Genomic DNA, 72,089 nt, shown 5'->3' on the forward strand with positions numbered 1-72,089 from the left:
ACAATATATTATATAAAGCATAAATCAGCATTGTGAATCGATCGGATAGATCTGTACATCCGAAAACTATTCAGTTATTTGGTGTGTTCTCATTCCTACCTTGACGGAAACTTGAAGGTGCTTCGATCGGTCCATTCTTCTGAAAGGATACGACGCCGGTCATCATCTGACAACGTTTCAACCGAACAACATGGATCTGGATATGACGGTGGAATATTACAGGAATTCATTATTTTGAAATACTCGCGCCACAGTAACAAACTTTGTTTACCGCTATGACGTACATGCACTGGAAACTCTACGTCACTCGATCAGGCAGTCATAACAATATAAACGCTTGAGGGGTTACATAAAACTATTTAAATTGCGCTATTCTTTATTTGGGTGCCCCCCCCATAGCCTTCGATGTTTTTTTCGATTTTTCATAATGATGTGCAGGCACGTGCCTACACTGCCTACGCACAGCTACGCGCCTGATCATTGTGTCACACCGGTCTTACTGACCTGTGTGAATGCGCGCTAAGCATTGTGGGAAACGGACTTTTTTCCATCATGGCGTTGGTAAACATAATAAACACGGAAGTGAAAAATGGTAATTAATTATTATCAAAAACAGGCCCCATCAAACCGGGCCAGCTGTAATATATATTTGGATGCAGTTTGTGCTTCAAAAGGAGCCACTTTTCATGTCAGTCTATTGTTTATAAGAATCACTAAACACGAAATTAGACTAACTAAACACGTTGCAATACTGTATCTTCGAAATAGTAAATAAATCTAGTCCATATAAACGGACTGCCAGAGCCTTTGATAATTTTTGCTATTGCGGCTCTGGCAGTCCATATGCACCCCTTCATAAACATGGGTGCAGTTCAGCGCAGCGAATCCGTGCGCTTCACTAAACAGACGTCGTTCGAGACAAATTGAGGAAAATAATGAATAAACTTAATAAACATGTTTAATTTACCTGAATGGCAACCTACCGATGTCATCCTTTGCATGCACCCTATAAAAACACGACGATGTTTCAACACACTTTTCTCGCTGACATGCTTATGTTTAAATTTGAAACAGTGTATTCTGTATCGAATACCACATCGTTATCGACTTTATAGGCTGGAGCACATAACCCGACATGCAAAATATTGGTGTACTGCGACCTAACCAATATTTGGTCAATTTTCCAATATGGCGGATACAGCGTACAAAACAAAACCTAAGTCAATAAAATCAATTATTTCTTGTTTTAATGGTACCATTTGGATGAGTTTGTGGTTTAGATAGGTAAACTTGTATAAGTTCTTGCAGTTTCAGTGTTCCTTAACCCTTGCATTGTTGATAACATTTTGCACCCATGGCCAAGAGAGAGCGCATTGCAACTATCAGCAACCATTGGGTTATAAAGCTGATAGTTGAATTATTGCAACTATAAATAAATCTAAATCATAAATAAATATTTATAATTTAATACCTGCTGAAATTTGAGAATGTAAACGATTTAAAATAAATGCTGTGAACATTAGAAGGAATCGTACATGTAGGCCTACTGTGTGAGAGGATTAATCAGGGATAAAATAAAATGGAGTTTGAAGGATCTAACATTTTGAGGAGGACGTCATGGTATCTTCGACATTTGGCACTTTCATTTATATAGTAGATACTGAAAATGCTGAATGTGCTTATTTCAACATCAAAGACGAGCAGGTGAGATTTTTACAGCTTTATTTTTCTTGACATTATATTGTATGTTTTCCATTAAATTTATATGCCAGTGTTTTTTTTCAACATTTTGGGAATGGGGCCGGGTCCCTTTAAATTGGAAAATAACGTGTTCTTTTGAGTTAATTTGGGAGATTAATATTGTTGCTTTTATGATTAAAAATACTTTGAAATTGATAATAATAGTGATTTTAATAAGATATATTTTAAGGTTCAACTTCTTTAGCTTGAATTTGAGATAATTTACATGTTTATATAATTATTAAAATATTTTTTGTGTGTGGAAACCTTCCATTGGGAATTTTTAGGTCCCATTTGCGAAAAATATATACTTTTTTCCATTGAGAATGGGTCCTCTTACCGGACCCAAATTTGAACGAAAAAAACCACACTGTATGCTCAATTTTAGCTCGGCTGTTTTCAGGGAAAACCCTAGGTATTGTCATGGACAGCACGTCGTCAGATGTCCGCGTCGTGCTAAAACCTTTACATCGGCACCTTGATGATTTCTACACACCACACCCATTTTGGGGTTACTAGGTCAAAGGTCAAGGTCACTAACCTCATTTTTTTAAAATAAATTTTATTAATTCAAAACTGCATCGCAGCCTAGCTTGGCACCCATTATGTGGTGCTCTTGTTTACATATAATTTTAAAAATGTATTAATAACCAGAATAGTTGATGCATGTATAAATTAAAAGATACAGCCATGAACAGTGTGTTTTAATTTTTAATAAATATGCTTTGATTGCGTATATGCAAAACAATGAAGTCCATAAATTGTTTACTGATTTTATAAATGTTGAATGTCACACCTCACGTACCACTCCGTTTATGTACCAATACTTTATGTACGACTATCTGACACTTTATGTACCATATTTATAATATATAGAGATAACTCATTTAATATGAATGTGTGTTATTGATAAAATGTATTTTGTGTGATAGTACTTATGAATTTAGACTTATATATTGGCCATAGATTTTATTTTTTGTCAGATTGTCTAAGTGTCACTGAGTGTCTTAGTGTAATTTATTAGCCCAAGTACATGTAGCACTTAATAAATGATTTATCAGTCTTACCTGAAATTGAAGTAAATTATAAAAATTCATTTGTCTCTTATTTTATCCTGACTAAGGATTATAAAGTCTAAAAATCCAATTGACCAACTTTGACTAATTTGCAAAATTGTGAGAGATTGGCCTACAAATTGCATGAATAGGTATAAAATATTGGGTATTATTAGCTTAAGACATTTTTGGCAACATGTCTGTTTAATTTATATTATCAATATTGTTTAATTAGGCATGGACTATTAATTAAAATTGGGGGTAAAGTTTAATCGACCAGTATTGACCAGTAATGACCACTTCTGGAGTTTTGACCGGGGCGGTTTTAACCGGTTAAAACCGGGGGCGGTCGAAAGGTGCCAACCCTGAGTAGTAGTAGTAGTAGTAGTAGTAGTAGTAGTAGTAGTAGTAGTAGAAGTAGTAGTAGTAGTAGTAGTAGTAGTAGTAGAAGTAGTAGTAGTAGTAGTAAACTAGTAGCAGTAGAAGTAATATCAGTAGTAGTAGTAGTTGTTGTTCTTGTTGTAGTAGTAGATAATTAATTAATTAGTTGTAGTAGTAGTAAGAGTTGTAATGGTTGTGTTTGTATTTGTATTGAATTCTGATCATACAACACAATGATGCTGCTGCTAACGATGATGATGATGAATATGATAATGCTGCTGCTGATTGTGATGATGATTATATGATGGGACTTCGGTATTATAAAATTTGTGAGGTTCAAACACAAAACCTGTTGGATAATAAAACTTCTCATTTTATGACAAAAGAGCTAGACTGTAGAGTAAAAAATAAGTATAAAATTCCCTATTAGGAAAGCTACCATTAAAGTACCATGTGGGCTTCATCAACAGCAATGCATGACACAGTTATATCTCTTTCAAATGCACTCAATATTGCTGTTCCAATTGATATGCTTAGAAATGCTTCTGGATGGGCATACACCAAAGAGTACTTTCCTTCAATTATTTCTTCTAAAGACACGATAACAACACTGTCGCCCTTAGCAGGAATTCCGGACGCCCCCCCCCCCTAAGATGTTCCCTCCCCAGACATTTCCCCCCATTTTAGTTTTAGTGCTTACATCCCCCCCACCCCACAATAAATTTATAATGTTTTGGTCGAAGTATAATCTTGATTTATTATCAAAATGATTATTTTGCTTATGTAATCTTATGTAATTAACTTTTTATATGAAGCAGCTTGTTTGTTGTTTTCTTTGGATTAATCATTCATTATTTTTGTTAAACTGTTTAAGGAGTGCATGTAAATTATTAGTAAGTGCATGTTGGTGTACTAGAGGAATACTAGAGGAATACATGGGAAATATTCTCAAAATCTTACACATGTTGTTTTTAATATAATTCAATAGGATCAAGTGATGAATTTATTCAGTTTGAGTAAACTTGGGCTGGGTTGTGGAACTATAGTAATTTGTTGTTTTTAATCCAATTAAATAGGGTACTATGTAACTGTCAAAAAAATATGCATTCATACGGCTATAATCCAATTATTGGATGTCACTGATATTTTCAATTTTACTAGTAGCTTATTAAGGCTAATTAAAGCAGAATTGGACTTTCCCTGCAAAGTATTTCATTATTAATAATATAATTAGCTAATGTAATCAAAATGTATTGATCTTTAATAATATAATAATATAATTAGCTAATGTGATAAAAAATATTGATATTTTAATAATTTAACTCAATGATATTAATAATATTTAAATTTGCCCCAAAAAACTAGGGCAGGTAGATAGGAAGGATTTTTTTTTGGAAAATCAACATTGTTGTCAGTGTTAAATATTTGTTAAGCTTCTTCAACTTCAGTTTAACATTTTATGACCTGCAACATATTCTATCCTAGTTTATTTTACTATGGTAAATCATTAAAGTGTTATTTATTTTTCAACTATATAATGTGCTAATCTCATATAATGAATTACTACCCCATTTAAAGATGACACCTAATCTAAATTCATTAATACAATAGTTATAATTGTTTTATTGTAACATACTATTCCACTAAAAATGACCATCATAGAACATCAATGCTATGCTTTTACTAAATTTTTCATTGATCTCAATTATTTAAAGAAAAAAATCAGGCACTTATAAAAAATATATATTATTAGGGTGTCAAAATTTAACAAACTGAACAAGTCAATTTGAATTTCTCTAGCTAAAGAAACTTCAGCGTACAGTTTATAGTATTGACAGACCTGTACGCTGAAGCGAACCCCGTATCGAAAGTCAACCAGAGTCGTAACATATTTATGTCACGCAATAAATCAAAGGCAGCTCATTTTCTTGGATACATTCCTACATATATTAGTGAATGAATATAAATTACTGCATCTGGGAATATTTTAAGGTTCAAATATTTCAAATGCATCTTACAATAGATGAAAATAACTCTCATCAGTCTGAAATTCACAATTTTGACGCCATTGTCGCTGGTTGTCGGCTCTTTCGGCCCCAAGCTCTTTCGGCCCCGGTTTTTTCAGGCTCTTTCGGCCCCAATTTCAGGCTCTTTCGGCCCAGGTACCAGGCTTTTTCGGCCCCATTTTTAATTTGAATTAATCGTTGCAAATATGTTGGTCGAAACTCTTTAAAACTATGGAATATTGTTTATTACAGTATTATATTATCTCTATTGAGGATTAATGCATTTGAAAAAAAGATTCTCTTTGTCTTTTGCTTCAGGTATATCGTCGTCGAAATGAGAAGAATAGATACAAGAATATGAGACGGCTTTGAAAATAAAACAAACTATAAAATAATTTATATCACATTTATTTGGATAATTTTAAAGTTATAACAATAAGGAATACATACGTCTTAACAACACAATACATTAATTTAACCTAATTACATACTACATAATTTACTGCACACAAGTTGTTTATTTTATCAATAATGCAATTAGATCATCATAATAATCATCATATAAATATTAATCATCATCATTCATCATAAGAGTCACAATCATCAGCATAATAATAATGATCATCAGAATTATCATCATCATAATAATCAGCATAAGAAACATCAGCATTTAAATCATCAGCATTATAATTATCAGCATAAAAACAGCATACATACAGCAAAAATACACCATAGTCTGCAGTAGCATAATAATCTTCAGCATCAAAAGAATCACTCTAATAATAATCGTCATCATCATTATAATTGCCTAATTTATTTGTAACTTAATAATTACAGCATATTCATCATCATAATAATAATAATATTCGTCATAATTATCATCAACGTAACGTGATAATCATCATCATGTGGTGATAGGTTTATATATCACAGGATTATCATCATCATCATCATCAAGAGGCGACGATTTAGAACGCATACGTCTCCCCGATCTTGGTGAGGAAATCCTCGGTGGTCAGTTCCCGATGGTCGTATTCTTCCCATAGCTGGCCAAGCTGCTCGTCAAGATTTACATAGACGTTGCGTCGGACCCGCCCGGTTCCCTCTCGCACCAGCTGGGCCTGCACTGGCAGGTACTCAGCCTCGCGCCGCAGGAGAGGTACCAAGACATAGAAGGAGCACTTGTGGTCCGCTGCCTTCAAACTCAACCGACGGTGCCACCCTTAAAAACAAAACACTAATAAGACAATGCAATATTATTTGTAATTCGTTTTAGTAACACAATGAAAATAAAATAACGTACACTTTAAGGTACTTACAAGAAATATTTAGTGAACATACAATATACAGACAGACTGAATGCATCACAAACCTTCTGTGTCGTTGTTCGTTCTGACAGTCTGTCGGTACACAGACCACTCTTCCGGTGCCCAGATTGAACTGTCAAGCCAGGTGGACTGAATGTAGGAGAACACAGCTTCAGTCTCCATTGACGTCGCGCGTTCAGCCAACCTTAATAAAAAAAGCATGTGTTACCACAATTATTTGAAAATTAAAAGTTTATTTAATGTCCACTTATTATATATACTAGAACGTGTAAACATGTTGGAAACATTAATTGTACCTGCTGAATGCACGCGGAATATGAGCTCCCGGCAAAAAGGGAACGGCCATCAGTATATGCAAAAGTTGCATAACGAGTTGACATGTATCTTGTGCACATGATCACATTGAATAACACTTATAACGCAAACTGAAAAAAGTTATATATATATATATATATCCTTGGACTTGTGGTTCTTCCCGCCACAAACCCAAAATGTGTCGGAAGACGGTGAGGTAGTCTACCTTCCTTCTGCGTGACATCAACACGAAGAGTAAAGGCACCTGCTTCAGACAATCCTCGTGTCGTAGGAATGCGTGCACGGATAGAAGCTGATAAAAGGGCTTCCGGACGACGTGGAACGTGCCGTCGACGAACCAGCGGTTTGACTGCTGGAGTCTGCTAAGCTGAGCATACAACGAATAAACAACTTAAATGTCAAAAATAATGCCACTGTTTTATATTACTTTACTTACGATTTACGATTAACACAAAGAAAAATCATTTAGCACAGCATGATAAAGAGCTAGTCCGTTTAATAGATGATATCAAAATGATTAATAATACCAATGAAAACTATCTTTGAACTTGTTTATGCTTGTGAAACTGTAAAAACCTGAATATACTTCATATTTATAACATTTATATCGGAGAAGTAACTAGTACCTAAAGCATAGTCGACTGCGCGACATTTTCTAAGTTTAGGTTGATGTTAAACAATACAATAAATTTAAAAAAATACAAATGATAACAATGACATTAAAATAAATTTATCAATTTCATTATACAATATAATTTATTAAGTAAGAAATTACCAATCGAATAACAACATGAATATGTGACTTTATTTATATATTAGTCATATAATTTTAAAAAGAAAGGAATTCTAAAATCCAGTCGACGATTAAAGTTTGTCATATTACATGTATTAACATTTGAACGAACACGTCCATAAACAGTAACTAAGTATATTTAGTTTTAATTTACTAACATTACATAATACATTATTTACTGCACACAAGTTGTTCATTTTATTAATAGTTCAATAACATCAATAATTCTGTCGCGGATATGCCTACAACGTGTTTGCAAATTTCGTCATAAATTACGTTACAACATAACCTATTAAATTGATTTATGAATTGACACTAATGAACGAAACCGTTATTGTTTCATAGACACTTATCAATTTATTTTCATAACCAATCAAACTATCATTTTTTATTCTTATTGAAGCATACACTTGTTCACATTGGCATTGACACTAACCTGTATTGCATCGTAATCTTAATGTTTTATATATTCAAAATTATGAAAAATGTAAATATTGGATGAGACTATAATAATAATAAACTCCATATAATTCATTAATTACTACGACCCCGTCTTTCATTATCGAGTCACCATATTAACAAATAGTAATTAATGAGGCCATTAGATTTAATCACGTTTGCATTACATGTCTCAGTTCTCATTTTAAAAGCATTTTTACAATATTTCGCGAGAAAATTATGAATTTTATTGTTAGCATTATAATTTGTTACCAAAAGTATAAATGTATTCATACCAGGTCATCTATAACAGAATTTGTTAGATTTCCATATAAAATATAGGGCCGAAAAAGCCTGGTCGATTTGGGCCGAAAGAGCTTGGGGCCGAAAAAGCCTGAAATTTCGGTCTGGGCCGAAAGAGCTTGGGGCCGAAAGAGCCTGCTACCATTGTCGCTTTGTCACGTGACGAGTTTTCATTTGGATACTTTCGGATCGACCTTGACATTTTTTGCTGAAATTGTAAACATTACTTTCGTTTTCTGAAATCTATTATTTGTTATTAACAACTTACGTATGGTGGATTATTAGACTGATTTCAGTGTGAATCAGGTAGTTTTAAATAATATTTACTTTGAGTTTGTATTAACACTACAATTTGTTTACAAAACAAGCCAGAGTAATCTAAAATACCGGGAAATGTCATTCTGAATTTGAAAACACTTGAGCACATGGTATGTTACTAAAAATAGAAATAACGTCATATGACCGTGAAATCTCGGGAGATTTGCATTTCAAGAAAGTCTGTCACATCGCTGTTTTTCTTGATATGTAAGAGCAGAATAGATAAATTTTAAATGTTTAAGATAGTATTTTGTGAAAGAATATATCAGTAAAATGTGAAAAATGTTAATCTTTCCGATCAAGTGGTTGATTTGGGCCAATAACTGCATATAAAAGCTGTTTTGGACCTGTCTTTGTTAACTGTAAACTTTTCGGGAATTTCTGGTTGACTTTCCTAATGGGGTAGGTCCATAACTATAAAGTCGCGCCAGTCAAAAATCATAACAAGCGACATTTAAAGTTATGGTAGCCAGAACTAGAACTTCTCTTGCAATGCAAATGGAGCCACTTGAAATATCAAATTGTTCCAATACTAGTCGGCAATATAGCTATGACATTGTGTCTATTCAAAACATGCATCAGACACACCTTCTGAAACTTTTTAGGCGGTTTTGAAAACGATATTTCAATGCAAACTTTCGTCAAAAAAGGATACATGTTGTTATACAACCGAAAGTGAAAGTACAGTTTAAAAAATGAATAAAGAGCGAAATTGTTGAAAACTAACACACATTTTATTTGATACTAACATAAGACAGTAAGACTGAACAAAATAATACTTTTAAATCATAACATGAATGTTTACTTATACACCCCACCGTCAGACGATCGCCCTTATGGCGGAATTGTCCGAGGATTCCCGATTGAGAAAGGACGGGTATTGAGAAATAGAAAGACGAAAGGCGCTTAGAAGACACTTGTGAAAAGGAGGTAAGTTTTTATACTTACATTTAAGATTCCGTTAACAATTAAATATGATGTGGCAATATATATATATAATATGTTAGTATGATGTAGCATGTGTGTTTTTGTTCGAATTCGTTTCATGTGAATAGTTTGCTAACAGTAAGTAATGTAAACTTCAATTGAGCCGAAATAATTGTTTTGCATTGAAAAGTGCGCCTTTTCGATGAATGTTTAATTGAACAAATTTAGACGTAGTATAGTCCTCACCTGTTTATCAGATATTGGTCTGGTATAAATGTTTTAAATATACTCACCTTTCGGCGAATAATTTCATATTTGAAGTATATTTCTCGATATTATATTTTTGGTCCGTTCATCAGTTATGATTTAAAACGGTTTTAATTCGCATATTTGAAAGGGTACATAAAACCAGTACTTGGTAGTTTCAGCATAGATTAATCAGTATTAAATATTTACTGGTAATTTTCCGCCTTTTTTAGAATATCAAGTCTTACAAGTCTTAGCAGTGTTGACATTTTCCAAAGACCGATTCTGGTTTAAGTTGATTACTTACACATTCGTTTAGGTGTTGCTTTGATTATTTTGACACTTGTTGTCAAATTATCGTGCCCGCCGGCCGTTCGGCTTGTACGGTTTTTTGTGACATCGTGAATGCGCAGGCATGTCAGAACGCTTGTGTAAAAAACTTGTGATTCTTAACACGTTTACACTTTGAATTTACTTCCTAAGAACAAGCGTATGTTCTATGTTTACCCTACTTGGACTGCTACTTCTATAGCACAGAACATCGCAACGGTGTTGTACTTTATGTTCAATGCTATTTTTCCCCATGAACTCATGGGATCGCGAATCAATCGTTATTCTACTCATTATAATGCTATCGCCATATGGCCTTTGCAAATATGTAATTCTTGTCCGCAAAGACATGTACTTCTTTTTATGCTCTTTCAATTTTCTTCTTTTGCCTTAAAAGTTATGGCGGGATTGCTTTTTACTGACTTACTGACTCCATTAAGTATTATCCTCAAAAACGTATACATAGTGCCATTCATCTTCGCCCCCTGTTACGGACTCCAACTTTAATAATATGTGTAAAATTTTCCAGAGAACAGCATGTGTCATCCTCTAAATGTATTGTTGCACGACATTTCCCCTGCTACATAAAACGCACCGCTCTGAGCTTCAATCGTCTAACCTTCAACCTTGCCAACTGGTTCTTTCGCGCGACATATTGTCTGTCTGAACAGTTGTGACAGGTTATTTCATAGACCACCCATCCTGGAAAACTTATGCTTTGAAAAAAGTAGTGATCTTTATGTTGGACCTATGGATGTGGGTCTTGTGCGACCCTACGCTCATCATGTTGAACATTTTTCAAGTTATTAAGTTCTCGTTGAATTAATTAATGATATGGTTTAACATTTTCCGCCTCACACCCCGCTCGGATGTTCGCATAAAATGGCCGTTTTACATAGATCTACAAGCGTAAAGAAAAACGTGGAAAAATCCAAAAATAAACGAAGTATATTACTTAACAATAGCAGCATTGTTAATCATTACAGCTTGTATTCAAACATGTGCGGGTTATCTCATGTACGATTATCTTCACGATTGTTATTATTTACTTCCTTAATTTTCCATTCAATTGCTTATCATTCATCTATATAACTATAGTTCAATCATTCATCTATATAGCTAGAGTTCATAAAGAATAGGGTATGAAAGTCTCGCCATATGTGACCACAGATATTTCACAAGATCTCCAACTTCCGGGTACAAACAAAAAATTAGAATGGCTAGATCTATATCAATATGTACTGGTCTAACTACGTTGAATCGCATGTTAAATTAAGTCGAAAGAGTGAAGCATCGGTTGAAAGCGACAGGGTATTGAAATTCTTTATGGACGAACTGCGTGTAATCCGTGCCAGCGTCCAGGCTTCGATGAAAAATACATCATATAATGTTTCGGTTAGTTATATACATCCGAATTACTATGACAAAGTAAAATGTTAATCGTACTCGTAATCGCAATGATCTGTATTTCTCTGTATAAAGGAGGTTTCGGGGATTCCAATAATGACGTCACGTTTGCGCATGCTTAAATTGGCCGTCAACACTGCGGCCATTTTGCTATTATTGCATTTGATGAACCGCATCGTGATAAATGTTACCATAATAATCTCTACTTGACACATGTTCGCGACCCTTTTTAAGAACAACAAATTACTCAGAAATTGAAATTCTTTTAGAATAAATTGATTTCAATGAACAAACACAAAATTAATAAGGACGAAAACAAACAACAAATAAATTGATTTTATTTAATCAACACGAACTGATTTGAACCTATATATGTCTGTAAAAACTTACCTTGTTACAGAATAATTAAATCCTCTTGATAAATGTAATTGTTTTTATTTAATTTTCCCAGGGATGTATAATAGAGGGATCCGCAACTCCATGCATAAATCCAAACACGGTGAAAATATGCTGTCGTGGCTGATAATCCAGACAGAAAAGCCGATAATTATTGATTTTATCGACACCGCGTAATAGCTTAACGGTGTTAATCGGGTGTTAATCGAGATGATATTTGACCATGGTAATTTAAATCCCGATTGTCACGTCATTTATCATTCAATATTTAAAATGTTACTCATTTTAGAAAGCTGAAATGTTGCTCTTTCTAAATATCTAATTTATATGTCAATGCATAACATATTAAAAAAGATATGGCGAGTTAAACAGAAAGTAATCACTTTTTGTCTTCCAACTGCGGCGGAGTTTCGGGTAAAAATATCGTCACCTTCACTGTAAAATATATTATTGCATTGTCATTTTTAGTCAGAAATTTGACAAGTAACATTCATTAGAAAGCTTATAGATTGAGGTTTTTTTCTGTGTTATGTTTGATTGTTTATTTGAACTATCCAAGTTATTGCGTCGAGTTAAAATCAAAAGTTTTACTGGCAGCCGCGTCGATTTAAGCGGCTGCGAGGCGCGATATTCAATTTTAGATCACCAAATTATAACCGCTTTTAATTAAATATTTAAGAAGTTACCATCGTTCGAAAAGCTTGGAGATTGATTGTTAATATTACGTAATTTAATTAGAAAACTGATGAAAAAATAATACGGAAATCGCGATACCGATTTTGTCTGTGTTCTCAACCGCGTCAGATACTGCATCTGTAATTTCCCTTCAGTTGCTAAAAAAACTATTCTCAAATAGACGTTTATTAAAATAAATTGTTTATATATAAATAATATCAATTACAATGGTTAAAAGATTAATTATATTGACTTATACAAAACATACACGTGCGGTCTACTGATATAACAAGTCTTTAGACTCCATCATTCAATCGGTACAAGAATATTCTCAAAAGAAATTTGTAACACATCCAACAACAATAAACAACTTTTTCACATATCGACCTTTGATGAGTCCCTTTATTTGACAAACAAGTACAATCACAATAGATCTTTGCCACAAATTAAGAAAATGGTTTAATCATGATACTGACTAATGGGATTGTTTACCCTCGGGACTTCGGTTATATACCATTGCCCGAGCACACTGCTTAACATAAAACTCTGCATAAAAAAAGGTCGAAAACGGCCATAAAATGGACAGCCCGATTTTACTGGGCTGTACCATTGATATAAATAGAAAACTTTGCAGTGTTGGTGCGGTTCCTTAATAAAAATCTATTGGTTTAAAAATATCTAACCTTTATAAGAAGCGTTAAAAAGACGCAGTACTTTACAATAGATAGGCCTAACGCTGTTAAAAAGCGGCGTTTTTATTGGTTGATGCACTTTTAAAACGAAGGCGCTGATAGGCCGAAATTTCTTATTAAGGATTGCATGTAGGTCAATCCGTTTATAAATAGATTTTTCCCACGGCTGACGTTGTACTTTAACCAAAAGTAAACAATAATAGTTTATATGCAAAAAATATAAGTGAAAGAAAAGGATGAATTAATCCAAAAAAACTTGGAGTTGTTTTATAGTTATAGATTACTATGTTTGTATTATGTTACTGTACTTATTATTAATTATTATCATTGATATGATGTTGTTATTGTATGTTATTGTTTGTTTTGTTTTTTAAGGAGGAGAGAGAGAAAGAATAGCCCAATTTTTATAAGTAAGGATGGTGAAAACACACATACTGTTGTATGTGGCATCATCATTACCAGACCCACTGTTAAGTATATACTGCAATGGGTTTGTTGGAGTCTTTAGACTTTGTGATCTGTGTTTTAAATGTTAGAGTCCAAATAGGACTATTTTAATATAAGTCTTATAGAAAAAGGGATACACAGATGTGTAATATGTTTGAGTAACACAATAATAATACTTGAGGGTTTTCCAGATCACAAAGTGGTTGAACATTGCCACAATATGTTTACATACATAGTCAAGTACCATTTTTATGTGTATATTTAAAGTTTAAACTCAATGTCACACAACAAGATCTAATCATTGGAGAGATATGTATATATCTATGAACATTAATTAATAGGGATGCCAGAGCCTGATTTAACAGCTCTCAAATGTAAAGTGAAGTTGCATGTGTACATGCAATTATATGAAAAGGAAAAGAAAAAAGACAATATATGATAACACATACGGAGTATAACTCTCAATTATATATTAATGTTGCAATTGAGTATTGAGTTGTTAAAAAAGTAATGAGTACAAGTTTATGTATGTGGCTCAATGTTGAACACTTGCAGACAGGGAATATAGCCGTAATGCTCCAACATAAGACCCTGTCTGTATGGAACTTAAGGAGGATTGGCTATGGAGAAGAGAGGTCCCCCCAGAGTGGCATTAAAACAATATTTAAAAGTGGGTTTAGTAAAAAACCCTTATATGTTAAGGGCAATAACTTACGTGTCTCCAAACGGTCACCTTCATAGGGCCACATAAAAATTAAGGGTAAGACAATGTGCTTTACAATTAAAAATGAGACAAAACAGCTAAATTTGTACAAAAGGTACATTATTTACAATATGTACAGAACTATATGCATTTATATATTTAAAATACATGTTGCCACCCTGGAGGGTTGAAAGAAGGAGAGATTTTTGGAAGTGTAGGCCGATGTGGGTGGGGGAAAAGAAGAGCCAGCAGAGGTGGTGTCACTCAGTTGTACTAAGGGAGGTAATTGTGGTGATGGAGTCTACAATGGTTGTTTCCCCTGGACCAGAGGGAGTGCACGGTAAATGAAAAATAGTTTGTATACTATTGAAGGAAAATTGATAATGGTAAGATGTAAAATGGTAAAAAGACCAAATATTACCTAGATGCATTAAAATAAACCCAAAAAGCTCTAATCTAAACAATATTATTAATATATTGGTGATAACAATGGAGGAAATAATACTAAAGTACCTTGTAAGGTATGCAAAATGACAATTAAACAGAAAAACCGAGGCAATTTGCTATATAAAATAGCAATTTAATATAAAAATAAGGATATTTGCTATAAAAGTAGCAATGTTAACATGAATTAATGCAATACAAAGTAAAATGGTTGCTATTGTGTAGGAATAGCAATATTGAGATAAAAAATAAGGCAATTTGCTATATAAAATAGCAGTTTTTCACAAAAATAAGGAAATTGCTACACAAAATAGCAGTTATAACAATATTTAATGAACTCCAAGATACAAAATTAGCAGTCGACAATACTTTGTCCTGGATAGGGCTAAATAGGTGTTTATCATGGTATAAGGCCCTGCACCGTGCACTCCAGTCCGACATGGTTCTCAGGGGTGGCAAAATCTCAAAAAACTATACTTGTCCACGGACAACCATTTAGGAAATTTAACTTGTCCGTTGCTGAACTACACTTGTCCGTTAATGTTTACATGTATATAAATTATAAACGCATTTATTGATTAATGTTAAATAATGTGGAATATATCAAAATGAGCATGATTTGCTTGTTTTGTTTATAATTGTATTTCAATGGTACATTCATTATAGCAGTATATTATAAACAATATAAAGACTTTCTCAAACTTTAAATCTTGCGAAGCTAGTGTTATTAAAAGATGTGTTGAACATAAGTACATTGTAATCTTAACAAATTAAACTAGTCCAATATGTGGACCTCATCAGACTGAGGCTCTGCACCGCTACTGGTAGCAATTTGATTATCATCAACTGGTAACCATTGAAATCTCTGAGCCAAGTTTCTTAAAAAGTTCTGGTGCGTTTACTTAGATCATATTTTTCATCATAATCTTTCTTAGTTTTTTGGGAGGTGGGCTGCTCAAAGCTTCGGGTTTCTGCTCCGTGGTTGAAGATTAAAAAAAAGTTTCATCTTTACCGTTATAGTCGTCTTAAATAACAAGGTAGACCGTGTTTTGATTATCTTCGTTTGATACGTTTTATTTCCGTCTGATTGTAAAAATAAAGAAACCAGTCTGTACACTGTCTAACAGTCGGACCGAATGTTGAAAATGCGGCATGCTCGCGGTCTCTTATAGAAACAGGGAGTCCACTGCGCAGGAGAGTGCACGTATTTTAGCTTGATTGCTCCGCAAATAGCACTGACAATGTAATCGCGTGTCAACATCCGGTTTTGTAAAACTTAATTAAAGCTTTAATACAATGTATTTATGTATACCTAGACGCGACTTTAAAAAAACTTGTTGTCCACGGACAACATAATTGAAAAAAATCAGTTGCCCAGACAAGCAAATGTACGACTCGGGCAACTCGGACATTTGATTTCGCCACCCCTGAGTTCTTCGAGTTTGAAGGGGAAAGGGTGGGGTGTCAAAGAGGAAGGGAGGGGTCGCAATGCAGCCAACAATCCCAGGTTACTGGACAGCCTCGTCCTTTCTTGTAGTAAGAAATGCCATAAAATATGATTATATTAAAAAACTGGAAAATGTAAATGGTGGACAAACTTCATACTCTCATAAAAAATGTATTAAAATAAAGAAGACCAGGTCAATGCCATTGGCCTGATTTAGAAAGTGCGGGGTAGAACAATAAACCCATTAAAAGCTAAAATAAAGGTTGTGTAAAAGCGACACAAATCCAACACAATTATTAGATAACATCAGGTTTGTGCAGAGATTACACATTTTAAAAGAAAACAGTCACAAGACTGTATAATTAGGTGGGTGTTGGCTGCTCTCCCTCCCCCAATGACCTAGATTTTGTCAGTTATTTGACAATCTAGTAAGTATTTGGCGAGGGCAGAGAAGACCGGGCCCCTAGCTGCTCCCTTGGGGTCTAGCACGTTGGAAAGGTTAAAAACTAGTCCATGGGAGTGCAATGCAGCTTCGAGGTGGTCCCTCTGCGCCTTATGGTTAGGACAGTGCAGCAGCATGTGGGGCGCAGTGAGAGGTTCCTTGCACCTAGGACATGCAGGGTCTATACCGAGGACATATTTTCCTGCGCCACCGGGTAATAGGGTGGTTCCCATCCTCAGGCGCGTGATGGCTCTGTCAAGCACAATGCTTGCTGAGTATCTGTCAGGCGGCCTGAGGGTTTTCGCAGGTCTGGTAAAAGTATGTCGACGGGAAGACAAATTGTCGGTCCGGAGATTCCACTCGCCCAAAACAAATTTCTTTGTCAGGGAGTAGATCTCAGAAGGTGCCAGGGGTTCCCCAACATCTACGGCCCCCCTCAAGAGGCCCTCTTTGGCCCCCCTGTTGGCCTGCTCATTCCCACTGATGTTGACATGTGCTGGACACCATACTAATGTGACCTTTAAAGACTTATCTAGGCACTGTTGATGAAGTTCCAAAATGCTAGCTAAAATATCAGGCCTAGATCTGCTATTTCTGTTTTTTATGGACTCAAGAGATGACATTGAGTCTGATAAAATAGCAGTTTTAGTAGGTTTATTGACCAATATCCAGCACAGAGAGAATTTAATTGCCAAAAGTTCTGCTGTAAAAATAGAGAGATTGTTGCTGAGCCTAATGTTTTTTGAAGGAATTACAAAAGAGTTGGCTACCAAACCAGAGTTAGGGCATTTGGAGCCGTCAGTGTAGATTTTTAGATGCTCAGCATACATATTATCTATAAGAGAGAGAGCTTCTGACTTGATGAGTTGTGGCAAGTCAGTTTTTCGTTATTTTATTAGAGAGTGATAGGTCAACATCAATGGGTCCAAGCGTCCAGGGGGGGGCCTTGGAGGGCCTCAGTTCTGCTACATGTACCTTGTCGAGACCGGCATCCTCAACCAGGGTCCTAATACTCGCACCAAAAGGTAGGGCGACATGCTTACGCTTAAGTATTTTCCCCTTGATAAAGGTGCCAGTCCCGACAAGTTTGTTAACGGGGTTTGAACCATGCCGAGACTTAGCCCTGGCCCAGAATTTGAGGGACTGTTGTTTTCTACGCAAGTCAAGAGGTAACACACCGGCCTCCTCCTCTAGCAGAGCACCCGGTGTACAGTTTAGGGCTCTCAGAGCTATCCTTAGGGCCTTATATTGAATGGCATCAACCATTTTTAGGGCGTTTGGCTTTGCACATGCATAGATTTGGGCTCCATAATCTAGCTTTGGACGTATAAGGGACTTGTAGAGTGTTAAGAGGCTATTTTTATCTGATCCGAAACCTGTGCCTCTTAACATTCTCATTAAATTTAGGTCCCTTTTGCACCTTTCTGCCAAATATTTGAAGTGGTGAGTAAAAGTTAACTGTTTATCTAGGTACATACCTAGAAATTTCACCACTTTTTCAAAGATAATTTTGGTGCCGCCTAAATTTAAGTCCAAAGAGTGCTGAAATTGTTCGCCAAATAGTACTCCTACTGTTTTTGTTGGAGAAATTTTGAATCCCCATTCAATTGCCCATTTCCATATGGAGTCTAATCCTGCTTGAGCCCCCTTTTGCAGGCGTAACATGTTAGACCCCTTTAACCAAGTGCCTGAGTCATCGGCAAACTGGGAGATAACCATTCCTGAGTCTTTTACGGCATCAGGTAGACCGTTTACGATGAGGGAGAACAGCGTTGGGGATATTACGGACCCCTGTGGTGTTCCGCGGTCAGTTATTGCTACCTCTGATAACTCCCCATCGACCCTGACCTGGATTTTACGGCCCTCTAGGAAAGCTCTGAGGTAGTGGAAACAGTATCCAGTGATTCCATAGTCAGCTAGCTTTTTTAATATGCCAAAGGTCCATGTTAAATCAAAGGCGGCCTGAAGGTCCAAAAAAATTGCTAATACTGATTGCCCTTGATTTTTTGCAGAAAGAATATCATGTTGTAGTCTAGCTAGCCGATCAAGAGTAGATCGCCCCTTCCTAAAGCCAGACTGGAAGGGGTTTAGTATATTATTTGATTCCAATAAGTGTTCTAATCTATTTTTAATCATTATTTCTAATAATTTACCTGCATGTGATGTTAGACTTATTGGACGATATGAGTTTGGATCATTTTTGTCTTTACTGGGTTTAAGAATTGGAATCACTGTGGCCTGCTTCCACTCGGGTGGTATCCTGCCTGTCCTATACACCTGATTGAATAGGTTAAGCCAGATTTTTAGAGTTATGGCTGGCATATTTTTAAACATTTAATATGCTATTTTGTCAGGCCCCGTGGCGGTGTTGCTCCTGCTGTTAATGGCACTTAATAATTCTGTAATAGTGAATGGTAAATTGAGAGGCGTGCTGTTATCCCCAGGCTCATTTAAAATATTTCGGTGCTCAGTCTCAAACCGCTTTTGATAATTCAGAGTTTCAACGGGAAGGTTTGAGTCACTGGAGACAGATTGGAAATGTCGTACCAAAAATTGAGCCTTTTCTCTTGGGGTAGTGGCAATTTCGCCTTTGTATTTAAGTAGCGGCACAGGGGTGAATAAATTTCCTTTAATTCTGTGAAGTTTTTGCCAAAAATCCCTAGTATTTTTCTTATTAATGATAGCTGAATCACAGAATTCTTTCCAATTTTGAGTTTTTGCGTCCAAAATAACCCGCTTTGCCTGATTTTCGAGGGACCTATAATTAAGAAGATTATGCTCAGCGGGGTTCTGTTTAAGAATTTTTAAAGCATTTTTACGGTCCTGTACCGCATTGGAGCACGCCTCATTCCACCACGGGACCCTATTTCTGGCTTTAACCTTGGCGGAGGAGACCGGTATGCTACATTCCGCTATGGACAGTATCTTGCTGGTTAAGTTAATACAAAACAGATTAGGATCCTGGGAGTGAACATCTGCAAGGGAGAGATCTGAGCAGAGGTCCCTAAACTGAGCCCAATTAGCTTTTTCCAATAAAAACTTTTGCTCTCCTGAGCATTGGGCCTCAGTTCCCTGTGCAATATAGTTGAGCAGGGTAACCTGTTGTGGGAGGTGATATACTGTTTATGGTTTATACAGTATATGGTTTGGGTTTAAAATATTCCAAAACATCATCTACCTGATGAAAGCGTTTACAAACTATCCATAAATGTAACTCGAAAAGAATAAACTAGTAGTAAATGGAGTTTAAATAGATGTAAACATGTTTTTATTTTATTGTAAAATGTGCAATTGGAAAAAAATCTGCCACTCCAACTTAAATAGCATTAAAATCAAAGGGTAGAAACACACATTTTTTAAAAAACAATTTAGTAACATGAGTTTAGTAAATTTGCAGCTTCCATTTATATTTTTAAGATGTTTAAATACATTTGATGCTTCAAGAAAATATGCCATTAACTCCTTGTTTCACCTTCAATTCTGCCGTTTTCCCCTAATTCCAATAATAAAAAAAACAGAATTAATATCGTATATGCTTTTCAAATATGTCCACGACTCAATTCGATACATTGTCTATAGGTTTATATAAGGTCTAATAATCAGTATAATCTGATATAAACCTGATGATTCGAATAAATTGGTACATGTCGGCTTGTTTAACATACTTTTCCGCCATTTTCACCCAAATTCAAATCCAGAAAACTAACATAATTAATATCGTATATGCCTTTCAAATATGTCCACGACACAATACGATACATTGCCCATCGATTTATATAAAGTTTAATAATCAGTATAGTCTAATATAAACCTGACGATTCAAATAAATCGGTACATGTCGGCTTGTTTAACATACATTTCCGCCATTTTCCCCCAAATTCAAAACCAGAAAACTAACATAATTATCGTATATGCCTTTCAAATATGTCCACGACTCAATTCGATATATAATGTCTATCGGTTTATAGAAAGTTTAATAATCAGTATAATCTAATATAAACCTGATGATTCAAATAAATTGGTACATGTCGGCTTGTTTAACATACATTTCCACCATCTTGAAATCTATCCTCTACCGAAGGCTACTATTTGCAACCTGATTTCATGACTTTATCATCATAATCTCACATAAATATACATGCGTAACTGATTTTGAAAACATACCTGTCATTGTACCATGTGTATTTGGTCTCGATGATCGTTTAATAACGGTGATTATGATGATTTTTTAACCTAACAAAAGTCGTCGGATCCACCATTTTCATTTTCAGCTTTAGACGAGTGCGCATGCGCGAAAACTGCACTACAGCATATTCGGCTTAAAATCGAGTTTCGGATCCCTCTATTATACATCCCTGATTGTCCACACCAATTTTGACACTCTTTGTTTCAGCATTTTTATGCCAGTGTTTAATTGTCCCTTTGTTCGTCACCAACCGATTATCTCGATATGATCGAATACTGTCAAGACATTAACGAAGAAAACATGCAGGGTGTCATAAACCCGGGGACCTATACCCTGCATATACCACATATGTCTGGTCATTAACACAATTTATGATACCTCCATATCATCTATTGGCATATTGAGCAGTCATTTAAGCAAATTACTTAATAGTTGCTTTAATAAAATATTTGAACATATTCAACAAATAGAGTATAGACATTTGTCCGACATGGATTGACAGGAACTATTAAATGTATAATGTGTATTACACTGGGTTTATTCGCCAGTTTAAACATAATGTAACATAACGCACACAAAACGCACATTTGGGGCATTGTTGGATTTATATAATGATCGAAATTTGTACCACATTTCATACAATCTTAAATAGGCAGCCATCTGGATCAACAAATCATTAGCCTCGGGTTATAATTACCGGACACGAATATTTGCTTACCGTATGTGTCAATCTTCGGTCATTTCCGTATGTATTCGTAAGGTGTCCGTTGCATACGTATATTTAGGTTGCAGACACGTGACTTAACAAACGGCCAGTCAGAATTGTACATGTAGACACGTGACGTTACACAGCAAATCAGAATTGTACACATAACACTTATCAAAGCTTTCGTTGTTTATATCTATATTTATGGACAGTCTTACTAAAACGGCCGAACATACAAGTCGCATTATTGGTGGCTTTCGCGGGATGGGCCCGTTGCGGGCTTCGCATGTATCTTGTATTTGACAAACATTTTGGAAACGTTGTGTTGTGTTAATAAGCAGAAATAAAACGCAAAGAAATCAGAAATGAACTTTGTTGGTTACTGTGTCTTTTACACGAACAATGTGTAATTACGCTACACAGTACATTTTATGGAGCCGTGTACCATGGATACGACCGAAGTACGATCACAAATGCGATCACGTGCCGAAAAAATGAAAACATCACAACCACAACGCGACATGAATTCAGGTCAGTTGTTTAAAACAATTATGGCAAACTTGGAGAGGGAATTTCAAAATTTATAAAGTAGAAAATTAAAGTAAAAGGCGTCATGACAACGAAATTTTTAAGAATTGTTTTAAAGAATTTAATGTAGTTAGATGTTAAAAATAACAGTGTTGATAATAAATTATGTACGAACAAATTTTACAAATATCAAAATCATGCCAATTTTGCATTTATCGGTACATTTTTATAAATAACGGTGAATTGAGAATAAAAAGAGATATTTGAGTTTTACGTGTAACATAACGCACACAAAACGCACATTTGGGGCATTGTTGGATTTATATAATGATCGAAATTTGTACCACATTTCATACAATCTTAAATAGGCAGCCATCTGGATCAACAAATCATTAGCCTCGGGTTATAATTACCGGACACGAATATTTGCTTACCGTATGTGTCAATCTTCGGTCATTTCCGTATGTATTCGTAAGGTGTCCGTTGCATACGTATATTTAGGTTGCAGACACGTGACTTAACAAACGGCCAGTCAGAATTGTACATGTAGACACGTGACGTTACACAGCAAATCAGAATTGTACACATAACACTTATCAAAGCTTTCGTTGTTTATATCTATATTTATGGACAGTCTTACTAAAACGGCCGAACATACAAGTCGCATTATTGGTGGCTTTCGCGGGATGGGCCCGTTGCGGGCTTCGCATGTATCTTGTATTTGACAAACATTTTGGAAACGTTGTGTTGTGTTAATAAGCAGAAATAAAACGCAAAGAAATCAGAAATGAACTTTGTTGGTTACTGTGTCTTTTACACGAACAATGTGTAATTACGCTACACAGTACATTTTATGGAGCCGTGTACCATGGATACGACCGAAGTACGATCACAAATGCGATCACGTGCCGAAAAAATGAAAACATCACAACCACAACGCGACATGAATTCAGGTCAGTTGTTTAAAACAATTATGGCAAACTTGGAGAGGGAATTTCAAAGTTTATAAAGTAGAAAATTAAAGTAAAAGGCGTCATGACAACGAAATTTTTAAGAATTGTTTTAAAGAATTTAATGTAGTTAGATGTTAAAAATAACAGTGTTGATAATAAATTATGTACGAACAAATTTTACAAATATCAAAATCATGCCAATTTTGCATTTATCGGTACATTTTTATAAATAACGGTGAATTGAGAATAAAAAGAGATATTTGAGTTTTACATTATTTTTATGAGTTATAGAAATAATGAAATTAGAGGCGAACAAATCATTGAGAATATTTAAAGAATTTTATATAAATTGTGTTTGATTATAATATAGATTGTATACGAACGTGCGTTTTGTCGCACACATCCATTTTAAATTGTTGGTATTTTTTGTAAAGTTCCATTTAATTAAAACGTACAAGGAAATAATAATATCTTATATAGTTTTGTTTATTATTTAAATAAAGAAACTTTGGCGGTGGTTTTATTTATTAATATAGTAGAAAAAACTCGGAGATGATACACATATTCAAAGAATTTACCTAGATTTTACATTTACGGAATTAAGAATTTAGGAATTTAGATTATTTAAGACAGTTTCGTTTATTATTTTAATAAAGAAAATAAGGCAGGTTTTGTCTATTAGAATGATAAAGAAAATTAAAGAGGACGAATAAATAAAATTATTGGAAAATTTAAAAATAGTTTTCCGAATTGTAAAAGAAAGAAAATATGAAATAAGAAAAATAATGTTGATTGCGAATATGAATAGGGCAGACACACACAAAAAAATATTATGTAAATATGTATATACGTCATTGTGTTATTGCAAATATATGTAGGATATCGGTAATATTGAAGGTCTTGAGTAATTTTAAGTAAGAATTTAATGCGATCTGACGCGTATAGCGCAGTTAAAATATAACGATATGTACGCATTAAATTTCTAATATAATTGTTTAAGGGTTACAATTATATTTTATGAGCACGGCTGACTGATCAGCGTTCGGACATACCGAGCCCGAGGTTGTGATAACCTTAGCGTCCTCATGAGTAAGAGAATTTATTCCTGTGCCATCGAAGCAAATTACGCTATGGACAGAAGATGCGATGTCGCATAAGAATTATTTGAGTAGTTCGATTAGGAGCAAAGACCTGAATTTTGAAGTATGCCGATACGTGTTCTTATATTATGAATGCATATATATAAAAGTCTGCCTTGTCATATTTGCGCATTTTTACAAGTGCACAGGTCAAACATGTCAATAAATCTATGCCCAACGGCAAAACTATAGTGATAAAGATGAGGTTTATGAACAGGTACGTCTGTCATTACCAAATACTCTAGGGCAATAAAGTGGCGCGCGCCTGTCAAAAATTTACAGGCTGCACGTGCGTAAAATGACAAAATACCAAAAAGTTGAAATAGTTATCATATGATGCCTAAGGCGGTACACAGGTCATAGTAAGTAAATGGCTTGTCAGATGTCAAACTGTCATGTACTTATCCGAAGTATGTTTTGAGGAATTGACTTATATTTTTCGTTGTAAAGAATTTATTTTTTTGAATAAGATATCACAGTAAGTTGTCATGACGATACTAAACAATAACTAAGGTGATATTTATAAATGTTTGCCATGATTTTGAACAACTGATACTTGTATCACCACGACGCAGATAAAAATATCGAGATTTGAAGACAACGCCGAAGAAGAGCGACTTCGCGAGACAACGCCTTCCACAACGAATAGAAGAAACAAACAACATAATTAGAATGGAACATCACGGCGTTTACTCTCAAAGTGAATACCTGGTTCTATCGCTAAAAGAAGACCAACGCCAGAAGATTTCGAAGGACAACTAGTGCCGCAACACTGGACACAATACTTGTGACGTTAAACACTATACAGTAGATGCAGCCGTTCAACTGTTTGACGTGCGTAGATAACGCATTTGGAATGATACTTCCGAGGCCTAAGACATCAAGGAGAACACTGCTATAGTTAATACCTCGTGAGCATTATGGCCAATAGAAGATCTTAATGTCCCAAGAGAAATGAAGACGCTGGAACCAAGAACAAAAGTACAATCAACAACAACAGAAACAACAATGCGATCACAAAGGTTTTAACATACGTCACAATTGATAAGCAACGCGGTACGCATCAACACCATATCCAGAGACAATATCACGATGGATTCAACAACAGAAACAACGACGTGATGACGGCTGGTTCAGCGACAAAAACAACAGAAACCACGATGACATATCCAGCCTCGATGTGAACCTTGATACGCAGATGAGTGCAACCGACCACGTGCGATTTGCCTACACAGCTTTGCGATAGATAGAGCTTCTTCACGAAAGTAATGGTAGATAACATCACCCATGAATCAACATAGACAGAAAACAACAAACCAAGACATCTACATGACCGCAACAGGTACATATTCAACCCGGGCAATACCTACTTCGAATGGACAGCACAGGAGGTCACTAGTCAAACAACGCCTGTAGTGTTACGTGGACAATCGATCAACGTCATTAAACATTGATACATGATATTGTAAGACACTTGTCATTCAGGATTTGATCTTTCTAAAGATTTTAAACCATAAAATATAAAATCTTTCTTTAATGAAAATGAGGTGTGTCGCATAATTGGTGTATTTCATGTATATTCCTTGTTCGGTGTAACTGAAACATAATATCTGTCTTCATGAAGAAATGCATAAATGGGCATCATATGTCATCGTCAAATTAGGCGAGAAAAAATGCACCAAGTTATGGCCCATGGCTGGGTTCACTAATTTGTTATGTCTATTGTAAGCACATGCAGCACTGTTAATTTGTGTATATTTTCATGTTAAATGACAGGTGACAGTTAAACAAACGTGGTCTCGCTTAATTATTGGCATATATATGCACAAGATATGTAAGTCACACATAAAGCCATCCCGTATCAGGTAATTCAACTCATGTTAAAGTCAATCATCCAGACAGCCGTCACCCAATTTATTTGTCCATTATTGTATAAATTGGCATCTGCGTTGTATGAAAGCGAGTCTTACTTAAACGGCCGAACATACAAGTCGCATTATTGCTGGCTTTCGCGGGATGGGCCCATTGCGGGCTTCGCATGTATCTTGTATTTGACAAACATTTTGGAAACGTTGTGTGGTGTTAATAAGCAGAAATAAAACGCAAAGAAATCAGAAATGAACTTTGTTGGTTACTGTGTCTTTTCCACGAACGATACGCAATTACGCTACACACTACATTTTATAATTACGTGACAATAACAATGAAGTGTTTATAACTATAAATTTTAAATATTTTACAAATAAATGATACACACTTAACGTATTTAACGGGTAAATGCAAATGTAAACTCCGCTATAACATGTAAAGATCGTGCGTTACTGCAGTGTTCGAAACATCATCGCGAAAACATGCAAACACGTTTGATCATAGTAGGGATATAAAATACTTGCGTAAAATAAATTAAATGTATAGATTTATGGTATCATAAAATGCTAGATTTGTATCGCTCATTAACACTAGTAAAGAGTTTTCAATATACATGTACATGTCAGTTCAATTTTCAAAATATTCAAAAGAAAATCATTTGAATGCTAATTAAATTTATTTATATTTTCATTCAATGTAAACGAAACGAAAATTTATTCAATGTAAAAGAAAATTAAAACAACATTAAAAGATTGAAAGGTTTGTCGCTTTTTAAGGGCTTTGTTTTATTACTGATTCAATGCACCTCGCTGATGATAAATAACACTTTCGCATTCACACTACTTCTTATTATAATCAAATTATCATATGTTTAATTATTTTTAAATACATTTCTTAACGTCTTACTTTAACAAAGAATACGTGTATAGTTTGTTTGTGTGAAATTGTCAGTATTTAGTCTTCCGACGACCTTTACTCTTATACAATGTAGATGGCGCGATCGAGAGTGTTGACGGCCAATCTATTTTTAGTAACGGAAAACCCCTCTTGTGACGTCACACAAAAACCTCCTATTGTAATCACAGGTGGTTAGCGTGTGGCTATGATATTAATTAGTGAAAACATCATTTTGAATGATAAATAATCAAATTATAACGAAAAATTAACTTTTCTGGAAAAAAAAATCACTATCAAATATATATATAACAAGGTATGCAACTCAAAATCACCCCAAAACGGGGTGCATCGCTTTGAACAGTCATATTTTCATCAATTGTGCAGCGATTTTCACGATCTTGGTCTTATTCAACACAGAAATGAATTTCCTTTCTGGAAATGTATATGTCTTGCAATATTTTTACAAATGCTGGGTCAACATTTAAGAAATAACACGATACACAACTCGCATGACCCAGTTGACAATGATCATGCAGTCTTTAAGACTGAAATCTTCACGGAGTAAAGGGTAACTTCCCTACAAAGTTCATGTAGCTCGATACCATAATTCAATAAAACGTATGAAAAAACATTATTACCGTTTTTGTCGTTACATTATGCATCAAGACTAACTGTCCAGCGCCGTTTGAAACCTTTGTTTACATACATTTCAACTAACTGACATTTTAAACACGCGAGTGATTTCATTGGTCCAATGCGGAGGTGTGTCTTTACAACTGGAGATTTCATTCATAAAGACTGCATGATCATTGTCAACTGGGTCATGCGAGTTGTGTATCGTGTTATTTCTTAAAAGTTGACCCAGCGTCTCTTACGATGTTCATATGTGGATGTAAATTGTTTCGTTGCGAAGTCTACGTTTTGTAATGGCGTCTCCAGGGTTCTCAATAAGAGCCGGCCGCCGGCAAAATCGGCCGTTTGAAATCAGATTATGGACGGTTGAAAATCGCTCATATTCGGAAAATCGGCCATGGACTTTTCGAAATTTGCGTGTCTTTTCGGTAATTTTGCTCCTTTTTGCTATTTAGTAAAGACGTCGCTTGATTATCTCCCTTCACGCATTACAACAACAACAACAATGAATAGGGAGCAAATTGAAATCGGTCAAAAAGCAGTCAAATATTTTGACGTTCTTTTCATCACATGGTGAGTTTTTGTTCCTGATTGCTTGCATTTTTTTGTGTTCATGCAAAGTTTTTGTTGTTGTGAAAGTTTGTTTTAATTCAGTTACGTTTCAAACTAGAAATGTCACGCAAAATGTGCATGGTAGACGGACGATCAGCGGTACCCGACGATCAGGCCTTTTCCGCCCATTCCTGTAGGGCCAATTTCGGCCCCATACCCTATCCAAAATCGAAGTTTTTTCCTTATCAGAATAAAATGTACCAATTGGAATCTTGTGCAAAACCCCCCGTCAAAATCGTAAAAATTGACCCTAAAAATCCAGTGCAATTACGTATTCGAAAGTCGTTTTTATTCGAATTATGATACACTTTATTTTTTCATTTATCTTTTGTTAGTTAAAAAACGAAAATTCATAAAATGCACACAAAAATGCTCAAATTTAACTGCCTGATTGACCATTAAAATAGCCATAAAATGGCCCAAAATAAAGGAAATCAAGTGCTCAATTTTAAAATTTTCTGGGGGAACATGCCCCCAGACACCCCTAGAAGGCCTGTTGGTTTCACATATTTGCCTGTTGGCTCAAAAGTTATTGAGAACCCTGCCGTCTCTTTCAGATTTTGTTATATATTTTTCATTAGATTCACCTTGAGGACAACGGCGTGATACAATCATTGACATGTCAGTGTCCAATGAGGGAATTCAAATGTCATCATGTGGCTGCTGAGTTACTGTTTGGGAAATGCATAAAATTGCATATTTTTGTATTGCTTATGTTTGAAACAGGTTGTAAATATACTAAGAGAAAATAATTATCTGTTTACTATTCATGATACTTTTTTCAGCTAACAATTACATTTGTAAGTTCTTCGTAAAAAACACAAATATCCTCACAAGGAATCTAGGAGCAAATGCTTGTGTTACTATAAGTATTTAGTATGTCTTGTATGTATTAAAGCTTTTAAAAGTTGTTATTAAATTAATTCATGATACAGATACAAGAGAGCGAGCAAAACTGACATTAAGTGTTCCTGGATCAAGCGTCCGAAATTCACACCACCCAAGAAAACTGTGACGATGGCGGAAATGTATCCACCAAATCAGCCTGGATACAGGTAAAGAGCAAAAGAATTTTAAAATGATTAAAAAAATGTCATCTCAAAGCTTTTATTTTGAAATAATAAAATTGTGTACTCTATACAGGGTTGGCATATTGACCGGTCAATTGAGTATTGACCGGGCCGGCGGTCAATACCCGGTTAAAACCGGTCAATACTGGTCAATACTGGTCGATTGAAAATTGTAGCATTTAAACATGACAAAGGAAGAATATAAGCTATTCTATATTAAATCAATAATTAATCTGTAATTGATAAAAAAAATTGAGTTATCTATTGTAAAAAAAATCTTTAAAGCTGTAAAAAATACTTCTTTATTATTTATGGAAGCAGTCTCAAATACAAAAGAACGAAGGCAATATCTTTATCTCAGTGTATCACATCCGTTACTGAAGTATTATTACTATTGTAGTTACCATAGTATTTCACTGATCTATTGATATATCTACATGTATTTGATAAGCTGATGGACAAACAGAACTCTTGTGGTTTCTAGGGTCATAAATGATCTGGCCCCTTAGCCTTAATTGGTAATAAACTGCATGCACTGGTATGTCTCTGATAGTGACAATGAAGCAAATCTGTCCTTAGGCTATTTCATTTCACTCACACAAAATGAGATAACTTGCTTTTAATGTTATTAATTTAATAGTTACTTCTAACTTGTCTCCTTTCTATATTAAGAGGGTTTTCATATTTTAAAGTTCAATTGGTCACCAAATGAATAAGCAATCAAAGTTCTTGATTTTGGCAACAAATAATGTTTGCAATTGTGGGTCTACTCTAGACTCTTCTTTTCAATTATTTCTTTCATTTGATAATTATTTCTTATTATGTTGTTTTTTTATATCAATGGAAAATAAAATATTTTTTCACTATTTTGTTAAAGAAATCAAGGCAAGAATACATGACAAGAAAGGGTTGTGTCAAAGGTGCCATGTAAGGCTCTATTATCAGTTTTGGGTGCCCTAACCTGTATAGGTGAGGAGACTGTGAAAGACTGTGGAGACAGTGGGGCATGAGGAACAACTTATACACAGTAATTGACAGGTTCTTGTTGAATCAAGCACAGAATTTTCTGAGCATTCATAATTCGTTAGAATTGAAAAAAAAAATCAATCGACCAGAAAAATCCAATTGACCAACTTAACTCATTTGCAAAATTTTGAGAGATTGGCCTACAAGTTGCATGAAAAGGTATAAATTAGTGGGTATTAATAGCTTAAGACATTATTGGCAACATGTCTGTTTAATTGATATTATCAATATTGTTTAATTCAGCATGGAATATTAATCAAAATTGGGGGTAAAGTTCAATCGACCAGTATTGACCAGTAATGACCACTTTGGGAGTATTGACCGGGGCGGTTTTAACCGGTAAAAACCGCCGGTTAAAACAGGGGGCGGTCGATTGGTGCCAACCCTGACTCTATATAATTCTTATTCGAACCATACTAGATCTATTCATTAACTCATGGGAATAATTGTATTCATAATATTTCTTAATGCAATGTACCTTTTTTTTCTCATTACTCAGGGCCCTAAACAGATCTGTCTCAGATGATGACATAACTTTTATTTATAAACAACTTGGACAGTTGGGTCGCTTTACAGGTTCGCATAAGTGGTCCCTGTTAGAATGTTTGTTCCTGTTATCATGATTTTTTCTGTTAGCATTATTGGTTCTGGTTAGCATTATTGGTTCCTGATGCATTTTTGGTTACTGCACTGTTGAGTGGTTCCTGTTAGTATGAGTATTTCAGGTACATTTGTTTGTGCTTTAAAGCGTTTGAATATATATGTATATGTTAAGCAATGATTTTCATGTAAACAAGTACAAATAGTGAGATATTTCTTATTAAGTTATCTAATTGGCAATTATGTAGTTGTGATAGTATGACTTATAAATAATAATTCCAAAAAATCCTTGGTTATGTCAAAAATTATCAATACCACATGGTCTTGTTTATTTTTCAAAAATCATGAGCATTATTTTAATGGTCTTTTGCTAATATGTGACCTGTTCTTTTTTATGTTTGAAGCTCTGCATTGGATTATGGCAGAGGAGCCACAGACACCGGATGTACTAGTGCCTCTCCTGAATGACTTGATGATCCATCCTGATTATCTGGGAGCTGAGGACCTCCACACATGGCTGAGACGACAGTTGCTGGTGTCGCACAAAAAGATCAACCAAACCACTGCAGCAACTATTGGACAGAGGGAAAATGCCTTATGGGCAGCTGTTCGCAAGTTGAGATTTACCGCCTCTAACTTCGGACATATCTTGTCAGCGTTTGACAAAAAAAAGTAAGTGCTAGTACATATTGCTATAATTTTAATATATATGACGCACATGTCTTCATTTTATGTGAGTTAATATAAATTTAAACTGGGTGGTCAATATGAACTTCTTATATATGTTTCTCGACATTAAAAAATAGACTTGCTTTACTTTTTCTGCCATGTTTTTAATGCATTACTGTTGTTTATTTGTAAATAAACATACAAGATAAATAAGTGTTTTTATATGTTTTTCAAGACTGACAGTGTCTTTGAAAAAAAGACTTCTGAGCGCGTATAACCTGGAAAAAAGGGCACCTGTGCAGTGGGGAGTAACACATGAGCAGGTGTGCATAGCTGAATACTGTAAGGTTGGAGGAGTCGCTGTACGCCCGACAGGCAAGTGGAAAATGTTTTTTTTTATAAGTTTGAATTGATCTTTAGTTGTAATAGAATTTCATAATGTGTTTATTCTCCTGTTAATGCAGTTATGCTTTGTAATAAAATTAATTTTTAAGGTCAAATCTTATGTTCTATCATTTTATTACAGGAATTTGGCTGCACGAGTCTGGTGTCTTGGGTGCAACACCAGATGGTTTTATCGAAGGCGTTTTTAGGGGTTTAGTTCATCAACAACATGACCAAGCAACATGTAGTGCAGACATCATAGAAGTAAAGTGCCCCTACACCCCAGATACATGACTATCCAGGAGGCATGTTCATCTTTCAAGGATTTCTACCTAGGTAAAACTATTATTTCTACATTTTCAAGGTTGTAATGCATATTGATATTATATAGTATATACAATTAAAAAAAATATGCATCAATTACCCATTTTGCATACAACGTGCAATTACATCCATTCCTATAATTAAAATCAGTGTGATGTAAAAGATGGTCTTGCTCTTACAATCTCTTTATGTATATAACACTACTACAGGGATTTCAATAGATTTGTGAAAACCAGGAGTCAAATGGCTCCTTGCTTGACATTTTCGGGGGTCAAATAAAATAATCAGGGGTCAAAAAATGAAGTTATCTGTTCCTGAATAATTTTTATATAGTCTGTAAATGTTGTTTTGCATATACTAAAATGAAATACTATGCAAAAAATAATTGGTATGATAAGAAATATATTTTGAAGTTAGCTTCTTTGTTACATTTGTGTCAAAATGATGCTATGCAGATTATTTGCAGGAGTCGAAAGACCATCAATTTCAAAATCAAAAGCATAAATAAGCATGATTGTGCTTCAATTGAAATTCCTGCTACTAGGTGACAATTGCCTTATAACACATGGTTGCATACTCATTTCAGATCAATCTTCTGATGGACAGCTTTCCCTCAAGCAAGCCCACAGCTGCTGGCATCAGATTCAAGGACAGCTACACATAACAGGAACTAATACATGCGATCTTGTTGTGTGGGCAAATAAAGACTTGCAAGTGATCAGAATAGCAAAGGATCATTTGTGGTCTGTCAATCTGTCAAAAATAATTGATTTTTATATTTCGAGCTTTTTACCATCACTAAACGAATAAAGGTTACATTAAATCTGAGATGCTATTGGTATGAATTGGTTATAGTTAAATTGTACTATCTTAGAATTTATTACATGCATAATCTTTTATACCCAGAACTCCGGGCGTTTTTCCTTATTGCTTTCAGATATTGACCTGATTCTGATCACTTGATATTTGTGAGGAAACAGTAAAACTAAACATCTACCATGGTCTAAAATATCCATTTTAAGCATCTGTTTACGATTGAAAAACCTGAAAATTATAAAGCGTTGCAAAGCTAAACGATTGAATAATTTGGAGAGTTCTGTTGTTGTTGTCATATTTTGTGAAACTACGAGGATTGCCTATATAAAGTATAAAATACATTCCACATTGTATGAGCACAGATGGCCGAATGGTCTAGATTGTAGACTTACTCCAGGATTCCAGGGGTCAGTGGTTCGACCCCAGTTGAGGACTACACCTTTTGTTTTTATGCCCCCGGTAGGGTGGCATATAGCAGTTGAACTGTCCGTCAGTCAGTATGTCAGTATGTGTGTATGTCAGTCTGTCCGTCCGTCCGAAAAAAATTTACCATTGGCCATAACTTTTTCACTATTGAAGATAGCAACTTGATATTTGGCATGCATGTGTATCTCATGGAGCTGAACATTTTGAGTGGTGAAAGGTGAAGGTCGAAGTCATCCTTCAAGGTCAAATGTCAAATATATGGCGTCTGTCCGTCAGAAAGCTTTAACATTGGCCATAACTTTTTCAATATTAAAGATAGCAACTTGATATTTGGCATGCATGTGTATCTCATGAAGCTGCACATTTTGAGTGGTGGAAGTTCAAGGTCAAGGTCATCCTTCAAGGTTAAAAAAAATAAAATCAAAGCGGCGTTCTTATGAAGCTGCACATTTTGAGTGGTGGAAGTTCAAGGTCAAGGTCATCCTTCAAGGTCAAAGAAAAAAAAACATTTAAAAGTGGCGTTTTCATGAAGCTGCAAATTTTGAGTGGTGGAAGCTTAAGGTCAAGGTCATCCTTCAAGGTCAAGGTCATCCTTCAAGGTCAAAGGTCAACAAAAAAATCAAAGCGGTGTTCTCATGAAGCTGCACATTTTGAATGGTGGAAGTTCAAGGTCAAGGTCATCCTTCAAGGTCAAAGGATAAAAAAAGCGGCACAATAGGGGGCATTGTGTTTCTGACGAACACATCTATTGTTATTCTAATCTTGTTTTTGTAACTGGAGCTTTTTAGATCCAAAGTTTACATTTATCAATGTAAAGCATTTAATGGCAAACTTCAACACATGCCAAAATCTGTGAAAAGGCCCCTTTGAAGAAATATGTTAATACATGTACTACCAAAAAGTTATTTATATATTATTATATTGTTTATATAAAGATAAATGCACCATATTGTGACAGTACGATATTCTTTAATTCTACATTTTCAGCAGAATGTTGTTTTTATGTCCCCCACCACTATATTGGGGGACATATTGTTTTTGCCCTGTCTGTTGGTTGGTTGGTTTGTTTGTGCAAACATTAACCATAACTTTTGCAATATTGAAGATAGCAACTTCATATTTGGCATGCATGTGTATCTCATGGAGCTGCACATTTTGAGATGTGAAAGGTCAAGGTCATCCTTCAAGGTCAAATATATGGGGACATAGTGTTTCACAAACACATCGCTTGTTTTTATAAGTTTTCATTTGTTCATGTCGTAATTCATGCATGCCTTTCAACAGCAGCTTTATCATGGTCAACTGAGTTGCCATAATCAATAAAATTTAATTGTTTTTATTTGGTTCTTTGTGTTTTACGCCCCCCCCCCCGATAGGGTTGAATATACCAGTCATACTTTCCATCTGTTAGATGTTTATGAAATAAAAATACAGAACAACAACCAAATGTGCATGTTTTGTTATTTAAACAATACACACAAAAGTTCACAAACATACAAGCATTCCATTTAAAATTGACATAAGCATATGCTAAAATTAGAAATACAAATTGCCAACTAAAATGTAATAACCATTCCTCTGCACTGTCTTCAGAGTGTCTGAAGAGGTTCGCTCCTTTCAACTACTATGCTAGCTAGACTGAAACTTGCTTCAGCAAAGAGGATCAACTCTTTATGGTACATACAAGTCTCAACTAAATCCATTCTTTTTACAAAAAGATTTGGGAATACAGCTTCATATACACGTAATATTGTTTGAAGGAATTTTACAGTTACACAAAGTAGGGATTCCAAGCCAACTCGAATGCAAGGGATCCATGGATTACTAAGTACTGCTAAAGTACTTCGATATTTGAGAGCTTTAATTTGAATCAATCTCATATTTATCTGCTATTTCCTTTAACAATGGATCCTGAAGATTAACAAGACAACAACACAATTGAAAAAAAATTGTCGCTAAATGTCTGTATTATGCAGGAATATGATCTAAAATATCATAATTATTTATCCTTTCATTTGCCCTTTCTACATGAATTCGGCTCCTTCCAATTTTAAAGCAAAGTAAAGCTTCCTCTTTTGTGAAATGGCCTTTACTAGAAAGAAAAGGAGGAATGTTTCAGGAAACTCCCGCAGGAAGTTTATCAAAAATATTGAAGCCCTTATCAGCCAAAATCAAGTCACTTTGTTTAAGTTGCCCTAATATTTTGAAGTGATCAACAATAGCTGCATCTGATGTAGAACCTGGATAAAGATCTGAACAAAAAACTAATGCACCATTTGGAGCAACACATGTAACAGCTTTTACAGTATGTCTACTTTTATAATTACTATAAGAAAGTGTTTGATGGTTCATGTTACAAGGAACATGCTGCACAATTTCTGTAGCATCCATTGCAATTCTTGCAGAACTAAAGTCTTCAAATGACTTCCGCATGGATCCCTTGCATTTGAGTTGGCTTAAAATTCCTACTTTAAGTACAATTCCTTGAAACAATATTTCATGAAGCACAAAAATATATGTATTTATAATGTTCGAAACAGTTCTTCTGCTTGTATCGAATCTAACCGCCAAATCTAAGTCCATACAATTCAGACGTTATTTCATAAGGGTGATTAATAGTTGATCCTCTAGGCTGAAGCAGGCTACAGTCCAGCCAGCATAGTAGTTGAAAGGAGCTAACCTCTTCAGAACACCCACCAGGACTTGGAAGACATCGACAGGAAAAGATGTGTAGAGCAGCATCTGAAATAAAACAGTGTGACATGCACATATTGAGTTGTGAGTGAGCAATGTTTTAACTGTGGTAGGAAATAAAAAGGATTAGAAATTATATACAAATAAAGCTTTTTAATACAATCAAAATTACATTTGTACTCCACTGACTTTACTCCATAATTTGTGTAACAAAAAATCGTTCGGATTCAGTGATATCATTATTCTATATGTTCCTACTTAAAAAGTAAAGCAATTAGCCACTTATAAGTATATAAAAGTCATTCATATACTTGTGCACAGTATCGAAATGATGGATTGTACAGAATTTCAAATGGAACAACAATTAAGAAAAAAGAAACTTGTATTATAACCAGAATGAATGATATATTTTGTTATGTATTTTTTCATCGAGTTTATTTTACAAGTATATAAACAAATACCTTATCATTGTCACCAATAATGTCCTGAACCGACATTTTGGATGGGCGCACTTTCATGCGGCCAAGTTCATCCTCTAGACGGGCTATCTCCCTTTCTTACTCTTGAACTGCAAATGAAAAATAATGAAAACTTTTATTATTAAAATGTTGCTGTATATTGATGTCAATCAGTGATTTTTTACATGCGAGTCCTGCATCCTGTACTCACAAAAACCTCTAGAGATGCAAAGTTTCGAATTATGTGAGTCCCAAAAATGCATTGAAATTTCTCAAAAAATAATATCGTTTAATAATTGGACTCATTCTTTTAATTCTGGGGCTCATAGAGTTGCCAGTTATCGAGTCCCAGGACTCGGATGAGAAAATATGTTTTAAAAAAAATCACTTGTCACGTCGAACACTGTATTATGTGAGTTTGGAATAAGACATCAAACTGGGAATGGATATCATTTTGGTGATTTTCTCAAACAAAACTAATCATTTAAGATCTGAATTTATTTTTTGTAATATTTTATCAATACTTCAAGCTTAAAAAGAAATTTTCCATGACTTTTTCATTAACAGTGATTGTTTTTTTTATCATTTTAACTGTATTTTAAAACTGTGTTCATGCGTGGCATGGACACAGTTTTATTTTATGAGGATTATAATAAAAATTCATAAAAAATCCAGTTTTGTAGTAAAATCAATTTAAATGAAGCTATTATATATGCAAGTATCTATTTTAATCATAATTTGTCAAACTAAATAAATACAACATGTAAAACTGCACATTATGCACAGTTGAAAAACACAATTTATTCCCAAGTTGATGTCTAATTCCATCTTCACATAATACAGTGTTCGGTGTGTGAGAATTAAAGTAAGCATTATTGAAAAAATTCTGTAACATACTAGATTTTGTTGGTAGTTCAGCATCAATGTCATCATAAGCCCTGTAGTCATGCGTGTAATAATTATGGTCCTGGGAAATTGTAGGTACATCTACTGGTATGCTTTCTTTCACATCTTCCCTTTCCATCAACTTTTGCATCTATTGTAAGAAAATAATTAATATAGCAAAAACGGAAACTGAAGAAACCTTATCAGAAGAGAAATTATTGTTATTATCCACTTCTTTTATAACAGAATACCAACTATAAACATAAAATGAGGACATCTGGGATCAGCACCATTGAATGGTCAATGCGAACCATGATTTAATACTGTTTTTTATGAACATATACTTAGGGACTTGGTGCATTCTACTACAAATTCTGCACTCAAATTTAAACAGTTAAATGTAAATTTAATTTGCTTATGTTAAAAAAACAACAAACAAAATATAACATGTTATAATAAATATTCTACACTTGTTACTATGATATTAAAAAAAAACAGAAAGTTAACTTTAACAATATTTTGTTTAGTATATAATTTTAGTAATTTACCTTCTATGTGTGTTCATTTCTGGGAAATGTAGAGCTTTCTACTGATAATTAAAAATAGTTGGTCCATTTTATTTCTTGAAATTCTTGCCATCTACAAAATGACAGCTACATATCCGGTCATTCCCGTTAACATCCCTGTCCGCTCGTCTGGAAATAATTTATTTCTTTTTCATTACGTATGTAAATAATATCTGCAACATTACATTTGATATAATCATTAAACAAATTATACCGTCATAAAATGTGTTTTCTTGTTAATGGATACATGTCATACCAATCAATTCACTAAATAAACTTAGCCGTCTTTGATTCAAAACATATGCTTCAAACTTTATACTTACTCTACAAATATAAATGTTCAATGTATGTAAACAAAAAAGTTGGCGTTAACAATCCGAAACGCTTCATATCCGAAAGCGTTCACACTCGTCAAGGGTAAACAAACTGGTTTGTGATTGTGCAAACAAAATCACTATACCTGCATCTATCAACACATTTCTTCTTCTCCTTTCGGTTTATGGGGAACCTGAACAGACTACAGGTTCCATTGCCCCCAGTCCTGTGCACACAATGAATGGCAAAGCAATACACCATTTCAATGCTATAGCTGATGTACCCGGAAGTTCAAAAGCGAAAGTGAAAGTAAACGAGACTTACATACCCTATTTACCCATATGGTTATTGTTCATAAATGTTGTAACTTGTAAAGCTTTCTTCTTATATTGTAAGATAAGTTTGGAATGTTTTTATTTAAGAAATGAGCCGGTGATTTACCAATTTTCACGACTTATTTGTGGGAATGTATAAGTTAATGATCTGTTAAATCACAGACGACATTGTTTGATATTGAGGTTTCATTACACCCCTTAAATATATTCTGTACTTGGACTACACTAGTTGAGTGAGATACTAGTGTCTTTTGTCTTAAGTCATTTGAAAAATATTTAATGCAAAACTTAAACCATTCTATGGTTCAATAATATTATATATAAAACGCAATCAATAAACAAATACTTTTGAAATTACTCCTCAAAGTTTGTCATTCCACAATGACTCTTGTACGGAATCCGGATAGGGCCAAGTTGAGTGTCGCGTGTCGACCTTCGAGGTCGACACACGACATTCAAGCGACATTCTCTCGACGCTCAATACGACGCGCGACAATCATGCGACAATCAATATTTGAGTGTCGCATATCGCGCTGGGTTTTAGAAAAAAATATTGTAGAAAATCTTGACTGTCGACTGAATTGTCGCGCGTCGTATCGAGCGTCGAGAGAATGTCGCTTGAATGTCGTGTGTCGACTTTCGAGCACGACACTCGACATTCTCTCGACATTCTCTCGACGCACGATACGACGCGAGACATTCAATATGATATATCGCGAAAATGTCGCCTGTCGACCTAAAAATCACTAGGTCGACACACGACATTCTCTCGACGCACGACATTCTCTCGACGCACGATATGACACTAGCGATATATCGAGCCAATATCGCGCAAGTGTCGTATGTCGACCGGTGTGGGAGTAATTTTTTCATCTGCAAGCAAGGTGTCATAGTAACTTTTTCAGCTGAAGGAAAAATAGCGGCATCTTAAAGCAGCAATAACAGCAGCAGCAGCAACAGTAGCAGCAGCAGTAGCAGCAGCAGATGTAGCAGCAGTAGCAGCAGCTGCAGCAGTAGTACCAGTAGCAGCAGTAACAGTATTAGTAGTTGTTGTAGTAGTAGTAGTAACTGTAGTAGAAGCAGTAGCAGCAGCATCATTAGCAGCAGTAGCAGCAACAGCAAAGCAGCAGTAGCAGGAGTAACAGCAGTAGCAGCAGTAGAAGGAGTAGCAGCAGTAGCAGTAGTAGCAGAAGTAGCTGCAGTAGTAGTAGTAGTAGTAGCAGTAGTGTAGTACCAGTAGTAGTAGCAGTAGTAGTAGTAGTAGCAGTAGTAGTAGTAGTAGTAGTAGTAGTAGTAGAAGTAGTAGTAGTAGTAGTAGTAGTAGTAGTAGTAGTAGTAGTAGTAGTAGTAGTAGTAGTAGCGGTAGTGTTAGTGATATTGGTAGTAGTGGTAGTGGTAGTGGGACTGGTGGTAGTGGTAGCAGTAGTTGTAGTAGTAGCAGAATCAGGAGTAGTTATAGTAGCAGTAGCAGTGTAGTAGCAGTTGCAGCACCACCAACAGTATCAGTAGTAGTAGTTGTTGTAGTAGTAGTAGTAACTGCAGTAGCAGTATCAGCAGTAGCGGCAATAGCAGCAGCAGTAGCAGTATTAGTAGTTGTTGTAGTAGTAGTAGCTGCAGTAAAAGCAACAGTAGCAGTAGCATCAGTAGCAGCAGCATCAGTAGCAGTAGCAGCAGTAGTAGTAGTAGTAGTTGTTGTTGTAGTAGTAGTAGTAGCTGCAGTACAAGCAGCAGCATCTGTAGCAGCAGCAGCAGTAGCAGTATTAGTAGATTTTGTAGTAGTAGTAGTAGCTGCAGTAGAAACAGAAGCAGCAGTAGCAGCAGCAGCAGTAGCAACAGCAGCAGCAGTAGCAGTATTAGTAATTGTTGTAGTAGTAGTAGTAGCTGCAGTAGAAGCTTTAGCAGCATTAGCAGCAGCATCAGTATCAGCAGCAGGAGTAGCAGAAGCAGCAGAAGTAGCAGCAGTAGCAGCAGCAGCAACAGCAGTAGCAGCAGTAGCAGCAGCAGCAGTAGCAGCAACAGCAGTAGCAGCAGTAGTAGCAGTAGTAGTAGTAGTAGTAGTAGTAGTAGTAGTAGTAGAAGTAGTAGTAGTAGTAGTAGTAGTAGTAGTAGTAGTAGTAGTAGTAGCGGTAGTGGTAGTGAGACTGGTAGTAGTGGTAGTGGTAGTGGGACTGGTGGTAGTGGTAGTAGTAGTTGTAGTAGTAGCAGAAACAGGAGTAGTAATAGTAGCAGTAGCAGTGTAGTAGCAGTACCAGTACTACCAGCAGTAGCGGTAGTAGTTGTTGTTGTAGTAGTATTGGTATTAGTAGATAGCAGTAGTAGTAGTAGTAGTGATAGTAGTAGCGGTAGTGTTAGTGAGACTGGTAGTAGTGGTAGTGAGACTGGTAGTAGTGGTAGTGGGACTGGTAGTAGTGGTAGTAGTATTTGTAATAGTAGTAGAAGTAGAAGTAATAGTAGCAGTAGCAGCAGCAGTAGCAGCAGCAGTAGCAGCAGCAGTAGCAGCAGTAGAACCAGTAGCAGCAGTAGAAGCAGTCAGAAGAAGTAGTAGTAGTAGTAGTAGCAGCAGTAGCAGTAGTAGCAGTGGTAGCAGCAGCAGCAGAAATAGGAGTAATAGCAGTAGTAGGAGCAGAAGCAGGAGTAGCAGCAGTAGCAGTAGTAGCAGTAGTAGCAGTAGAAGCAGCAGAAGTAGTAGTAGTAGCAGTAGCATTTGTAGTAGTAGTAGTAGTAGTAGTAGTAGTAGTAGTAGCAGTAGTAGTAGTAGTAGTAGCGGTAGTGAGACTGGTAGTAGTGGTAGTGGTAGTGGGACTGGTAGTAGTAGTAGTAGTATTTGTAGTAGTAGAAGTAGTAGTAGAAGTACTAGTAGCAGTAGCATTGTAGTAGCAGCACCACCAGCATTGGCAGTAGAAGTAGTTGTTGTAGTAGTAGTAGATGCAGCAGTAATAATAGCACTACTAGAGTAGTTGTCAAAATTCAGTCATTGGTGCGTGATTGTTGCGAGTATGGTCGTTTGGGTTCAAGCTATTTTACACCCACGTGTTAGTGTTCAAGTCACATTAAGATGTTTATTCGGCTGAAATTCCATGCAATAAACACATGTTTTTGTCTGGAACTAAGCTCAGGATGGAAGCCCATATTTTTGTTATTTTTTATATGCTATTATCTATAAAAGAGACAAGGAGTTTAACTTCGTTTGCCGTAAAACTATACCATCTTTACTGTAAACTAGGGTCGACTTCGATCGCGCACTTAAGTCTGGAAACGGAGGTTGCAATACGCATGTTTGGTAGGGTAAGTGATGGAATGCGCTTTAGTTTGGATGGGTTATTTAAGAATACAGTATACTAACTATTTTGAGTATACTCTCTCAAAACAAGAACATCATACAGTACCAAATTACATAAGAATACCAGAAAATATCGACGATTTTCGTGCACACTATCGAGTAACAAGACATTTATTCGATATATTGCTTGAAATGACAGTGCTGTTCAGTTAAGCTTGGAACTTCATGTACATTTCCTGAATAATTTTACTTCAAGTTCAACTAATTTTCCTGCGTCTGCTATCAAATAAATCATGTTTTACTGAGAGATTTCTGAGTGTTTCTTAAAAAAAATCACGCGAGAAGACTTAATTAATCATTTAATAAATACTTGAGGCTCGCTCTGTAAAAAGAGGTTTTAAGGCATGTACATAGTGTTGTCCCAGATTAGGCTGTGTAGTCCACACAGGCTTATCAGGTGCTGCTGCTGCTACTCTGTTACTCCTGCTGCTGCTGCTACTGCTACTACTGCTGCTACTGCTGTTGCTGCTGCTGCTGCTACTGCTGCTGCTGCTACTGCTTCTACTGCAGCTACTACTACTCCTACAACTACTAATATTGTTACTACTGCTACTGCTGCTACTGCTACTACTGCTGCAGCTGCTGCTACTGCTGCTGCTGCTACTGCTGCTGCTGCTACTGATGCTGCTACTGCTGCTGCTTCTGTTACTGCTGCTGCTGTTATTGCCTTTACTAGATGCCGCTATTTTTACTTAAGCTGAAAAAGTTACCTTAATACCTTGCTTGCAGATGAAAAAATTACTCCCACACCGGTCGACAAACGACACTTGCGCGATATTGGCTCGATATATCGCGCGAGTGTCATATCGTGCGTCGAGAGAATGTCGTGCGGCGAGAGAATGTCGTGTTTCGACCTAGTGATTTTTAGGTCGACAGGCGACATTTTCGCGATATATCATATTGAATGTCGCGCGCGTATCGTGCGTCGAGAGAATGTCGAGTGTCGCGCTCGAAGGTCGACACACGACATTCAAGCAACATTTTCTCGACGCTCGATACGACGCGCGGCAATTCAGTCGACAGTCAAGATTTTCTGCGATATTTTTTTCTAAAACCGAGCTTGATATACGACACTCAAATATTGATTGTCGCATGATTGTCGCGCGTTGTATTGAGCGTCGAGAGAATGTCGCTTGAATGTCGTGTGTCGACCTCTCGAAGGTCGACACGCGACACTCAACTTGGCCCTTTTCGTATTCCGTACTCTTGTTCTTGTTTATCAGTCAATAAAAATTACAACTGTGAGCTTGTTTTTTAAGCTCGCAAATTTGTATGGCAATTTTTTAGATCTACGTATAGATCCAGATCAACGGCTTCCTGCACAACATTTTTAGTTTATAGTTGTTGTTGTTGTAGAAGTAATATTAGTAAAAGAAGTTGTAGTAGTAATAGTTGTGAAAGTAAAAGTAGTACTACTACTACTACTACTACTACTACTACTACTAGTATTAGTAGTAGTAGTAGTAGTAGTAGTAGTAGTAGTAGTAGTAGTAGTAGTAGTAGTAGTAGTAGTAGTAGTAGTAGTAGTAGAAGTAGCAGTAGTAATAATAGTAGTAGTAGTAGTAGAAGTAGTAGTAGTAGTAGTAGTAGTAGTAGTGGTAGTAGTAGTAGTAGTAGTAGTAGTAGTAGTAGTAGTAGTAGTAGTCGTAGTAGTAGTAGTAGTAGTAGTAGTAATAATAGTAGTAGTAGTCGTCGTAGTAGTAGTAGTAGTAGTAGTAGTAGTAGAGTAGTAGTCGTAGTAGTAAGTAGTAGTAGTAGTAGTAGTAGTAGTAGTAGTAGTAGTAGTCGTAGTAGTAGTAGTAGTAGTAGTAGTAGTCGTAGTAGTAGTCGTAGTAGTCGTAGTCGTAGTCGTCGTCGTAGTCGTCGTCGTCGTCGTCGTAGTCGTCGTAGTAGTAGCGTCGTAGTCGTCGTCGTCTTAAAAGTCGTCGTAAAAGTAGTAGTAGTAGTCGTCGTCGTCGTCGTCGTCGTTGTGTAGTCGTCGTCGTCGTCGTAGTCGTAGTCGTCGTCGTAGTCGTCGTCGTCGTCGTAGTCGTCGTCGTCGTCGTCGTCGTCGTCGTCGTCGTCGTCGTCGTCGTCGTGCGTCGTCGCCTTCTCCGTTTCTTCCTCTTATAGTAGTAGATAGTCGTAGTCGTAGTATTTGTTTTAGTAGTTGTAGAAGTAGAAGTGGTAGTCGTCGTAGTACTAGTAGTAGTAGAAGAAGTAGTAGTAGTAGTACAAGTAGTAGTAGTAGTAGTAGTAGTAGTAGGAGTAGTAGTAGTAGAGTGTAATACTATGATTTTTTTAACTTTCAGTATGCAAATCATATCTATTAACTCAAATTAATGTTGCAATATTTTACTTCCATATTGTAGCTGTTTTATACTTGTTACCTTTATACACTTGTTTATATAGTCGGTTCAAAAGCCTTATTGGCTTATGTTGTCTATTTATGTCTTGCCGACTCAAAATAAATCTTATATTATCTTATCTTATCTTATCTTAACCAATATCTGCGCGGAAGTGTTTATATAGTCGGTTCAAAAGCCTTAATGGCTTATGTTGTCTATTTATGTCTTGCCGACTCAAAATAAATCATATCTTATCTTAATCAATATCTGCGTGGAAGTAAATATTTGCAAGCTTGTTGAAATGCTTCGGGTAAGATTTGCCAATGTTTGCTAGTCCGGATGTCGCCCTCAAACAGATGAGGTGGCCTATAGCTGCTCGCAACAGCAAAAAGCGTCAACTGTAGCCCTGTCAACTTTTTCGGCGCCGACAGTTAGACGAAGATCGCCCTTGTTAAGGATAAATCTTACCACATTCATTAAAAAAGCCTTTATTCGAATTTATATTCGCTCTTCTACAAATTTCAATAACGAATTATACTGGAAATCACAAACAAATGCAAACACATTCATATAAAAGTGATATCACTGTAGGAGCCGAAATCTCCACATGTATTCTTTAGACCCATAAATGTGAGATGAACGTGTTAAGGGGAAAACAGACAAGTTGTATGTATTTACTGAAAAACAGAACATTTACCAAGACCATTAAATCTGAAATATCGAAAAAAACAAGTTATGCCCTGTATCTCAGTGTTCCGTATCATTATACAAAATGTTGTAAGATTGTTTTCAATACTTACAGAGTGATGCTCCCAAAAATAATGATAACAATGACAGCAAATGCCTTCTCACCGAAGAAGGATAATTATTCAAGTACTTCGCGATTCTTATCGACCTAATCATTTCGTATTTGAAGAGCGCTGGTCTATACATAGGAGGAACGCGATTTCGAGTCACGGCCCTAAACATACTTGTTTTATGACTGGTCATGAAATCATTTCGACAGCCATTCTCGCTCAACCTCTGATTTACGTAGGGATGTTGTCGGTTAATTGCGCTTAGTGCATGTTTGTGTATGGTGTATGAGCAATTAAAACCAGTAAAGCTGATTTCATAGGAAAAGTGTGATAACGTTTACTGGACAGTGGACGCATCGATACGATTGAAATACTGTTGACAATTATTAAAATTGCACATAAGTAAAAAAAGCAATGAATATAAATATATGAAGTTTCACTACAATCAATTTTCTACTGATAGATTTAAATATAGGGAAATAATTGTAAAGAAAACGTTATGGTTCTTAATATATCTTCACGCTTTTTCTTAAATCTTCTATGAATGTATGCAGTTTTACTAGAATCCCTTCATTACTTCCTGGTTCATGCTCCTCAACAGTATAGAGCAGAAATCTTGTTACGACTTGTTCATAGTAAATCGTCAGTCTTAACCATGTTGTATTATACATATCAAAAGGTCATGTGAAAAGAAAGTGATCATACAGAAACAAGTAGTGTATATAATATCATATCCAACGGTATACATGATAGTTGTTGGAAATAATCGCATTATAACAAAACAAGGGACAAAATTGTCACAAAACCAGGTTTTCATTGTGAAAAAAAATCTGATAAAGGGAGACAACTCAAACTGAACTTCTGAAATGAACAAACGAAATTAACCTCCTTTGTAAGTTTGTTTCAAAATAAATCTATTTTTAGTCGTGTCGACCTTGACATTGGAGATATTGATGTGATTCTGTCGTGCGACAAACCGTCCCATGATGGTGAACAAATGTGCCAAATGATTTTAAAATCTCACAATGAATGACATAGTTATGACCCGGACAAGCTAATTTATGGCCATTTTTGACCTTTGAACTCAAAGTGTGACCTTGACCTTGGAGATATCGACGTAATTCTTTTGCGCGACACACCATCTAATGATGGTGAACAAATGTGCCAAATGATTTTAAAATCTCACAATGACCGACAAAGTTATGACCCGGACAAGCTTGTTCCGCCCGCCAGCCCGCCCGCCCGCCGACATTCGCCAATCTAATAACCAGTTTTTCCTTCGGAAAACCTGGTTAATAATATCGTTACAGGGTGGCAAATGGTTATTATCATTATTATGCTGCTTACTCAGGGCTCAACATTAACCTAAAAACCAACTTGCCCTGCCCGGCAAGTACATAGAATATCTACTTGCCCTGAACGTAAAGGCACTTGCCTAAAAATGAAATATCCCATTAACTGTAAACCTCACGTTTTTGAATATAGATCAAAATGATACACCACAAAACCTTTTTTATTTTTGCACATATAACAAAATGATTACAGCAATTGAAGTCTAAATTAAATGTTCTTTGTTCTTTTTTGCACTTGCCCAGGCGGACAACTAGATTAGAAAATAACTTGCCCGGACCCAACTTTTACTTGCCAGGGGCAATAGGACAACCGTTAATGTTGAGCCCTGTTACTTTTATGGAAAATTAAAAACAATGGATGTATACAAACATGGAAAGTGGATTATCTCACGCACACCATGCGTATAAATATGCTACGATTAATAATTATATTATTATTAAAATAAATAGCGCATATGTTAGAATATATCAAATATGTTAAACAATTGAACAATCAGACGTGTCTATTTCCTATCAGTATAAACATTTATGTCTCTTTCTGCTCTTGGTAGGCATGATGACATTTTTAAACTTCAATCTCACATTTCCTGGAGAGTAAAGCGCTTTACAAACATCTGGTTTCTTACAACTCCCATGCTTCTTGCTGAAACGTCAAAGTAACATTTCAAGGTAAAAGAATTTTCGTATAACGACCAAACAATTAATCACTTACAAATCCCATGCTGCTTTGTTAAAGGTCAAGGTCACAATTAAAAATCAAAGGTCATCCATTGTAGTTTCCATTCTTTAACTTTAACACGCTTATAGGACTTAAATATACTTTTTGATTTTCATTTATTTTTGTTTGTATTGAAGTTTGTCATTAAATGCTTTATATTGATATTGATAAATGTAAACATTGGATCTATAACGCTGCAGTAAAAAACAAGAGCTAAATTAAAGAAAGAACAAAAAAGTAACCCTCATCTGGGCTCGAATCACTAACCACTGGAGTAACACTCTAACGCTTCGACCATTTGGCCATCCGTGCTCATACCATGAATGATGAATTGTATACTTTATATTAGCAATTCTCGTAGTGTCACAAAATATAACGACAGCAACAGAACTCTCCAAATTATTCAACCGTTTTGCGTTGCAAAGCTTAATAATTTTCAGGTTTTTCAATAGTCAAAAGATGCATATAATTGATATTTAGGCATGGTAAATGTTCAGTAGTACTGTTTCCTCATAAATATAATAACTAAAAACGAAAATCTGCGATTCTGAATCATTTTGTTTAATTATTTTGTTAATTTACCAAAACGTGAAAAGGTCCCTTTAAAGTAGATTTAGATTTGAAAACTATCATAAAACGTAAGATGAACTATCCCGATCAATTATATGCGGGGTGTGTATGCGTCGTTGGCTTTTGGCCTGTCACCTTGTTTTCGTCACCATTTTTCTCGTTACCACTCAAATGGCTATTTGTTGGCTTAATCTTGATGCAATTTTATATTGACAATATCCAGGCAAATATTGAAAATTGGTCATGTGTATCCAAAAACTAATACAACCGGTGAAATCTAGAAATGACATTAGTTACTAAATCTTCTAAATCTTTTTCAGAATTCTATTAAAAAATCTTGTCAAAGACAGAATCTGCGTCACGTGTGTATAAACACTAGGTATTCATATCAAATAATAGTAAAAATCTGATTTCTAACCGTATAAGCGCATTAATGACTCAATATTTATGCAATTTTTCTAAATATTTTTTCAATACTAATTCAAAAGCTAGGTTACTTTTCATAACTAGGTTACGAGGTCAAATCTCATTTATTTATTTTTTTTAACTTAATCTTGATGAATGTTTATCTTGACAATAAATATGACAAGCTCAAATTAGGGTCAAGAGAGTCCAGCAATTAGATCATCAGGTCACATCAGAAAACAAACTTATTTACCATGTAGACACATCGGTTTTGATTAAATCTAGATGTAAAATGGTCCTAATATTAATGTGGATAAAATTGTCTTGGCTATGTTTGAATCTTGACAGGTGGAGTAAAAATTTGGTTACCAGGCCAACTCTTGGACAGTTTATGTACCTGAAACTCAGGTTAGCAATTGCGAGCTTTCGTCACCCTCTTGTTTGTGTAACATCGTCTAGGGGTGGTTTCTCAAGTTTGTTCAAATCATGCTAATGGGGTAAACATGAGTGCCGGTTTGGGGATACCTTCTCTCTCGCAGAGGAAACAAATCTTCTCCCGAAAAAACGCAAGAGTAAGAGGTAGGTAATTGTTATGTGACATCATAACTATGATGAGTTTAACAAGTTTGTTTGAATCATTTCATTGGGCTCAAAATTGGAACTGGCCTTGCATTACTTGTTTCCCTTATGTGAATATAAGTTGTTGTTTTTTAAACTTGAAAATAAAGCTGATAGCATATATATTTGGTTTCAAGTTATATGCGTTGTTCCTGTAAGCAATTTGTTTAAATTATGTTTAAAGGATCAACACTGATAAATTCCCAGGGGTCATATGGTACATGTAGACTTTATAATGCAAATGACCTTTTAAATCGCTTTAAACTACAAGGGCCGGAGGTTTAGCATTTTGTATGTAGCATCAAATAGTTGTTGTCTTCAGATTTATTTAAATCTTGGATATGTGATACAAATTTGGCCCGCCATGGGGACAACTTGTTTTCCTTATCGTACATTTTAGAAAGCATTTCGGATAAGCGCACTCAAGTGTACAAATGTGAACAAAATGTCAGCTGTTAAGTGCCATCATGACCCTCTTGTTTATTTCTTGTATGAACGCATCTAATGATAATATATCTGGTTGTTTTGTAAGTATGATCAAAAATTAATTTAGCTCAAGATAAACATTCGAGCTTTCCTAATTTGACTCGTGGTCAGCTTTCAATTAACTAAAGGCGATTAAACATATAATATGTAATATATACTATATATATTTGCAATAATTTAAATTTAAATTCATGTTCAGACACCTCACACATTTGCCATTATATCAAGTAATTAGATTACAAAATTATGTGCTTTTATAATGATGTAACATGTCGCACCCACATATTTATTGTAGATAATAACATTATATGAACACTGTTACGTCAGTGCCACAAAGATATATCAATCGCTTGTAAACCTGCACAGTGATCGGCAAGGCGGCCTGCTCCAATATGTATCTTATCGTTGGCGTCGGGCATCGTTTATTCACATTGAAAAAATACATTAATAAGTTTTCGCATTTCCAATAAAGCTAATAATTCAAGAGATAACACGAGCTTAATAATTGTATTAAACAAAACACATAATAAATAACAGCGCTTTGTCTTTTCCAAAATACTCGATATAATAAGAAACACGAAAAACATGCACACGTTAAATAATATCAGGCGATATGTGTCGTTGGTTCACTTCTCTAACAACTCTAGGTCGTCTAAAACGTATCTTTATGCACCTTTTATCTCGTATTCTCAGGGTTTTTTAACATCGGTAAGACATCGATGTCATGATGACTTGGCATCCTTTTCGAAAAACAGATTAATAATATTTCAACAAGATTAACAAATAAAGATACGTATTGTCCAATCGACTCGAGTAAAAGATAAACACTGAGATACTAGAGATGTCTGATCGCACGGTTTGTTCAATTTGTGATATAACTCGCGTCACTGCAGAGTGTTTTAAATACATATTATTAATATATTAAAACTTTTGTGACGAACCTAATATGCGTTAACATGTGAATATTTCATATTTTAGCGATTTCTTTATTTAGCTGTATTGGACGTTTTCGCAAATGCATTATAACTTATTATGTATCAGCTATTTGTAACCTTGTGTGATCGTTAAATAGTACGTACATATATTTTTACTTTACGCGTATGAAAACAATTTTACCTGTATTAGACAGACAAAAAAAGACAGACAGTTCATTAAGATTTAAACATAAGTACATCATCTTCATGTTGAAATACACTCATTTTCCCTGTCACGTAACTAGATTTAACATTATATCATTCATAACATAAAAACAATACAATCGATGATAAGAACACGTAGGTTCTACCACGGCGGTACTGAGGTTAAGTGAACAGTATTATTAAGAATCGCTTTTTTTTATAGCAAAAGCTTCTTTGATAAAGTCATTGTAAGATATTGATTTGTCAGATGAAACTAGAAACTCGTGGACTTTATATACAGATGTGTTGATCTAAGTACATAGCACACACTTTGCACAATCAATAATATTCGGCGGAGGATGTTTATTTGAAGAATAAGCTTGATGATAATACTTTTCAGAAAATTAATTTCCGCGTAAGATACGGCTATAGAGCGTTAGGGCTGTTATCCCTTACATTACCAATAACTTGAATAACGTCCATTACATATTCAACCATATTTGATTGAAGCATATATTACGGCTATTGCATAATTATTAATATAACAATTATTGTTTTTGTTTGCAACAGGAAAACAGGATAATCGATTGTTTTATTAACAAAGAAGTATACATAGTTCACAGTTAAAAACGACATATCGGCGGTATATCTACTCTATGAAGGCATACATAACAAAACAATATATAAATGTTTGAGAATTTATATTACCAGAAATACTACTAAGTTAAGTAATCTTAAAGAAACAATTAAATATAACGCTTGCCTGAATGACTGAAAAACTTGTTTTTTAAGAATCTTTAAAAACGAGGATTGTGTTTTAAGTAGGGATGGCATCGAATACCAATATCGGTATTCGAATGTTCGCAAATTCATTCAATCGAATATTCGAATATTCGCATAAAACGGCTGGATTGATTTTACCTTGTTATGTGTTAATTTCCATTGGTTTGTAAGTTATATCCGTTTGCTAAATACGAGGCTGCTTATTAACGTTGCTATTGAAATATTGTATCGCTGGCGACTAATTCTATGACCGATATTGTGATCGGGCACAAATAGAATGAAAAACATCGTGTCATATAATTTTATTTTTATAATGATTCCACAGATTTGTAGCAGACCGCGCGTATGTAAAACTAAATTTACACACATTACACGTTGCGGTCTTCTTATCCGCAGACCGTGTACAGTATTCCATACTGCAGAAGGGGTTGGTGGCATTTTCAGATTTGAATGAAGATTCCTTGATGATTGTTTTTATATCATCTGTTACTTTTGAGAAATTCACATATTTAAACGTCTGTTCAAACTGTGATCACAAAAACTAAATTATTATTCGCAAGAAAATTGAAGCCCTTAATTGGTACCTAATTGACAAACAACAGTTCGGGCCCTTTCTTATAGTAAGTATATTGCATTGCGCGATTTTAGTAATTCACACATTTTAATGGCTGTACATACTATGATCACAAAACTTAATTATTATTCGCCAGTCAATTGAAACCGTTAATTGGCATCCCATTGTCAAACAACAGTCCGGGCCTTTCCTAGAGCGTGTATATTGCATTGCGCAATCAACACTGATACGGGCCGCGTTATCAGTTTGACACGAAGAACGTCACGTCAAATATGTTACTCCCAGGTGATTTGGTTGCTTTTTAGCAGGCAGTTCGCAAGTCATTCAATTTTGGTGAAATTACGTTTGGATAAAAATGCGAATATGCGAATATCATTTATATTATTCGAATGCTGACCATTCAATCGAATATTCGAATATTCGAATAATTTTGCCATCCCTAGTTTTAAGCGATTACTTAGCAAACACTTTTAAGGCGTTGAATAATTCTTGAAATTAAATATTGTATTGTCGTCGGTACGCCATTTAAAATGTGGTACATATAAAGACATATATAGATAAGAAAAATATTATGTTTTCAACATGTTCAATGTTTAAATCTTTAAAGTGCTCAGGTACTGTTAATTGTATAATTTAGTTCCTGTAGCTCAATACCAAGTCTTCTGGTAGGCAAACGATTTGTTTCGTCGCACTTGTGGTGTAAGCGCACGGGGTGACATCCCCTTCGCCACAGAGGGCTTTGATACGTCTGATCTTTTCGACTTCCTCTGCTTTTTGCGTCGTCTTTCTGGCATATCAAATGCATGGTCCCTGCAAATGCATATTTTATCATATTGATATTTAAAATGTAAAAGTAAAATTGACATTGACACGGACTAGCTTGGACGGTGTGTTGCTAATAAGACACTGCACTTAATATCCAGAATACGCGGGTTCGAGTACACCTGGCAATCCTCAATTCATGCCTGTTTTACTATACAGAACACGTTTTCTTTGTTGCTATTTTTAGAAACAGAAACATATATTCGATATAACATATATTCGAACCTTAGTCATAAAACGTCTACTTACCTCACCGAAAGCTGTTTTGTGACCTCATCTATAGGTTCACAAGGTGGGCATGTCAATATGTGATACGTTGGCCTGCAACTCATTGGATGGATACACGGATTTCTTTGTGATCATTTTAAAAGTCCTAAAGTAACACAAAAATATAATTATTGCGTCATATGTACACCATGATAAACGCATAACAACTAAAAATACATTTTCTTTAAATGGTAATAGAAAAACTGTTGACTAGAGAACATTTAGAGATATTCAGTTAAGAATGCTCGTATATAATACAAAACAAAACAGGAAAGCGTTTCGAAATTAACTCATTATAATTTGCAACCTCAATTTTCCTTTTAAAGAGAAAAAATTGTACAGTAACAACTGGCCAATCATGTTAAATAACTAAAGAAATTTATTTATGTTACGAAAAATATTGACTTTGAATGTTTTGTTGCAAACATTGTTTTTTTTCATCAATATAAACAACGAACTCCTTAAATACTTGCCTTCTGGTCGGATCACACCGGAAGTGTTGAAGCTGGGTCACTACAGAAATCAGCCGCGGCACGCTTACAGCCTTTGGACAGCCTAGTTTAGTTGGCTCCAACTCAGAAAGTTCTCCAAAGAATGTTTCGTTTACGAGGCTTGATATAGCTCTCGTGTTGTAACTCCTAGATTTGACGCTAGAGTATAACTAGAGTGTTGTATCAAATCGTTGCAGGAATGCTTCATACATAACTTTTGGAAACCCCTTTATATATACATTCCAGGAGCAGGAAATTCCCCTAAATCAAAACTTTCTAGCAGAAAGTTAATCGACTTCTACAGCGTTCCTGTGCCGACAGACCTGACATGTCCTCTGCCTGATACCAAATCCTCACTAATTTGCAAAAGTCAGCTTCTTTTGTAAATCCTAATTTTCGCATAGCAGACTCAACTTTACCGCAGAAAGTTCGTGTAGCGTAGGCATTGTTCTGTTTGTCTATAAGGTCCACAACAATTGCTTTGCTTATCACACTCTTATTTCCATCAGCCACAGAATGCCATGCTTCTTTTTGTATGTCCTGTAAACCGTCTTTGCACACTTTTACACTTAAATTCACAAAAAGATGATGATAAGCTACGCACCGATGATCTAGATTTTGTCCTTCATTATTTTGTTCTGGATATGAAAACAACTTTGTTCAGCCAACACTTTCTATGACCATTTCTTCAGGGAATGGAGCCAATTCTTGCCATAGTTTATACGCCGTATCGTACTTAACGGCGGCATAAACATTATTCAATATTGATTTCGGAAAACATTCTTGCTCCTCTCTACAGCTGCAACAGCAAATTTTTATAGCGATTTCATTTTTTATAGTCTTCTTGTGTGGTATGTGTTCTGAACTACCGATGATTTTGCTCAATGCATTTACTTTATCTAAAGATGCCCATGACTTTCTTATGAACAACCCCTTAAGTTTCTGTTAAGGAAGAGAGACCTCTATTTATGTATTCAATTCATTATGCGTAAGAGATTTGAGCTGCTGCACATAATTTATACATGTCAAGTGGTCCCGGGTTTTCCCTTCCCAGCGTTTTTTAACTGACTTCAGTTTGGAGGTGTAAAATTCATTTAAAGCGTAATCTAGCTGTGATTCTGTGAGAGCGTATGTTTTGTCCATCAGCCTTGGTTTTCTATTGTTGCTACTTTGCTTCACAGAATTGTCTTTAACACATCTTCAATGTCACGTGGGTTACATTAGATATAATATCATTCTTCCCTAGCTATGCGATTATTGTTAAACCTACATTAAGCTTACAAGTGTAATACCACGGTTATTATTAACCTCGCTTTTGTCGCCTTTTTATGTAATGGCATTATCAAGCTTTCCATCAAGCTTTCTGGGGTAGTACTCTGAATTTCAAAAATCACACATCAAGAATATTTAATAAATTATCAAATACTATTATTTAATAACTGGTCATTGTTTGAAGCTTTAATGCGCTTGAGCGATTTAAGTGCATTGTGGATATCAAAAACGGTAATACGCTGGTCAAGTTCAGTATTACAAGTTGGTAAATTATTAAAATCATGATGTCTACACAAATATCTCGTCCGTCGTCAACATATATCTTCTTGTGCCGCTCACCATATTATTCAAAACTTTAAAGGAGTGATCCTGGGGTAATTCGCATTTCTCAAAACGTTCCATTCAGCTCCATGCAGGTTACCAGAAAACTATATTTTACCTTCACAACTACGCTCCCGAAAGGGAAAACAGCAAAATACAACTTTTTTTGGTGAGCCGTTGGTATGACCGACTGACTGATACCATGTATTACATCTGCTCTTCGCAAGCATTTTGCATACATTCCACACATCCATTTTACATACAAGCATACAATACATTTCATTCAAATCCATAAGTTATCATAATACAGCGATAACATTAGTCATCAAACACACATGATTACAAACAAAGGCTTTGTCATAGTTGCAACCACCATAAAACGAAGTCTACTACATGACCAGTCATACTGTATGCCTACACGAGTTCCTCTCGTAAGCATCTTTGAAGGCAGCCACGCCTATCGTCTCTTTCGAAGACCGATTCCCACAGTGGGATAAATATCATGATTTAAGTTATATATAACTTGAATGCATACTCTATGTAAGTGAAAACATGACCTGTTGTAAAAAAAACAACAATAAATTTCAAGTATTTGATCGTTCCAAGACTACAAACAAGTACATTATACTTTTAAAGAACAACACTAATGATACTCTTACTTATTTTAAAAACAAATTACACATTCACGGTCAGTCAATTCCAAGGCTGAACGACTGAACAGATTTACTCGTGCACGAGCAAAACGCTCTCTTACAGCTCCGCCTATCGGATCTACTTAGAAGGGAAAATAATTTTCGTCTAATTCGCCGTTCTCAAACGACGAAAATAATATATATAGTGCGAACACGAAAGAAACGTTTCTCTTCTGTAACCAATAGAAACAACGGTTCAGTATTTGATATACAGAATACTTGCCCTTTTCAAAGTATTTTTAAATTATGTGCCCGCGATGAAAACCACTGATGTGAAAGAACGCGAAATAACGTAAAATTTTCTTTTCTCTGAACACCAGACTCGTCGCCTTTTTATTTCAGACTTGTATGCTACAACATATAAAGGTTCTTAACAAAGTGTGTTCAAATCATTCGAACGGGCAAAGACTAGCCACGCCACAGTTGTAACGATTGTAATAAAGACACTATTGCAAATGACAACGAACCCTCAATGTTCAAATGAAACCGTAACGCCAAGAGTTGCCATACTTGGTGTAAAACCTAGTACGGTTGTCCGCAAACAACTTTGCTCATTTATTTGAATCTTCTTGCCTAAAACCACAAAATCATGAAAATTTATTTTTGTTATTAGCCTCTGTAGTGTTGTCTTTAAATATTTTTTTAAATAAAACAAAAAAATTGGCCACATCCCCGACGTCACATAATTAAAATATTTGTGTGAAGCGAAATATTAAATAATATCTACCTTAAATACATTTATTCTATTAAATTACAAGTCTCAGAAGTAAAACTTGATTGTAACATTTCTTAATGGAGCTCTATAATGTTTATCAAATCATGCCCGTGCTGTCAAAACTAGCCAACTCATGTGATTGAATGATGCATATAGGCTTCATTTATTAGCGAAATAACTTAAATTACAAAGACAAGTGGCTAAAATTAGGTTTTCAAAATCCGATAGCGCCTCTATTCAATTTTTGTTAATCCTAACCGATTGAACAACTGGCAACACCCTGGAGTGACGTGATTAATGAGACTTAGGTAGTTAACGAACCGTGTTTTCAGGGACACGACAAAGCCTTGTGATAAACAATTTGATATGAGACATCGAGAAAAGGAGACAAATCCAAGCTTCGCATGTTTTATATACACTTAAAAAAATAATAACGTTTCTTCTGTATAATTTGCTCTACCGTATGGTATCGTCGTCCGCTATATAATTACGCCCTGGTGTCGAAACTAGCAAAGCTTCGGAGGTCACATTATTAGTAAGAACTTGATAATCAAAGTAACTTGAAGAATTTTATTCTCGCATACCGCATTCTAAAAAGTAAAGCAATATAGTGCCATGTATGTAGCCTATTTACTTTACCAGACCATATATTAGAATATCTCGTATCAGTCGAAACATAAGGCCTGGACCATATTTTACACACGCAAAAGTTGAGCGCTTTTATCTGAAATTTGATTGGCTCATTGCGCTTTCTCTTTACGGAGACTAAAAATTGCTTAGTTAAGCAATATATTGCCATGTATGTACCCTATTTACTTAACCAGAACATATATTAGAATATCTCGTATCAGTCGAAACATACGGGCTAGACCATGTTCTAAACACGCAAAAGTTTAGCGCTTTCATCTTAAACTGTATTGACTCATTGCGAATTTTCTTTACGGGGACCATAGAATTAAATGCGAGAAGACCCGTTTCAACTCATGATATGTTCGTCTTCAAATTATTCTTATATAATCTGTCCTACATTTAAAGTTATGTTTCAGCTTATTGTGTACTTCCTAAAATACTTTCACACCGTCAGTGCATGGTTTTATTCCTTTTTTTAAAAACTAATCCTAATGACTTACCCTATCTTTCAAACAATCTTGCCCGTGCATTGTTAGAAATTCAGCATATTATTTGTATGTTATCCCTTTGACCATTTTATACCATCACTTTTTTCTGTGCACTATATCAGTTTTGAAAATGGGGGATCTGTTCTTGAGCCGTTTGTCTTTAGAACCACATAGTAGTAAGTAAGATGTGTAAATGAGTTTAAATTATCTTATGTACCGGGTTATTAATGTCAACTGTTATAATATGTTCTTGTTATTTTGTGCATTTTCCTTTGTATTCCAATTTGTTATGTTGTACTCATAATGAATGTGAGTTGTATCTATAATGCATTTATTTTTCCAGTATGTGTATATCGGCTTCCTTAGCGGACTGGTAAGTCATGTTAATATTATCTTCCGTAATTGTAAATTCATGTTCATTTCGCATGCCCTCGATTTAGTAAATTCTATTAACTATTATTGAACGTTGCTATATTCCAAATAACAGACATTCTTGAGCAGTGGGCTTTCTGAAAGCAGTACTCAGTATTTTTTAAACATATAATGTTACCAACCGTTGTGCAATAAACCCGCTTTGCAATAAAATCACACATGTGTTAAATAATTCACTTTGATCGGAAACGTTAACAAGAAAGTTTCGAATGTCCAATATAAACAGTTTTATTTAAAAGAAAATACAAATCATCGACTTTCGACAAATCATTAAAAGGAATGGAAGGTTGTGAATTTTGAGATTTATTATGTTAAAACAATACAGTATACGTATAGAAAGAAATGCAATAAAACCTTTTTATTGCGTTCTGCAATAAAATTATTGCGTTTATGTGTTGTCTTCACCTTATTCCCAAATTGGTTAAAAGTTGATGATGATTTTGTTTAAAAATGGGGTTATCGCGAAACACCAATTTCCGATTGCAATAAGGTACTCTAACCTGCATGAAACATGTTTCAAGTATTTGCCCTTGTTTGCGGTTTGTATGTAAATTGTGACAAAAAAAGCTTTCCTTGTATAAGAACCTAGGTTACGGTTAAGTCGTTAGTAACTTCTATTTCTCAGAAAATATAACATGCTGTCTAATTAATGTACATGCGCGTAAACGCGGTAAACAAATAACAATTGTTGTGTTTTGATGCACGTACGGTCTCTGTCACTATAACGTTCTAATGAAATTCTATGATACTTTCACAAGGGCATGCAAAACATTTTATTTACTTAAACTTAAACGTGAGTCAATATATTTCAAAATTAATATATTTCGTGTGTGGTATTCAAAGTAACAATAGTTTTGTATTATATGACGACCTGAATCACGTTGTCGTAATAAGCAATGTTGATTCAAAATCATTCAATAACACTGATTTTGTCATCCTGTAAGCGGTTTTCGATTCGGAATACTGACCAAAATATTTTTCAGTATAAGAACCACACGTTAACATTCTTTGCATATTATATTATCCTGGTTGTGTGGCATGTAGACTTAATAAATTCCATGCACGTGAATCGGAGCATTTAATACACATTGGCTAAAAGGTCTTTGCTTAAATCTATCCGTCCATTTTGAAAAAAAAAATATTGCACGGTTAATGGTTTCGGTTATAATTGAGAATCGTGTGTATAACCACGATTGAGATGAGGGCATATAGATTTGCCCCTATCTGTCCGTCAATTTGCCAGAGTTTGTGTTACGCGTAACTCCGAAGTCTTGTCACAAGAGGGATGAAACTTAACAAAAGTATGTATACTATGAAAGCTTGATCATGTGGGTATTAAGGTGCAGTTTTGTTTCCTGACATCGGTATAGTTATGGCACTTTGTAGTATGTTACAATGACATTTAAGGACTCGTGTCCCGCTTAAGTAAAAAACCGTATATCTGCAAGATCGCTTACACTTTGCAAACATACCTGTTATACGCTTTAAAAAAATGCACACCCCGTGAATTGTCGTAGTAATTATGCATAGTTAAAGTTTTAGCCTCAATATGTGCATTAAAAAATAACCACTGTGTACTAAATTTCCTGCAGTCACAATACTATGTGTTGTGCACAGTTCAATATATTATCAGGTATTACACCAGTTTTCGTTCTTTAAACAGCATAAAGTACGATTATAAGTATTTAGTACATTTATATATGCAAAAATACAAGAGGTGATTTTTTATCATGTTTCAGATCGAAATAGAATCGAACTAGAACAATCTGAAAAGTATGTCTCAAAAGCAGATTTCTCAAGGCCGCCCCAAAAAGGTTTGTTGATTATATTATGTTATTCACGTTCATTCAACTCAATAAATTAACCTTCTAGTGTCAAACAAGAATTAAGTAGAGGACAACTTATTATGTGTGTCTTTTAAGCATATGGCGTCGCAGTTTCAGAGAGAAAAATAAGCTATGTGATTTCCATGAACATGTACAATCTTTGTAGAAAACCACTGAAAGATGGTTAATGCCAAACATATATTTCGAAATTTGTAGATTATAATGTTACTATAGCCTATTTCTATAACTTAATTATATATTTATTGAAGTGAACCATATTGCAATTTCACAATTTAAGCAAAACATTATCCCTGTCAAACTATAACAAAAACAAAATTGGATCACTAATTTCTATGTAATTAAACCAAGAACTCAAATATACACATAGTCTTGCTTTCAATTAGTTTACTCACCATGATAAGGCATCGTATTGTAATATATAGCACTAAACAGAAAACTCAATAAATACCTTAAACAACAATCGGTAGACTTGTCCTTTTCTGATAATTGCACATTTATCTAGAAGTTTAATGCGAAATCAGCCTTATATGGCAAATTACTCATCTGTATGAGAATCATATTTTGATTTATTTTTTCCGTGTTACTTTTTTAAAAGTCTTTTAAATAATTATTAGAAGCATTAATTTAAAATGTATGTGCACAATGTTTATAGATAATGTAGCAAACAAAATAACATGTTAAAAGCTCGATCGACTATAAACAAAATGATTTTTAGTAAGCGCTTAAACAGTAATTATTGCATAAACTCTATATATAATGCCCTCTGGTGGGGTGCAGAAACTTGGCAAAAGGAGGGCTTGAACGGGAGAAATCGTGTATTAACAATGCGATTCACGTGCCGTTCAAGCCCTGTTATGTGTTTTTCATATCCATAATCTGGTCCACGCGCAGTTACTTCCCTTCTCCAGCCTTCGACGACTTTCCAAGCATAAATGGGGAACTGAATAAGCACCAGTTTCCTCATGCATGCAGGGATAATGACTATTTCAATCCACTTTTCAAGTTATACCATCTGCACTCTCTTGACAACAGCTTTATTTTATTGGCAACGTCAATGAAGTTAAGGTTAATTACTCAACACTTTCAAAAGACTATGCTGTAAATGTAAGTGTTTATGTACCTTCAACGTTCCTGCTGTAAATTCCAAAATTAATTTCCCATTTCTTACTTTGCGCGACTGCATTTCAACTTTGCATTAATCCACTGTTTAAACACATTTTAAATCGAAAACTGCCTATCCGAAGGTAAAGCCTCGTTATTTCAAATGATGACCGAGTGAGGCATATGTAAAACACAACCTTGAACTGTATTGAAATAATCGAATTATTTTGTCGATGTCGAATGAACAAACATATTGTTTTCAATGTTATTTAAAATTATGTTGGTATGTGTGATTTGTTTATGCAATAATAGCGAAAATACACATTTTCTCGGACATGATCATCTGCGGGCGCTCAAAATCCGTTTCTGCCCTCGTGCTACGCACTCGGACAGGAACGGATTTTGAGAGCGCCCGCAGATGATCATGCCCTCGAAAACGTGTATTATCCCTATATACCTATATATTATGTTAACATTCACTGTAACATATGGGAGTTATATATTTGGGTGAGTTTACTTTGAACTGCATAGTGACTTATTTCGGTCAATTTCATGATGTGTGTGCACGACAAAGTATGTCTTATTTTAGACATGGTATTCCGCTCAGAAAGTCTTGTTCGTTGAGCTACATGTTAATTTTATAAATACTCAATTCAACTTTAAACTTATTTTTAATTCAACCAGGCAGTTTCATTTTTTGCGACATTTATTTGCTTTCATCGAACAAATATGCGTATTCATATCAATTACTATGATTTTAAAACAAAGCACACAATCTATAGATGACAGCTGTTATTTTTAAACAAGTTTCTAGTCAATGATTTCGACTAACTTATTTAATAATTTAATGTACGTAACGAAATTCTAATTTATTTTCTGACGCCATGTTATGAACGTTTACTGCGGTTATTAGCAGTTTCCATTTTCTCTGTTAGAGTTCACATTTAAATACTCACTTAAAACATTAACGTACTAACAGTGATATCTGACTGGCTTGTAGTTGATACCATATGGCAAAACCTAACCGTATGTTCAATATGTTGTAAGTAAACATAACACGCGTGGCGTATCTATTTATTACATTTCACAAACACACGTGGGACAAACTAATTTGATTGTATTATGAACCAAGTATGGAAAATAAACGTGTTCTCACTTCTCTTAATTGGTTCATGTATAGATAACATCATAATGTGCGTAACAATTTACACAAAATAAACACAGTCGTAAGATTATATAACATGCGGATACACAATGCATGTTGTTGATTGACTATTGCTATTTGTTGAATGTATGTTGGTGTATGTTAAATGCCAGTAGCTTTTTACGACCTATAAACAATCGAATTTCCATTAAAGTTGGCTTGTTTTCACATAAGTAACATCAATTCACATTGTAAAATGAGTTTTTTTTGTAACCAATCCCTTACTGACGAACAAAGTTCATCATAAACAAAACTAATTTCGTTTTTCTAATTGCTTGTTACTGTTTGCCAAATACCATTTGATAGATGGTGAAAAGGTGGATTTCCTCCAAATTCGAAACACCTGACGAGCATAATGGACCAATCTTTAAACACAATATACTCTTCAACAAAAATCACAATGACATCGGACTTGTCTTTTTTTTTCAATTAACGTGAATCCTCTCGAGCGTCATATTCATAACGGATAGTGCATGATATTGCTTTCGCGTCTAACAGCCTACTACGCATGCAATAGGGATACCACTTTTATGCACGTCAGTCGCGGGAATAAATATATATGCGTGCGTGCTTTCGTGCGTTATTGCGTGCGTGAATGTGTAAATATGCACCATACAAATCCACGATATTGCAACTTAAGTTCGAAAGCAATACTTAGAACAACCAATATCGTCGTTTACAAATGTACGATATTATCGACAAGTGTGCTTTGTTATATACCAGAAACCATTTGATCCCGGGGCCAGGTCATATTGTATTTGTAGAACACCCATGTTATAATGTATCATGATAGATGTAAATAATTGCATTGACGAATTTGAAAGCCTACGAGGTAATTATCTTTGTGTACGTCTACTAAACGACGGTACATACCAAATATTAAATATATATAAGATGTAAGAGATGGTTATCAAAATAAGTGCGCGTGTGTGGTTCGTTATGAACTCTGAGTCCCCGGTAGCCAATTTGCAGCCCGATATATCATTACACCAAAATCGATTTACGACTATACGAGGATGAGATGTGTCGAATGGATTTTTTCAGAACTTTGAAGATGAAAAAGAAAACATAATTGAGAGCACGTCCCGTCATCAAGTCATAAGATCTAAATATGAGTTTCCTTTCATCTAAATGCTTTAAATATTGTGTGCAATGATGACAAATAATACGCGCATGTTCAAACACGACATACATAACACCTATATTAAATTGTTCTCTTTCGAAATATTTACCCCAGTATGTTTAAGAATTTGCAAATATAAACATTTTAGTGAAGTGCCACCTTTATTTTTTATCAAAATGTTGACGGGCCATGGCAAGAGGGTGTTCATTAAAGCTCATCCCATAACCTACTAAAAACACACATTAATTCCAATAGACGTTATTTTGAAGTTCTTCATTATTTAATGATTTTGACCATCGATAATAAAAAAACAACTTATTTATTGTTAATGAAAAACAAATTTAAACTAGGTATGATCTGACTGGCTAGCAATTGCAGCGAATCAGATACATTCATAATAATAATTGAATGAACTTATGGAGTGTATATTTAGACATTGTATGTTTATTTTGCAGCTCTGTAGAAAAACAAAGGGGAAGAAAACGCCTGTAATTCCTGACATCTGTAAAGGTAAATGCTACAGTGAAATATAGCAGTGTCATCAATAGTCAAACTGCGCAGAATATTGCAAATTATGTAACATTATGTGTTTTATGCTACCGAACAAATCAGGAGTAACATATTGATCATAATATTTAAGTACTAAATCTAGGTGTACAACTGCTGATTAAGCCTACCGCAATGTTCAATACCGATAGGTAAATTGGGCTGGCAAAGCTATATTGAAAAGTTTAATGTTTAAAAGATGGAGTGGCCATAGAATGTTATAATACCGCAGTGATTTATATCAGTAACAAACAAGGCGTAATGAATTCGATACATATCGTTCGACACAGAATTGATTTATAGAGCGTTTATGCAAAGTGCTTTTTATATATTTTAACAAAATAATACATGAAGTTTCATTCTTGCATGATATAATATGTAAAACAACACAACAGACAGTCGTTTGCGTCTTCGGTTGCTAAAGGTAAATGTAAAGTTTCACATTCGTTTAATTATGGTTATTATTTGGTATGTTTTGATCGTTGTTAGCACCTCGCTATGGTTACATTTTATGAATGGATATTGTAAATGAGCATGTCACGTAAGGTAAAATAATTCAAAATATTGACCCCTTCTATGTAAAAAAAAACTATTCGACTCTTGTCAATTAACTATCTATATCATTTCACAGGTATTCACTCAATTGCTTATACTCATATCGTTACGATGAGTATAATACAATGTAAATACACCTGGCTTCCTTCAAAACCCAGGTCATTCTTAAATATTTTTTTCCCATTCAATATATTTTATTATTCTCGTCAATAGGTATGTGAGTATCAAGGGCATCCCACTCCACACCTTACATAATTTACAAGTTACATATGCATAGTATAATACATTTTATACACTCAACTGTAAAAGCTTTTACAATAAAGAATACTTTTTTAATGAAAAAGTTAACAATACAATACTTCTTATGTCCAAAATCACAAATAACAACTTCTGGAAAATTGGAAATTATAGTTCCCATTCTTTACCTTTACACGAGTCATTAAACTAGTTTATTTTATTTAGAACGTGACGGTGAAATGACACGATTTTGCAGCGTTAAGAGTGGGTCTAGTTTTCTTCATTTTACCATTATAAATAAACATTTTTATTAAAACAAATATTAAGTTTTAAGTAAGTGTTTCCATATCCCAGTATAAAGGAAAGCATATTTAGAAAGTTCGAAAAATGATGACATCAAGAAAACAATCATGTTATGAAATGATTGACATTCTTACATTCCCAAAATATATGTTGACTAGTTTCACATTCATTTTCACAAAAGTACAGTTGGCTGAAGTGACACATCCTATTTTAAATAAAAAAGAGTTTGTAGCTTTGATTCTATGTACAATTCTATATTGAAACCATTTTAAATTGGTATCCCATGTAATACGAAAGGGCATATCATAAAATGTCGCAATTCTTGTGTTCCAGTATAATTAAAATTGTTCAATCATTTATTGGCGTCGCTCTGGAGACCATTACGTCCATAGTTATCTTCCTTAGAATTTGAGAAATTTGAAATCGTTGTTCGAAGTCCAAAATTTTAATCCGATTGTTCCCAAACTTGCACAGTTTCTTTTTATCAATGAGGACCCAACCCAAACTCTTTATATGAGCAATATCGGACCATAAGTCCAGAATTATGTCTCTTTGAATTTAAAAATAAAAGTGAAAAACTGCTTGGTTAGGTGATTATGTCAACATTTTTCATCAGATTCTTTCCAAACTTACAGTGTCTTCATATCAATGAGCTTTTTTACCACATTAAAAATGAGAAACATCGGGACAATAAGTCCAGATTTATTTTCTATTAAATTTGACGAAATAAACAATTTTCACTTGTTTAAAAGATTTCACAACTTTCGTCTGAATCTTTCCAAACTTGTTAAGTGTTTTTATATCAGTATTACTTGAACCCTATTGAAAATGATGAATATCGGAGCAATAAATCTATTATGATTTTTTTACTGAATTTCAAAGTATTGTGAAATGCAGCTTCTTTATGCAATTTACAGTTTTCATTAAAAAAAAATTCAAACTTTTACAGTGTTTTCATATCAATGAGTACTCAACCCCTATCGTAAATGAGCAACGTAAGAATAAGTTCAGAATCATCTCCCCTTGAAGTTGAGAAAAATATGAAATTACGCTTACAAGATGAAGCAGATTTTTTTTAAACCTACACAGTTCTGTTCCATTAATGAAAACTGCACACGGATGCCAGTAAAAAAGGAAACCAATGGAAATAAAATGAACCATAAAATATTTGGGGGTTACAACACAAAATCATAGATAATGGTTAATTGGGGGTTATAACACAAAATTATAGATAATGGTTATACCAGTATCTTTTTCTATTTTGTTTAAAATAATCGGCCAATATATTAATATTTACAGTAGAAAAAATATCGTTCCATGTAACTTCATTGAGTGCCTTTTACAATTTTCCCGACGCCCTTTGATGCTTTGCATCAATACTAATCTTGTTTATACACACAGACGAAGACTCGTTCAGCGAAATTATTTCATAGGTTTTGTACCTTTTGTGTTTTCTAAGATGCGCCGTAGGCTAGTGGGCATACAAGGCTTAATAAATCTTGTATCATAAGAGCCTCTGAGCTTTAAGGTTTTTTTTGCCTTGCTTTAATTATTCCTAGGAAAAATAAGTTTTTTGGATGGAAGATACATACTTTGCAAAAATCATTAAAACTGCATCAAGTCCCCAACAAAATGAACGCCTTTGTCGAACCGTGATTTAAAAAACACACTTTTGCTACCAATTGTTATCTCAGGGTTATAGAATAGTGGATTTTGAAGCAAAAGCTGATGTTTAAATGATTATTTTCTACAAAGTTTAACAAATGATTTCAATGTATATTTCCAAAATTCATTTTGTATCTTGTTGATTAAGTTTTCAGGATAATGACTGCCGCAGTTGAATAATTTTTGAAAATCAATCATGGTATTACCAATACTTTTCCATTTTCCATTTTCATTGACTATTATAAGGATCCATGAGCATTTTTAAGACGTTACAAAAGCAAACAGACCCAACATCTTTAAACCACCTTCTGTATCGTCTTTTATTGCAATATATTTGCTAATTTGTGGCTTAACATTCACCACACAAAATTTATAAAAAAATCATTGATCTCTGCTAACAAATTATTTGGTGGATTTGGCAATGAAACAAAGAGATGATTAAGCACTTGTAAATCCTAAGTTTTAATAACTTGAATTCTTCCTTTTGGTGTTTAAATTCTTCAAGGCCAGTTTTGTAACAGGTCTTTTATTTTATTTTGTTAAGATCAAGGTGAATACTGTTAATCCAAGCATGTCAAATGTTTGTTGGTTCCAATTTAGTTTTCATCTTGTTTTAATGCTTTTAGAGCGTAATTTATTTTTACCTATCCAAACTGCTTTGTTTGTCGACAGTAACTTAAATTCCTGAGTAGTATGTAAATTGTGACAAAAATCTGAAGTTTCATTGATGGATGCCGCAGAGCCATTCAGGAGTACAGAAGTGTCGTCGGCAAATTGTGACAATTTGTATTCTATATCATTGATTTTAATTCCCTTAATGTTAGTATTTAACCTTCATTAAATTGATAATATTTCTGGACAAAGTATGAAGATATAACAACTGAGCTTATCTCCTTGTCTGCAACCACGTTGTATAGGAACAAACTCTGACAAAAAAACACATTGCGTGACCGCCGATACTCCGTCATTATACAATGACCAAAAGTAAACCACGATAGCGTCCGATTAACAAATGCCCATGACAAAGAATCAACAGCCTTTTCAAAATCTATTTAAAGCAGCAGTCCGGGGATATCGTGTTTATCGATGAAATTAAGAATTAGTATATCGTAAATTTGTCTGATGTTTTTTTCCTATATACATACCCTTGATGAAACCAGTTATTTAATTGATCAGTATAAAGTTTCAACCTGTTTGCGATGCATCCAGAACCGATTTTGTACACAGTATTTAGTAATATTATTGGCCGCTAATTCTGTAAAAATTGTCTATGTTTTTCACCTTTTTGAATTCAGGTAATTATACCTTGTGTTTGAGAACGGATACATTTCCACTTATAAATGCATTATTTAGAGCTCTGCAAACAAATGTGCTCACTTTAGGCCAAAATACCTTGAAAAGTCATTTGTAAAACCCGATGAACCTGGGCTTTTATTATTTGCCATGTTTTTTTTAAAGCAATAGAAGCCTCTTTTAATGTGATTGGTCCTTCTAGATTATTGAACTCGTTACTCGAAAGTTTAGGTATTTCGATTTTATCAACATAACTGTATAAATTTTCATCCTTAACGTTTATATTTTGATACAGGTCAAGCTTTTTATAGAATAAGGTGGGGGGTTTTAATGTCGGGTTTGTTGTCTTAATCATTTCCACTATCATTAATTAAGCTAGTCGTATAATTGTATTTTTGAAGGTTACACAAATGTTTCGAGGGTTTTTCAGCATTTAGAATCCATTCAGCTCTTCACCTTATAACGGACCTTTTTGATTTTTCATCATAAATTTTAACACGTTCCTCCTTTATTAATATTTAAAACATTATCATCTGTTATAATTTTTTTCTAGTTTTTCGATTTATTGTTTAAGTTTATGTTTGCGATTATTAGTCAATTTCTTCTTATATGAAGTATCAGATATAGATTTGCCCATTATTTCCAGAAATAATGTATCAAGAAATAGTTTATCGTCAATCATGAATTGAATGTCATGGTCATTCATATTAGACATATTATCAAAATTATACACGAGGACTATGTATTGTTTTGTTATTTCGTTCATTTTTATTAATAGTGTTTATGTAGTTGATATCACATAACAGGCTATTATTGTGCTTCCATTATCCTTTGCCATGATTAAAATTATAGACTGTAAAGACATTAGAACCATTGAATGATCAGATTGGAAGGTAGGTAAAATAATCACATCTCAGAATGCTGGTAATAAAATCGGCGATAAGAGGAAGAAATCAAGCCTAGCTTGTTGCAACGGACGTGTTCGTCTCCATGTGTATCGTTTCCAATCAGGATAGTTAACTCTGAACGGGTCGGAAAGATTGCGTTCGCCAATATGCTTTAAAACCGTTTGTGTTGCATTTTTATTATTAAGGTTTTTATAATTATCATAATCTAGAGTTGGGTCTAAGACTAAATTAAAGTATCCACATATCAAGAAATAATCATTTCTAATCAAGTAAATGTTCTCGAAAATATTATTTAAAAAGTCTGGGGTATCGGTGTTTGCCCCATAAATAGTGACAATGATTAATCTCGTTTCTCCGAGATTTAAATCAAGAAAAAATAACATTTCCTTAGTCATCATAGAAAACGTTATGTACTTTGTACTCAAAATTCTCCGTAAAAAAGCAACACCGCGGGAATTCGATGAGCCATTACTCATTAAAACATTCCGCCCCCATTCATAGTAAATAGTGTAATACTGATCGCAAACAAAATGTGTATCTTGAATACAAAATATGTCACAATTTGTATCTTTTAAAAAATGAAATACTTGTATTGAATACAAAATATGTCACAATTTGTATCTTTTAAATATTGAAGTACTTGTAATGTTTTCTTCTTGCTCTGGATGCCTCTTCAGTTTAAAGGTAATATTTTAAGGGAACACATTATCAAGAAATATGAAACATTTGATTACAGTTATAAGTAAAGGCAGGAACAGCGAGTCAAACGTAAAAAGCATGATTACCATATAGGAAACGAAAGCAACAAAAAGTATAAACAGTAAACAAGCAAACATAAGATAATAATGATAACTTTGACAATCTAAGCATGGATTTTCTCTAAAAACAAATAAAATAAAGTTAGTGATAGTGCATACATATATTGGCATGTATACAACAACAGGTTTCTTTCACATAAGAACAATGATTTGCTGAAATAAATTGAACAGTTTTGTGAATAAAAGTAATGTCTCACAATGGTATCTTATAAAAAGGGCGTAAATAAACAATAATTTCAAAATGTAGTGGAATTTTAAGATTCTCATATCCTTATTGTAAATGTATAATGTGACTTACGCTTTAAATCACGAAAGAAATACTTTACAATATTACTAAGCATTACAATGCTATAAACATATCAGATATATATTGAGTATGAATGTTATTATCTTAATATTATATTATATTAAAGAGCATAACGAGAAAATACACTATATATATGGATCACCGTGTGGATGTATATTCCAGCGGAACAAACATGGAGATCCTACACATTTTTAATAACTTAATGTACTAAATCGTCTCCCGTAGCTACCCTCTTTAAGCTGGGTTACCACTGCCGATCAGATCAACTCGATAAAGCCCGACCAAGCGGTCGGGTACTGGTCTGGTTCGGTCGGCATGAGTGGTCGGGAACGGTCCGGTAGGTCGGCATTGGTCGGGCTTCCTACCCGATATTTTTTGACATGTCAAAACATATCGAGTAGCGGTCGAGTAGGAAATGGACCGAGAGGCGCTCGGGAAGTGGTTGTGTATAAGTCGAGTAGAAGATCGAGTTGATCGTGAAGCAATCGTGTGGCGATCGGGTTGACATCTTTTACACGATCTGTACCCGATCTGTACCCGATCCGCTCGACCTCTACCCGAGTTATTTTAGATCGCAACACGATCCACTCGACCTCTATTCGATTTGATGTAAAGATTTACTAGACAGCTACCCGACGGCTACTCGACCGTACACGATCACTTTCCGATTGTTATTCGACCATACACGAGCTCTGTACCCGATCCGCTCGACCTCTACCCGAGTTATTTTAGATCGCTTTGTACGACTGTAGTACGACCATCACGATCTGTTCGTGTGAAAATCTGGTGGCGATCGAGCTGAGGTCCACTTGGTCGAGCTGAAATCGTAAGGGGCTCGCGTATAGGTCGAGATGATCGAGCGGTAATCGGAGAGATGGTTGAGTGGACGTCGTGTATGAGTCGTGTGGGGGGTCGTTTGTTATCGACAAGAGGTCGAGAAGAAGTCGTGTATACCCTTTCTAGTCGAGCTTGGTCGGGTTTGGTCGGGAAATTTAGGTGATCGGGATGATCGAGTTGATCGAATCGGCAGTGGGAACCCACCTTTAGCGAAAACGAAAAATGATAGGTAGTTTAGGTACGTTTAACATATAACATCCATATATATTTAAAGGACGGTTGGAAGTATTACCATAATGTTATATTGTGTATGTTATAAACTCTATTTAATTCCTCACATGATGTTTTATATGTTTTTCTTACACATGTCATTAAACTAAATATCTAGGGTTCCTTTATTTAAAAGAAAATGTGTGTTAATATATCGTGGACAAGCACTATACAATATTAATACAGAGCAAATGTAACCATGTTATGAACATTTCAGATATATATTAAGCATAAATGTTATTAATTTAAAAGCTAATATAGAAAATACACTGTTATATTGCTCCCCATGTGTATGAATCTTCAACAGAAGAAACATATGGAGATACTACAAAATGTTAAAAATGTATTGTACTAAATCGTTTTCCGGAGCTACCTTCTTTAGCGAAAACGAAAAAAGGTAATACATTATATAAAACATATATTATATATAAATGCATGCTTATCTTTTGTTTACATTACTATAAATTTACACTGTTAAACATAAACAGATATGTGTATATATATATATATATATATATATATATATATATATATATATATATATATATATATATATATATATATATATATATTGATCAATATTTCTTATTAGTTTTATTTCTAATTAATAGTTAAACTACAAAATATAATATATAACACTACATATATAATGTATAAATTGTAGTCTAAATGTATTAATAGTAATATTTATTTATTATATGTTTATACAAAATTATTTATTTGTATGAATGTTTATATATAAAATATGAATTAAACTGTATTTAACAGATATAATAATTTTTATACATGCTACTTTGTTATTTGCAATAAATGCATTCAATATTGAATACCCTCTTATGAAAGGCACTATATGTATTACATTATCAATATTTATTATAACCAAATTTATTACTTTTTATAATGCGCCCGGTAGGTCCGTATGTCTGTCTGTCC

The 72,089-nt window shown here is 34.7% G+C and overlaps 1 protein-coding gene, 1 long non-coding RNA gene and 1 pseudogene across 5 annotated transcripts; 1 reads left to right on the forward strand and 2 right to left on the reverse strand.

Annotated features, from left to right (window-relative positions):
* Window positions 1-5,548: 5,548 nt before the first annotated feature.
* LOC127867754 (uncharacterized) lies at window positions 5,549-12,064 on the reverse strand. Of its 4 annotated transcripts, none has more exons than XM_052409126.1 (4): window positions 11,978-12,064; window positions 7,031-7,192; window positions 6,555-6,694; window positions 5,549-6,404 (listed from the first exon to the last, which is right to left on the reverse strand). In XM_052409126.1, the coding sequence occupies exons 3-4, from the start codon at window positions 6,670-6,672 to the stop codon at window positions 6,151-6,153; spliced, it is 372 nt and encodes a 123-aa protein (XP_052265086.1). In that variant the 5' UTR covers window positions 6,673-6,694; window positions 7,031-7,192; window positions 11,978-12,064; the 3' UTR covers window positions 5,549-6,150. The 4 variants fall into 4 exon arrangements, with proteins under 4 accessions (XP_052265086.1, XP_052265087.1, XP_052265084.1 ...); XM_052409127.1 differs by lacking the exon at window positions 11,978-12,064 and adding an exon at window positions 9,457-9,532; XM_052409124.1 differs by lacking the exon at window positions 11,978-12,064 and adding an exon at window positions 8,353-9,526.
* Window positions 12,065-27,703: 15,639 nt separating this feature from the next.
* LOC127867753 (uncharacterized) lies at window positions 27,704-35,006 on the forward strand (annotated as a pseudogene).
* A 177-nt stretch (window positions 35,007-35,183) lies between these two features.
* On the reverse strand, window positions 35,184-38,873 carry LOC127870353 (uncharacterized). The gene is made up of 5 exons (XR_008044773.1): window positions 38,735-38,873; window positions 38,257-38,403; window positions 37,721-37,859; window positions 36,827-36,933; window positions 35,184-36,413 (listed from the first exon to the last, which is right to left on the reverse strand). It is a non-coding gene; the product is annotated as an uncharacterized LOC127870353 (long non-coding RNA).
* Window positions 38,874-72,089: the final 33,216 nt, after the last annotated feature.

Source organism: Dreissena polymorpha, chromosome 2 (assembly GCF_020536995.1).
Source record: "Dreissena polymorpha isolate Duluth1 chromosome 2, UMN_Dpol_1.0, whole genome shotgun sequence".
In the NCBI taxonomy this organism is placed as follows: domain Eukaryota; kingdom Metazoa; phylum Mollusca; class Bivalvia; order Myida; family Dreissenidae; genus Dreissena; species Dreissena polymorpha.

Bases quoted from the DNA above. Each gene is read 5' to 3' on its own strand.
- LOC127867754 (XM_052409126.1), bottom strand. From the start codon at position 6,672: ATGGAGACTGAAGCTGTGTTCTCCTACATTCAGTCCACCTGGCTTGAC. The intron at 6,405-6,554 runs GTTTGTGATGCA...TTTGTTTTTAAG, and splicing joins AACGAACAACGACACAGAAG to GGTGGCACCGTCGGTTGAGT.